Source organism: Periplaneta americana, chromosome 4 (genome assembly GCF_040183065.1).
Source record: "Periplaneta americana isolate PAMFEO1 chromosome 4, P.americana_PAMFEO1_priV1, whole genome shotgun sequence".
In the NCBI taxonomy this organism is placed as follows: domain Eukaryota; kingdom Metazoa; phylum Arthropoda; class Insecta; order Blattodea; family Blattidae; genus Periplaneta; species Periplaneta americana.
This window is the reverse complement of record NC_091120.1, coordinates 12,391,675-12,463,763: the sequence shown is the minus strand read 5'-3', so window position 1 is coordinate 12,463,763 and position 72,089 is coordinate 12,391,675. Positions and strand designations below refer to the sequence as shown.

Below are 72,089 nucleotides of genomic sequence, written 5' to 3'. Positions count from 1 at the left end.
TTGCTAATGGTAATAATGTAATCAAACACCGCAAGTTTTGTAGATTTCAATATCCAATACACAGCTGTACTCAGAAAATTACACACCGCAGAATCAGACCTTTAGATTATTTTTAGTAAATCTTGAAGTTTTTAATAACCAATTGAATTTGAACTCCAAATATGTGAGCAATCCTGCAGGGTTTATTGTAGTGAGTGTTTTGTTTTATTCTGAAATCACGGCCGTGCTGAAATTCAATTAGTTCTTAAAACTGACGAAAGATGGATTTTGGAAAATAGGAAAATAATGTAGGAAAATTAATATTTCACTGAAAACTACTATTTTTCTGAAAAACTTTGGGTTTGAAGCTTCAAAATGAGGAGTCATTTATTAAAATTCGTTCAGCCGTTTTCCCATAATTTTCATTACCAGTTCAAATTCATTTAGAATTGATCAGGAGGCCGATTATTAAACCCTGGTTGAGGCGGCTATCAAAATATATTATGACGGAAATATCTGATGTCTGTGTAGCTTTAACACAGGTGGTTGGGAGGGCTATCTAATATCTATGTATATTATGATAGAAATATCTGATGTCTATGTAGCCTTAATACAGGTAAGGTGAACAATTTTCTTATTTGCATCTATATATATAATTTGAACTGGTAATGGAAATTACGGGAAAACGGCTGAACGGATTTTAATAAATGACCCCTCATTTTGAAGCTTGGAACCCAAAGTTTTTCGGAAAAGTTGTAGTTTTCAGTGAAATGTCAATTTTCCTACATCATTTTCTTTTTTTCCTAAATCCATCTTTCGTCAGTTTTGAGAACTAATTAATTGCATTCACGGCCGACTTGATTGAATTACAGAACAAAACACACACTACAACAAACAATAGGCTATTACACGAAGGCCATGACCTGCAGGATTGCCGACGTATTTAGAGCTCAATTCAATTTGTTTTTAAAAACTGATTCTGCAGTGTATAATTTTCTGAGTACAGCTGTGTATTGGATATTCAAATCTACGAAACTTGAGGTGGTTTGATAACATTATTACCATAAGAAATTAAATATTATTTGTAGTTAATATCATGATGCATCTATTTTTCATTAATTGCACATAATATTGATGCTATATTGATGACATGAAAGTGAAACGTTTTGTGGTTATGTAAGTAAATGTAGAGAATATCTTAATTTAGATCTTCATTTCTATAATTTACTGAGTGGCTGCTATATATAACTACAAAACTTAAGTAAGATAATAATATTGTTATTAAAAATCAAATATTTTTTTACTTATTAACCTAGTGGGGTTGGGTCTTTTTCATATACTTAATGGCGGTGTAGTGTAGATATTGATATGTGTCATTGTCTTCAGTATTGGCTCGAGAGAGCGCAAAAATTACAGTTCCTAAGGAAAGATAAAAAGGTATTACTTACTGATAAAATAAGAGGCCTAGAAATTTTTGTAGTCTCCAGATCATTTCAGCAAGATATCTTAGTAGGATAAAATGATTTTACCGTCTACATTTCAAGTTCTACATGCAGCAGCTATACGAAAATGCTATAGTTCGAAAGCTTAGCAAACCTGGCATTTTTTAACTTTTGCCTACAATCCATAATGACCTGAAATAGCTACTGATATCGTCCTGACATTGATACTTGCGTTTTCGTGTTGAAACTCAAAAACTGAAGTTGGATCGGTTCAAGAAAAAGTATTTGGCCTAAAAAAAATCCATTCAGAGGGAGTATGTTTCATTATTATGGAAGCAAATAACTATCAAAAAGACTAGTATTCTTCATTGAAAATAAATCTGAAAAATTTTTATTTGAATATCTAACGAACTTAGTTTGCAGCGCATTTGCTGCACAAGCCACTAGTCTATGTATATTACGATAGAAATATCTGATGTCTATGTAGCCTTAATACAGGTAAGGTGAACAGTTTTCTTATTTGCATAATATTAGAATTATGTTTGACAAAATTCACTAACATTATGTATCTGTTCCCAGGGAGTTCGATAGTTATCCTTGAGGCTAGCCCACGTAGTGTGTCTCACTCTTCGAAGCTCCGTCGATTCTTTTCTAGGTAAGTAGCCTACTCAATGGACAGCTCTGATTGGTCAGTTTGTGTGTTCCCCGCTACACAGCCATTCTGTATCTGTTTAGATCATCTGTCCAAAGCAATCTGTTCTTAACATCTATAAAAAGCAAGTGATCCATGGTCAGTGAAGTTGGGTTGAGTGTGCGAGTGAAACAGACGAATTTTAAGTGCAAATTAATTTCAGTATTGTGCGTGCAAGGATTAAGTTATGGATTGTGGCAATGCTATCCACACATGGATAGTGATTATACTCTGCTGTGTCCAACAGGCTTTGGTCAGTGTTAACTTCTGTTGTTCAGCTATAGTTACATGTAAGTACTGAACAGTTGTTTTGTAATTTCTGTGATTAAATTCGGGCATTTTGCTATGTCGGAGAAATATAAATCTGTACGCTAAGGGAATTTACAGTGAGTTGTAAAACTTGTGAAGTTGATAAAATAATAAACCTCACCATAGCCTTAATGTTTCAATTGTGTGTACAAGATAATATTTTCCGAAGATAAATACATGTTTTGCGTACTATGTTTTATAATGTAGACAGATAATTGGTTTTGTTTTAATGTAGGAAATATATACAATACATCAGTTATTCATAGATTTCAAAAAGGCATATGACTCGGTTAAGAAGGAAGTATTATATGATATTCTTATTGAATTTGGTATTCCCAAGAAACTAGTTCGATTAATTAAAATGTGTCTCAGTGAAACATCCAGAAGAGTCCGTATAGGTCAGTTTCTATCTGATGCTTTTCCAATTCACTGCGGGCTAAAGCAGGGAGATGCACTATCACCTTTACTTTTTAACTTCGCTTTAGAATATGCCATTAGGAAAGTTCAGGATAACAGGCAAGGTTTGGAATTGAACGGGTTACATCAGCTTCTTGTCTATGCGGATGACGTGAATATGTTAGGAGAAAATACACAAACGATTAGGGAAAACAAGGAAATTTTACTTGAAGCAAGTAAAGCGATCGGTTTGGAAGTAAATCCCGAAAAGACGAGGTATATGATTATGTCTCGTGACCAGAATATTGTACGAAATGGAAATATAAAAATTGGAGATTTATCCTTCGAAGAGGTGGAAAAATTCAAATACCTTGGAGCAACAGAAACAAATATAAATGACACTCGGGAGGAAATTAAACACAGAATAAATATGGGAAATGCGTGTTATTATTCGGTTGAGAAGCTCTTATCATCCAGTCTGCTGTCCAAAAATCTGAAAGTTAGAATTTATAAAACAGTTATATTACCTGTTCTTCTGTATGGTTGTGAAACTTGGACACTCACTCAGAGAGAGGAACATAAGTTAAGGGTGTTTGAGAATAAGGTGCTTAGGAAAATATTTGGGGCTAAGCGGGATGAAGCTACAGGAGAATGGAGAAATTACACAACACAGAACTGCACGCATTGTATTCTTCACCTAACATAATTAGGAACTTAAAATCCAGACGTTTGAGATGGGCAGGGCATGTAGCACGTATGGGCGAATCCAGAAATGTATATGGAGTGTTAGTTGGGAGACCGGAGGGAAAAAGACCTTTAGGGAGGCCGAGACGTAGATGGGAGGATAATATTAAAATGGATTTGAGGGATGTGGGGTGTGATGATAGAGACTGGATTAATCTTGCACAGGATAGGGACCATGGCGGGCTTATGTGAGGGCGGCAATGAACCTTCGGGTTCCTTAAAAGCCATTTGTAAGTAAGTAAGTAAGTAGGAAATATATATTTGCCTTTAAAATCTTAATACCTTTTCAAACCTAATTAAGACTAATAAAGATGCAGCACTTGATATTTTTGCTTAAAATTAGAAATTTATCACGGTATGTTTTATTACGAGCGTATGAATAATTAATATAACAGTAATGAAAGTAAAAAATATCTAAGGACTTGGAACTATTATTATTTTATTATTCTAGTTTATAATTTTATTATCATTATTTTTTCCGAAGATAAATACATTTTTTGCATTCTATGATTTACAATGTGGACCGAATTTTTTTAGTTTTGTTATAATATATCGGTAGTGAATACATACTTGTCTTTAAAGTCTCTACAGGTTTTAAAACTTAATTAGAACTAATAAACACACAGCTCTTCATATGTTTACTTAAAATTAAAAATGTGTAAGGTATGTTTTATTACGATGAAAACAGGGGTACGTTATGAATAATTAACATGACAATATTGAAAGTAAAAAAAATCTGTTAACTTGGAATTATTATATTTGGTAAAATTTATATTTATTTATGCTCGACCATGCCGAAATGTAGTAATTATACACCTGGTAGCAGTCCTTTAATGCAGGTCATTAAAGTACACCTACTCATTAAAGTACAGGTGTTCAGCCAATGACAACTCAGCTTACAGGTGTTCAGCCAATGACAAGTCAGCTTTGTACCGTTATAAAACCGCAAGTATCGATTATTCTCGGATATGCAATCGAAAGAGAATTAGCGAAAAGTCACGGAGGCTGGAAATCCAATACTGTCTCAGAAGGTTATGTTCTGTTACTATAATAATTAGCGTTAATTGTAAATAATATTCAAATAAATTCATTTTGTCATCTCGTTTTTCAATGTCGAATTCAATAATCAAGGTTATATCAAGTTTAACAGGATTACATCAAGGTCAATGACATTATTGTTCATCGGAAAAAATCAATACTTTTGCGTCTGCGCACATCTCACAATTCACGACCTAGAACAAGGTCACTTCCGATCTTGTCAGATACAAATAAAATGTATACATCTGAATAATTTCAAGTCAGAAATATGGTCGAGCATAAAAAGTCGTATGAAACTCGCCTATAATGGTAATTAAGAAGCTCGTATGAAAATTATGAAACTCGCTTCTTAATTACTATCATTATTACTATTGCATAATGTACTATTATTTAATTATATTCATTTGTTTGTTTACTTACTTTCTTTCTTTAATATTAATTATTTATTTATCTTTTATTAATTCATTCGTTTGTTTATTTCTTTGTTTATTTATTTAATTGTTTACTTATTTATTTAATTGTTCATTCACTTAATTATTTATTTATTTACTTCTTTGTTTGTTTATTTACTATTTAGTTTAAATTATTTTATTTATTTATTTTTTTATTTATTTAATCATTTATTTATTTATTCATATATATTTATTTACTTATTTACTTATTTATTTATTTTAAATTTCATATAATGTATATATTTGACCATTTCTATGCATATATTATGCCTTCGACAATAAAGTTCTTTCTATCTATCATTTAACGTTAACAAACATTTAACAATCCTAACAATAATTTCAAGGGAAAAATTGTTCCGGGGCCGGGTATCGATCCCGGGACCTCTGGTTGAACGTACCAGCGCTCTACCAACTGAGCTACCCGGGAACTCTACCCGACACCGTCTCAACTTTTCCCTTTATATCCACACAACTCGCGCGGGCTGACGAAACGCCAGAGACCCACATCGAGTGCACACAATCTCTGTGTGACTTGGTGTCGGGTGGAGTTCCCGGGTAGCTCAGTTGGCAGAGCGCTGGTACGTTCAACCAGAGGTCCCGGGATCGATACCCGGCCCCGGAAAAATTTTTCCCTTGAAATTATTCAAATCTGCTTTACAGGGAGCTTTACCTGAAAGAGTAGATTTGCATAATCCTAACAATCTTAGTAATCTTAGTAATATAATGGCCAGTTTGCCCAAGTAATGTTTAATTTTGCTTAACGAATGTTAAATTAACAGTCTGTTAATTTTTAACGCTTTGTTAATGTATTTTGCATTTGTTCAACATAATTTTGTTTAAGATAACCAACACTTAACTATAACATCTGTTAGCACTATTTTAACTACTCAACAGCAGTTGGTAATGATTCTACACATGTAAGACAATTTTTGATTGGCTAAAATTAATCTTTAAATTCTATATTATAGAATGAGTCATGGAACTTGCATAAAATGACAACCTGTTATAGTAGGCCACGCTCCATAAACAAACAGTTGACAAATGAAAGTTGTAGGTGACGTGCTGAATAATAATTACAAAGTAAGGTTATTTTTCGTCATTGCTATTATGGATACGAAATACGAAAGAAATAAAATAACACTGATGTATTTAAACAGTCCAAAGTATTTTTTTAAATGTTATATTACCAGTCATACGCTAAACATTCCCTACAGAGAGACACAAAACATTAATTTCGCAACTTCTGTTCGAACAGCTGTGGAGACATCGGCCATATTTAACTAACTGTTAAATGAGTTAACTGCCCGAAATCCTACATTTAAAATTAACAAACTCTTAACAATCTGTTAAACCAAACTGGTGTTGAAAACGTACAATTTTATTAATTAACAAACTGTTTAGAGTTTAACAGTCCTTAAATTTTCTAACAATACTTGGAAAAACCGGCTATTAATGTTTTAAGCCAAACTAGTGTTGAAGACATGAAAAAACTAGGCTATATTTAACAAACTGTTTAGATTTCAACATTCGTTAAATGTTCTAATAATACTTGAAGAAACCGGCCAAAAGAATAACAAAATGAAGAGAAGTTTAGATACTAGAAATGTATATAGATTATTATATTCCTTGTGTCGCATTCGCATATGAATCGACTTGTAAATATTTAATAAAAAAAAATGCGACCAATAGTTATGAAGTAAAAGTTGCTTTAGATAGAGAGCATACTTAAAAACATTCCTTTCGGTACAAAGAATGCTGCAAATGTACTGTATTTAAGCCCCAGGTACTGTTTTTGCAACATAAGATGGAATAAAAAAGGAAACCAATAGGAAAATGTAAAGAAGGGAGAGAAATATGTCACTGGTTTAAGAGAGAAAGAAAGTAAAACCGAGAGAACTAAATTAAGGGGTGAGACAGAGACAAAACAAGTGACTGGAGAAGAGCGTAAAATGAAGACTTTGAAATAAAGATAGGAAGAAACCTATGTAAGTTTCTATTGACTCATCGATTGACTAGCCCTTATAGAAGGGATATTGAATTCCTGTAGGGATATGGGTATCCCTCCGTATCTGCGGGTTGGGTTACTTTGACAGAAGAGGCTACATTATTCACTTTCTGTGTCACTGGTCTCCGGCAAGAAATTTGAGCACCACTGCTTGGGAAAACATGAACCATCTTCTCTTTTATAAGCGACATGCGACGTCATCGTCCCTGAGTAACTGACTCTATATCGATATCACAAGCTCTTCTCAAAGACCTTTATGGAATAAAAGAAAGGAGAGTTAAAAAGTTTTTTTTTTTTTTGCCCCTTTCTTTTTGTCCAAGCACGTTACTTGTTCGGCAAGCGTCGTCCCGTGAATATTTAAACGCCAACCGGGTCGACGCCTCTTCAACAAGGCTTGCATCGGAATAAACCGCGTTGCTAGGATACTGTACACTTCAGAACGCTACAAATACGGTTTAATTCTTAGCTGGAAATGATTCTCGTCACACATAACAATAATTTAAGCATGTAAGGCAGGCACATCAAAACCCTGCACATTGTGCACTGGTCTCCGTGCAACGTGCAGTTCCCATTCCCCTACCTGGAGGGAGCGAATCGGCTTGGAGGGGAACGCGACAGGGCTGTACAGTACCTGTAGTAGCAGATCAGCTTTGTTTCAGTAACACAGATCAGTACGGGTGCCCATTGAGCTGTGATTGTGAATGCGTTATGAAAAATAAAGTGAGGAGTCCACAGATATAACGAAGAAGAGAAATCATGAATCATATAACATACCTGTTATCACAGTCTACTATATACAGTCGCGAAGCTTGAGGTGTTTTTTTGCAAATCTCGTGATAAAGCGCTCCAAGCGGTTAGCAACTAGAAACAATAGACTGTCCATGGTCGACTTTGGACTGTGTCGTATTTCTGTCGAGTGCTAGCTCGTTCCGTATTTCACATCGATGCTTGTGAAATGTTCGTTATTGGTTATAATGAAAATGTTAATTGCTAAAATATAATAATTGGAATAATAATATGGGACAAGGAGGAGACGTTTGTAGTGCTATAAACTGTAGCAACAGTAAAAGAAAGAGGCCAGAGTTATCCTTTTTCCGATTTCCGAAAGATTCAGAAAGGTTCCTGGGTTTCCCAAGAATGCTGTGCAGAAACAAAACTGTTAATGTGAAGTTCTTTGTGACTGTTAGAATACATTATATCCTTAAATTGCACAATGAAATGTTTCAGTCTAACCGAAAGGACATTAGATACCGGTTAAAGTTCTGTCACTTAGGCTGCTAAATTTCCAGAGAAATAAAGGTTAGGTCTACTTTTTTTTCAGAGGATATATTTTTAATTGTAGCTATTAATTTTGTTATTATTTTTATGTGTTATTTTACTAAAGACGTAGAAAAATTACGTTTGTCTTATTGAAATTTATTGATCAAGTTTTATTTTCAATTCTGGTGGGATTATTATTGCTTAGGCCTACTTTTTTCTTCAAAGGATATGTTTTTAATTATAGCAGTTAATTTTGTTATTTTTATTTGTTGCTTTACTAGAGACGTAGAAAAAGTCTGTTACAATAAAATTTATTGATCACGTTTTATTTCAAATTCTGGTGTGATTATTATTGCTTAACCTCATCCCACTTTGTTAACTACGTAAGCCTACACTACAAGTACGTAAGTTAATCCATTAATTCATATTTCCATTATTATTGTTGTAAAGGGAAATGCAAATTAATATTTATTGGTTTCATAGTTAATTATCGCTATAATCTTGAATGAGTGAAGCTATTATAGTAAATTTCAGTTCGTTTTGCACAAACAAAAATTATATTAACTTATTTCTTGCAGGTATCTTCGAGTTTATGGTGGAATTTTTTATACTTCATTAAAATAATAAATTAAATTTATGCATTTAATATTTCAATAATGGAAGGAAGGTGTTAATTTTTCCAAAAGAACACGACAACGAAAGTGTAACATATTTTGTCGGCTGCTAGGAGAGAGATCTGCGATGATGAGGCGATAGTAGCGATCCTAGTGGTGGGCAACTACCCATGTTTGCATTTTTACCACATATTGAGCTTCGCGACTGTATATAGTAGACTGTGCTGTTATGATGTTTTCCTCAGCCAATACTAATTATTTTAAAATGAAAGGCTTTCATCATATCATGTGGACGTAATGTGATATGAGAATTTAAATCAGATTAGTAAAGTTCTCAAAAGATTATATTCGCCAGCTCTTATTTCTTAATTAGTACTCTCACGGCAAGACAAACATGACAATGGCGTTGTTTTGGAGTCTGTACTAACACAGCCATCAATGGTTAGACGACTTACAACTTTTATTTGATAAGCTGATAAGTGATGAGAATATAGTCAGTAATACATGTGCGGCTCTTGAGGTTGTAAGGGAAGGAAGGAAGCAACTATTTGTAAGGCGGAAAAATTTTCTGGAAAAATAATACATAATGGCGAATTTTTCACCTCACGTTACTATATTATCTTAATATACTTACGTTAATAAATCTTTAAACCTGACACAAAGAAAATATCCTCGCTTCACAGCTTGTGAAGTACTCTTTTAACTCAATTCAGTAACGCTCCCAACTTGCTAATACTTGCTCTCAACGTTTTCCAAATAAACTATATATATATATATATATATATATATATATATATATATATATATATTTAAATTCAAGCTTAATTTATCCAATTTATTAATAACAATGTGAATATATATTAATATACAGCAAGGAAATGATTCCAGTGTAAAAGCCTCACAATGTCCTATTGCATGTAATTGGGAGTAAAATATTTTCTTTCTTAGCATTTGTGCACCAATGGTCCCAATAATGCTTGAGGAACAATGAATGAGTATTACTTTGAAGTAATCAGTGCCTACTACGTAAAATGAAATATTGTGTTGGTTTTTTGTTGTTTCGAAATTACTGCAATATTTATATTTTCTTCAAATACTGTATACAAATCATGTAAATAAATGATTCTTTACAAACGACTGCATTGTGAATTGTAACTGAGTAAGTCTATTGTTTCTTGTGTTACAATTATTGTCAAATATAGACACTGACAATAATTGTGTTTTTTCCTTATGCTAAGTATGTTTATAATTTCCAAATGTCAATTTAATTGAAAACTAGAAGCGCAGAATAGATTCTTGTATACTTAGCGGCAAAAAGAATGGACCGGTCGACAATTTCTAAGTTCAAGAGACATAACATTGCGCATGCTCGTCTCGTCAAAGCCGTAGTTCACTAGGTAACACATAATTAAACCATTTAAATTTGCTGTGTTTTGTTTAAGAGTCTAAAATATGTAATAAAATCGAATGGCGGGTTGATTCTAGATACACCAGGGCCCTTGAATAGTGAAATAATAATAAAATTGATAAATACAAAATCAACCGAAGCGAATATGAACAGGAAAACCACGTATTATGCCGAACTAATAGTAACTATCACAATAGCGAAAGTCGTTACGGCATTGGTCTATTGAACAAGTTGATAGTAGTAGCTCAAGGTTCGAATCTCCCCCAATCTTCTTTTTTTAATTACAAATTTGCCATCATATGTATCTCACTATAATTATGTGGCGATATCTCTTAGAATATGCCCAAAATTTAATAAATAATAAACCTCCCTCTCTCTTTCAAGCAATACTGCTATCTGTTAATAGAACGGAAAACAATATCCAGAAGGAACACTTTTCTTCCAGCAGGATAATCATCCCATAGACACCGCCAACCGGCTTCAAAGATGGTTTACGAGGAGGCGTGATGTGGACCCAGTCCACTGGCCTCCAAATTCACCAGATATGAATCCGATTCAAAATTTGTGGGCTGCAGTCAAAAGGATCCTACGCTCCAATTGGGCAGAACAACCACCCATTCGGACACCTGAGGAATTGTGGAACAGAGTTCTAGATGCGTGGGAGGAGATGGTCAAGAATTTAGACCTGTTCCATAATCTTGTGGACTCCATGCCGCGGAGAATGAGGGCAGTTGTTGACGCAGGTGGTTTTTGGACGAGATGCTAGTCCCCACAACAGGCCTTGTTTTGTTAATATATTAAAAAATTGTTTGTTTTTTAATTCAATTATTAATTTGTGTTTGATATGCGTCCGGTTTTTTAGGATGCGAAACAAGTATTTTTGAATAATTTCGAGGGAAAAATTGTTCCGGAGCCGGGTATCGAACCCGGGACCTTTGGTTTAACGTACCAACGCTCTACCACTGAGCTACCCGGGAACTCTAACCGACACCGATCCAATTTTTCCCTCTATATCCACAGACCTCAAAGTGGGCTGACAACCGTCAAGCAACCAACTTCGAGTGCACACTAACTCCGTGTGACTTAAATTGTGGTTTTCTGTTAACGAACAGTGACGTGTATTATGCAAATCAAGATTTCAGGTATAACTCCCTGTAAAGTTGATTTGAATAATTTCGAGTGAAAAATTGTTCCGGAGCCGGGTATCGAAATTATTCAAATCAACTTTACAGGGAGTTATACCTGAAATCTTGATTTGCGTAATACACGTCACTGTTCGTTAACAGAAAACCACAATTTAAGTCACACGGAGTTTGTGTGCACTCGAAGTTAGTTGCTTGACTGTTGTCAGCCCACTTTGAGGTCTGTGGATATAGAGGGAAAATTGGATCGGTGTCGGTTAGAGTTCCCGGGTAGCTCAGTGGTAGAGCGTTGGTACGTTAAACCAAAGGTCCCGGGTTCGATACCCGGCTCCGGAACAATTTTTCGCTCGAAATTATTCAAATCAACTTTAAAGGGAGTTATACCTGAAATCTTGATTTACAAGTATTTTTGTTTATACAGGCCAGGTCTCACCTATTAATAGCCACAGGTGATGGGCAATAATATTTTTACAAGGCAGGCATAACGAAGTTTGTTAACAAATGCCATTTCACATTTAAACTAATAAATTAAGTAAAAGTTAAAATAAAAAAAAAACAATTTTACCGTACCGGGAGACGAACCTCTGGTACGCATGTCAGACTTCTTACCACTGGGCCACACACTGCTCGTAAGGTTTACTACATTATAGACGGACGACTTTCAATGAAGAGACTCCACAGCAATGCCTTGCAGTGGGTTACGTTTACACGAGTGAACCGCGCGATAGAACTTAGCATTTCTATCGACCAAGAGTCGGCCCATTCTTTTTGCCGCTAAGTGTACATCCCTCCCGCTAAGACCTGGTAAGAGCAACACGTGAATGACGCAATCTGCACAGACCGGCGTTCCGCGCACATACACTGCACTTTCAGTGCCTGATTTTTGACATTCTTGATGTAAGGGTACGTACGAGACGGAGCATGGTTCGTTACCGAGTTGGTCGCTCGTAACCTAGTTCGTCGCTCGTAACCTAGTTGGTCGCTGGCAGAAAGTCGGAGTGCTCAAGACGGAACTTGTACGTTCTGAACTTCATGCGTTTCTGTGCCCAGGAACGAAGCATGGTTATTACCAAAGCTCGGAACTTGGGGACTTGTGTCTTTGCACGTGGTTAAGCGACCGGACTTCAATGTCAAGAAACTCCCGCTTCCAGCGCGGAAGTACTGTGAGGTCTGGTGCAACAACATATTGATAGTACAGGGTGCGTCAGAAAGAACGGATGGATTTCACATGGCAAGAAAATTGTAAAGATTCATCAAATCAAAAATTTATTGTTATCGACATATTCACCAATACATGCAGTTTATTTATGTAAAACAACATTATCCATATGATGTCCTTGGCTTTCAATACAGGCATCGAGGCGTTTTCTGATGTTCGCCATCACTTTCACAGTCATAGCTGGTGCAATTACCACGATTTCTTCACGAATCGCTGTCTTCAGTTCGTCCAGTGTATGTGATCGATGTTTACAAACTTACGCCTTCAAATGGTCCCAAAGAAAGAAGTCGCAGGGCGCGAGATCTTACCGTAGCCTCGGACAATCTCAGTGCAATAGAATTTCATCCAGGTGATTTCTTCTTTAATGTTGAACCTGTGATACGAAATGAAGCCTCCCACCGCAAAATTGTATTCCGAGTTGGAATCCTAGCGTGACATCCGATGTCGAAATGAGTCCTGAGTGGCGATCACAGACTCTTCATTTTTCAAAAATGTCTCTACGATGAAAGCACTTTGTACACCAGACCAACACCATGTTCTCAACTCAAACTGCATTCTCTGGCTGACCCAACAGTCGTGATCCCCCTCACTATATCTCTCTCCTCGTTGCGTATCGATAGTTTGAAATCCATCCGTTCTTTCTGACGCACCCTTTATTACGATAGGTTGAAACACGTAATTCTATAGTTTAAGAGTTGATGATGGAGTTGTGTTGAAAATACGTTGTGAGTTGGTTGAAATGTATGGAGAAATTCGGCTTTTACTTTTTTTTTTCCATTGTATATAATCTTTAGTTTTTTTATTTAAGTCCAATTTTTGTTTTATAATATATAATAAAAATAGACATGAGAAACTTTACTGTTCTCCTCCGTACATTTTATTACAGTGTATGACTACATATATTCCAAGATTTTCGAACCCATAACTTCTTCGCCTGTTAGTTAAACCTAATTTCAAACGAGAAAAATTTATTTCCACTGGGGGCAAACTTAAAATACTGAATATCTTCACTGTCACTGTTTTCCGTTCGATTGTGAGCAGTTGGTAGCTGATCTCGTGTCTAAGAAAAATAAGTGTATCCTCAATTTTTCTCGAAAATAGTTTTCAATTTGTGTGTACTACTACTTGATCCAATGGCTATTGACAAATTCGCGGGTGCTCGTGTAAAGGGGGTTAAGTCAAATTGCAAGGTTTGTAAACTTCTCTCGTTTGATACTGAACAAAACCCCTTTGTCACAAAATATGGAGCACTGTAACTGTGTCATAGATGGAAGAATAACTTAACCTCTTTAACACAAGAGAAAAGTAATTGTGGATAGTTCAAATCTGTACTTATTCCAGTGTAGCCAAAACAACTTAACCCCCTTTATACGAACACCCGCGAATTTTCCACAAACTCAAGGGACTGCACTATCTTTCAATGAATGCCTCTAGTTTGTGTGTGGCACAACTTACAAAATATAAACTTTCTGTTCGAAGAAAATAACGTATCTCCTCCGAATTCCTCCACGAAATTCTATACCTAAAACTTAAAAAATGTATTTTCAAACTTCTATAATACCCATCCGAATATTATGTATTTTTCTAATTCCTCAAACAGACAGTTTCCCTGTAATTCTCTCAATGTCATTGGATTCGACATGACACAGTTTCCTCGTCCATCTTCTTGTCATTCGATGTGACCACATTCTTAGTACACACGACTGTCCCTAAGCACTTGCAGCGTGAGCTTTGTGTACATTGTACCTTAACCTTACTCATGCACACGACACTCAAGTACCCAATTTCCGAGCTTTGGTTTTTACATACTGTATGTTTAGTCAGCTATCCGAAAACTGGTTGAAAAATCATATGTGATCACCAAAGCTCGGAACTTGGGGACTTGTGTCTTTGAACGTGGCTAAGCGACCGGACTTCAATGTCAACAAACTCCCTCTTCCAGCACAGAGGTACTGTCAGGTCTGTTATAAAGGTGGTTCCTGGCTGGAACAACATAATGATAATATTATGGTAGGTTGAAACACGTAATTTTATAGCATATATATAAATAAACATGCAAAATATATCAAATTTACAGTTCTGCTCTGTACATTTTATTACAGTGTATGACTACATACATTATAAGATTTTCGAAACCATAACTTCTTTTTCTGTTAGTTAACATGATTTGAAACGAAAGAAACTTATTTCCACGTCACATGAAGTGACGGGAGCAAACTTAAATTTTTTAATTTTATTTATTTTAACTAGCTAGCTAGTGAGTACAATTACATTTATAAAATAAAAATGTTCCTAGCCACTACCGTAAGAGCCAGGCTCGTGTACGGTGTGGTCTTAGCCAATAATATAACATAAAATTTACAAGGACAGTTTACTAAATACAGTAAGTAACTTAATTCAAACCAATAAATACAACACAAGAGCAAGAATAAAGAAGAAAGATAAAAAGAGAGAAAAATACACATTTTATATAAATTGACAATCCGACAGAAGCCAGTGATATTCAGTAAAAACATGAATATAGTCGATAGAAATAAAAGGTAAAAAAATTACATTTATTACTATTATATATCATGGATAATTTTAAAAATTTCTTTTTTAAAAGCTTCAATTTCAAAAAATTTCAAATTTGGAAAATGGTTTGTAATTTTATTATAAAGTCATGGGCCGAAATAAAATACTGAATATTTTCACTGTCACTGTTTCCTGTTCGATTTTCAGCAGTTACTAGCTGATCTCGTATCTGAGAAAAATTTGTATATCCAAAATTTTTCTCGAAAATAGTTTTCAATTTCTATGTCACTACTAGGGAAGGTGCCACTACGACTTGATCCATGGCTATGGACGAATTTTCCACCGATTTAATTTTTTTAGTAGGTTATTTTACGACGCTTTATTAACAGCTTAGGTTATTTAACGTCTGAATGAGATGAAGATGATAATGCCGGTGAAATGAGTCCGGGGTCCAGCACCGAAAGTTACCCAGCATTTGCTCATATTGGGTTGAGGGAAAACCCCGGAAAAAACCTCAACCAGGTAACTTGCCCCAACCGGGAATCGAACCCGAAACCTGGTTTCGCGGCTAGACGCGCTAACCGACCACCGATTTAAGGGATTGCAATGTATTTCAATGAATGCCCATTTCCAGTCTCTAGTTTATGTGTCCCACAACTTACAAAATATAAACTCTCCATTCGAAGAAAATAATGTATCTCCTCAGAATTCCTCCACGAAATTCAGTACCTAAAATTTAAGAAATGTATTTTGAAACTTCTATAATACCCATTCGAGTAACACGTATTTTCTAATTCCTCAAACAGACAGTTTATCTTTAATTCTCTGAATGTCATTTGTTTCGATATGACACAGTTTCTTCGTCCTTTTTCCTGTCATTCGATGTGACCACTTTCTTAGTACACACGACTGTCCCTGAGCACTTGCAGCTTGAGCTTTGTGTACGCTGTACCTGTAACCTTACTCAAGCACACGACACACAAGTCCCCAAGTTCCGAGCTTTGGTGATCACTAGGGAACGGAATTTGGAGTAGTAAAAGCTAGTATTGGCATCTACACAGTCATTTGTTTACAACCCTTTATACGAAGTCCTCCCCTCCATGACATACTCGCAGATCTCTGCACGTCAACAACAGGTGAACGGGACAGTTGTCGCATAAGAACTTCAACGTGCAGGTTTGCAGTTCAGAGTAGTGAAGTGCAGGTACAATGGCGAAAGTGAAACCAACTAACAATACAGTATTGAAAGACTATATTTGTAAAACCTCCAGATCAAGTATCAAAATTCAGGAAACAATTCCCTAAATTGTCGCTTCCCCATGTCCAGTTCCTACGAGATGGGGTCATGGTTAGAAGCTTGCAATTATTATGCACGTCATCTCCAATCTGTGAAGAAAGTGGTCCAGTCTTTCGATCCCGATGACGCGGCTGCGATTCAAATACGCCAGGAACTGCTAAAGGATAGAACAATCGAGAAAGAAGTCATGGATATTAAGTCAAATTTTTTATATTTACCGGATGCCATTATTCGGTTAGAAAAGTCAGGAATAGAACTAGTTGAGCAAATAAATATTATGAGGACTATTGTAAATAAACTGAGTGCAGTAGAAGGTGAAATAGGAAAACGTGTTGGCGAAAAAATGAACAGAGTTTTGATTACAAATGATGGTTACAGTATTCTTAGTCGGATTTCAGAGGTACTAACAAAGACATGTCCCAATGACGTCATTCAACATGTGAATTTAATTGACGTATCTTGTTTCAAGTACTCTCCAATTGTCTCTGCAGATGTAGAGCGGAGTTTTTCCATGTTCAAAAATTTCCTTCCTTGCAACAGAGCAAAGTTGTGTTTTGAAAATTTGAAAATTATATTTACAATTTATTATAACAAGGCATAGCAGGAATAATTATTGTTTCATCAACAAAACCTAGCATTAATTGAAAATACCATTTCGTTTGGTTCTACATTTTGTTCAATATTTAATGATACTTTATTAGGCTATGTTGCAAATATTGTAGTATATATATATATATATATATATATATATATATATATATATATATTCTAAATACTGTAGTGTACGTTGTGTACATATTATCATATTTCATAATATTGTAAATAAAGGTTTTAATTTAACACGCTCCTCACAGAAAAACACACATATTCAGAGCGAGTTCCATACAGAAGACAACTGTCTATCAGCCATCAATGTTTCCACTGACACGCGAGGATGCAGAGATTGATATTTAATTACGTATGTTTGTAATGTTGTTTATTGGTGTCTTGTGCGTTGCCAAGAAAAACACATGTAGGTCAAAATGAAATGCAGATTATGCATGTAGGTCACTATATGTCATTAAACTGTTCCATTTGTTTATTCTGAAATACGTTTACAGCACGTTGCGTGTAAGTTTATATGAAGTGAACTGTACTCGTCCATGCTCTGTGACGCAGCTCGCTTGACAGTCACTGAGCTACGAATATCTATACTACGTTTCACCATTCTTTATAATACTCCAAATCCCTTTCCCTGGTGATCACAATAAAGCATCAGCCATGAAGCAACTAAGCCAGCAGATAATGGGGTAGGGTGGCCAGTACCTTTTCCCTTCCATTGCTTACATCGCTCACTACTAACAATTCTTGACCTTAGCAAAGCTTTCAACTCTGTAAATTTTGACCTGCTCACCCATAAATTTAGAAATATGCATTTGTCAGAGACTGATGTGAATTGGTTCGAATCCTACTTACGGGAAAGACAACAATGTGTTGTATCCGGGAATCGAAGCTCTTTCTGGCTTAACATAACATCAGGTATACCACAGGGGTCGGTACTCGGACCATTGTTGTTCACAATATATGTCAATGATATTACATCTCGTAAGATAGTGGTTGCCAAACACCACGAAATTGTGACGTAATAGAAATGCAACCCGCACACCACTATCGCAGGGAGAGGCAATGAACGGAATAACAGTGCAGAGACGGACTGTAACCAAAAACCAAAAACAATATAATATTCTTCTACTTATTAACTACACATACTTTTTTCCGTGTTAACTTTTATCCTCCTATTCATTATTTTTTGTATCATTAATAAAATAAAATATAGTTTCTTATTTTACCATAAAAAACGTTTACTTTACATCAGCAGATATTAGAAATTAGAAAAACGTACCAGGCTGGTCACGAAATAGCAAGTTACACTAAATACTTAAAAAAAGTCGAAGTATTTTACCCCGATTAAGACATAGAAGCCGTTACTTTTTATTGTTCGTTTATTATTCAAGTTACAGGTAAGGGCGTGGTAGTCTTCGTAACAAGAAGAATAATGAATAATTTCGAGGGAAAAATTGTTCCGGAGCCGGGTATCGAACCCGGGACCTTTGGTTTGACGTACCAACGCTCTACCACTGAGCTACTCGGGAACTCTAACCGACACCGATCCAATCTTTCCCTCTATATCCACAGACCTCAAAGTGGGCTGATAACCGTCAAGCAACCAACTTCGAGTGCACACTAGCTCGATACCCGGCTCCGGAAGAATTTTTCCCTCGAAATTATTCAAATCAACTTTACAGGGAGTTATACCTGAAATCTTGATTTGCATAATACACGTCACTGTTCGTTACCAGAAAACCACAATTTAAGTCACACGGAGTTAGTGTGCACTCGAAGTTGGTTGCTTGACGGTTGTCAGCCCACTTTGAGGTCTGTGGATATAGAGGGAAAGATTGGATCGGTGTCGGTTAGAGTTCCCGAGCAGCTCAGTGGTAGAGCGTTGGTACGTCAAACCAAAGGTCCCGGGTTCGATACCCGGCTCCGGAAAAATTTTTCCCTCGAAATTATTCAAATCAACTTTACAGGGAGTTATACCTGAAATCTTGATTTGCATAATACACGTCACTGTTCGTTAACAGAAAACCACAATTTAAGTCACACGGAGTTAGTGTACACTCGAAGTTGGTTGCTTGACGGTTGTCAGCCCACTTTGAGGTCTGTGGATATAGAGGGAAAGATTGGATCGGTGTCGGTTAGAGTTCCCGAGTAGCTCAGTGGTAGAGCGTTGGTACGTCAAACCAAAGTTCCCGGGTTCGATACCCGGCTCCGGAAAAATTTTTCCCTCGAAATTATTCAAATCAACTTTACAGGGAGTTATACCTGAAATCTTGATTTGCATAATACACGTCACTGTTCGTTAACAGAAAACCACAATTTAAGTCACACGGAGTTAGTGTACACTCGAAGTTGGTTGCTTGACGGTTGTCAGCCCACTTTGAGGTCTGTGGATATAGAGGGAAAGATTGGATCGGTGTCGGTTAGAGTTCCCGAGCAGCTCAGTGGTAGAGCGTTGGTACGTCAAACCAAAGGTCCCGGGTTCGATACCCGGCTCCGGAAAAATTTTTCCCTCGAAATTATTCAAATCAACTTTACAGGGAGTTATACCTGAAATCTTGATTTGCATAATACACGTCACTGTTCGTTAACAGAAAACCACAATTTAAGTCACACGGAGTTAGTGTACACTCGAAGTTGGTTGCTTGACGGTTGTCAGCCCACTTTGAGGTCTGTGGATATAGAGGGAAAGATTGGATCGGTGTCGGTTAGAGTTCCCGAGCAGCTCAGTGGTAGAGCGTTGGTACGTCAAACCAAAGGTCCCGGGTTCGATACCCGGCTCCGGAACAATTTTTCCCTCGAAATTATTCAAATCAACTTTACAGGGAGTTATACCTGAAATCTTGATTTCCAAGAAGAATAATGACAACGTACATTGTTCTTTTATACCTCATTTAAAATTTTACAACAAATTAAGAGTCTCATATTTTTGCCATCTACACAAAAGAAATACTTTTGCTCTCATGCTCCTTAAAATTAAGTTTTTAAATATTATCTGTTTTGGAAAAAATATCGAAACATATTATCCTACAGACTTGTAACATTACACGTGTACGTCCGCTGCTGATAAATGTTTTGTTTTATATCAAAGTGAAGGCTGTAAACAGAGAGTGGGGATATGATGCCATGGTTACGCTTGAGTGGAGGCAGGGGCGTGTGTCGCTTAGGCCGAATAAATGACGCTATAGATAAATTGAACGAAGACATTGACTCGATTGTGACATGGACAAAGAAATTCCATCTTAATATCAATCCTGGAAAGACACAAGCAATCATATTAGGACACAAACGGCAAACCGACGCTGTAAAGCACCTCGACATTTCCCCCGTTAAAGTAAGTACAGTGCATATCCCTTTCAGTTCTTCAGTAAAAAAATCTTGGCATTCACATGGATAATAATCTCAACTGGGACATGCAAATCACAGAAACCTGCAGAAAAGTATATTCTATTATCCATGTGCTAAAAAGGGTAAATGTTCTTCTTCCCTCTTGCTTAAAAAAGTCCCTTGTGCAGACCCTTGTATTTCCCTATTTTGACTATGCTGACATTTTACTGACTGACCTTTCCAGCGACAACAAAATGAAACTTCAACGTGCTCATAATTTGTGTGTACGTTTTGTAAGCAATGTTCGTAAATATGATCATATTACCCCATCCCTGGAAGCAATAGGTTGGCTTAAACTAGATAAGAAAATAAATTTACATTCACTTCTCCTTCTCTTCGAAATCTTGAACTCTTCTATTCCTTCGTACCTGTCGTCTCGCTTCACTTACCTTTCTTCCCACCATAATCTGAACACACACTCTCGTCATGAAACAATACTAACAATACCGTCACATCGCACCTCCTCATACTCATCCTCTTTCACAATAGCCCTGCCAAGACTCTGGAATTCGTTACCTGCTAGCATCAGGGACTGTCGAAATAAAATTGAATTCAAACGCAAGCTTACTAGGCACTTGGCCAGTAATTGAGACTCGTTCAGACATAGTTTCTTGTAAATAGTTCTCTTAATCTCTCACAAAGTATTTCAATATCCGGTAATATCATTACTATAGATTTTTGTTATTGTAGGTTTAATTTGTAATTCAGTAAATACAAAAATATTCTTTGTTCTTAACTTCTATGATAAAATGTCTAGCTTTCATTAATCAGGTAATCTTGTCGTACTTTAATTTTTATTGTAATTGTAATTGTAAATTTAATATTAATTGTAATTTTATTGTTCATACTATAGACTAGCCGTACCCGTGCGCTCCGCTGCACCTGTTAGAAATAAATATAAAGTAATTACATAATTAAAATAGGACGTTTGATCCAGGGAACAACTTTTACAACAGCGCAAGATAATCTGCTTCGCTCATTACCCAATTTTTTTTACATTGCATTTATTTCATATATATTTTATGTATTTTAACACGATTCAATTGAGCATAGTTAAAATTTGAACTATAAAATAATGGATTGCTAAGCTAACGTACTATTACTGCATACTAAATCAATACACTCTCGTTGTTCGTTAATTCTCTGACATTCAAATGAGTGTACATAAATATTATTTTAAGAAATACAGAAAACGAATGTACAAAATAGCCTATCAAATTTTCTGTGCATAAAAAGCTATTTTAATCTACTGTCCTCGATTTACTCAGACGTTACTGTAATAACATTATAGCATTATGTCCATCTAGAGAAACTACACTTTCCAATGGTGAAATAATAATTAATTATACAAATCGGTTAATTTAGCTTCTGATATTACTTCATACAAACACAGAAACATTCTCTGTAGGCTATGTTTAATAGCTTTCAATTGTTGATGTCCAAGGCCCCTGTATCGACTGTCGTTGTCCAAAGCCCCTTATAGACGAAGTCATTTGTTCTTCATTCATTGCACCGTCTTAGATGGCGTTATTTTAATTTTAAAACTCATTTATCTCACTAAATATCAGTCCTATCAAACTTTTGTAAAGAATAAAACTTATCGGAAATCATTTTTAAAGAAACTTTAGTTATGTAACACTTTTCACGAAAATAAATAATAAGCGAGATATTTCGATTTATTTAATTCAGGCCCCCTTTTAAATAAAGTATTTTGAATGCCATATTGCCTAAAATCTAAGTTACAACGAACTTAATTTATATTCCAATTTTCATATAAATCGGTTCAGCCATTATCGCGTGAAAAGGTAACAAACATACAGACAGACATAGAAACAAAAATTTCAAAAATTCGATTTTCGGTTTCAGGGTGGTTAATTATATATGTTAGGACCAATTATTTTTGGAAAATCGAAAATTACCAGAAAAATTTCTGCTACAGATTTATTATTAGTATAGATGTAACCCTCTGGTAGAGGGGCAGAGAAGGCCTGACGGCCTTATCTCTACCAGGTTAAATAAATAAATACTACTACTAATACTACTAGTAACATACTTCACTAATCAGACTCGAGATGTACGCAACACATCGTCAAGTGAGATGTACTGCCTGATAATACTGTATCAGCCGGAATTTCGATGGAAGATATTAAATTAATTATGGTTTGTTTAACGACGCTCGCAACTGCAGAGGTTATATCACAGTCTCCGGTGTGCTGAAATTTAGTCCCGCAGGAGTTCCTTTACATGCCAGTAAATCTACTGACATGAGCCTATCGCATTTAAGCACACTTAAGTGCCATCGACCTGGCCCGGGATCGAACCTGCAACCTCGAGCATAGAAAGCCAGCGCTATATAGACTACGCTACCCAGGCCGACGAAAGGTATTAAATATGCAAAATAAAGATACATATGTATGCATTGAAAGAGAAGAACTCTCGAAATATGCATTTATGCAAAATTAAGTTAGCTTCATAGGAACATAAAACCATGTTCGGCAAGAAATTTTAATTTCGCACTATTCAAAATTAATAAAAACGTGTAATTGCATGAAGTTACCTAATTTAGTTATGAAAGAATGGACGGTAAATAAATAAATTAATTAAATAAATACAAGCAATACATTGTCAACAATAAATTTCACACATTCATTTATTTATCACTTTTCCACAACCAATACATTGCCAACATAAATTTTATTTATTTATCACTTCTTCAAACCAGTAAATTTCTAACAATAAATTTTACACATTCACTTATTTATCACTTCTTCACAACCAATTACGAACAATAAACTTCACACATTAATTTATTTATCACTTTTCACAACCAACAAATTATCAAGAATAGGCTAGCAATTTAAAATTGAAATTAAAATTAACCTATAATTAAAATTATTTTATAAATTCTGGTATAGATACCAATTTCATAACATTTTCGTATGCAACACGGAAGTGTCCACACCTGTGGAGTAACGGTTAGCACGTCTAGCCGCGAAACCAGGTGACCCGGGTTCGATTCCCGGTCGGAGCAAGTTACCTGGTTGAGGTTTTTTCCGGGGTTTTCCCCCTCAACCCAATATGAGCAAATGCTGGGTAACTTTCGGTGTTGGACCCCGGACTCATTTCACCGGCATTATCACCTTCATCTCATTCAGACGCTAAATAACCTAGATGTTGATAAAACGTCGTAAAATAACATACTATAAAAAACACGGAAGTAAATTCATTTCATTCTATCGTGAAAATTATCGACTTCGGCTATGCCTGGGGCAGTAAACTTTTCACTCATAAATGAAATCCTTTTTTCATTCTTTTGTAGCATGTTTGTTAAAATAATAGTTATATTTTGGAACTAAAAATACACAGTGACACTAAGTGCAGAACTCATCGGTCACCGTACACCAGGACATCACATCATTTTATTTTATGCATGTTTGTCATACAGGGTGAATAAAAATAAAATCCACAATTTTCCAAAAAAAAAAAAAAAATAACCCTTGGAACCCTTTTTTTATCATATATAAAAAAGTAGCCAAAGAACATTATATGCAAGAATGGAACGAAAGATGGGTCAATAGTGATAAGGAAATTCTTACAAAAGAGCTGTATTTTCCAACGGTCTATGATCGTAATAAATGTAAAGTAATAACTCCAAATTTCGTACTGACACAGTTTTTGACTGGGCATGGAAAATTCGGGGAATACTTAAATAGATTCCATATTAAAGACGATGCAACTTGCATTTGTGGGGAGGAATCTCAAGATGTCAAACATGTATTATATGATTGTCCAGTCTTTTGCCGCGAAAGATACGAGCTTGAGTTGTTACTGAAAACTTTAAACTATACATTTACCAAACCGTTAACCAATATACTTACCAACTCCAAATCATATAAGTATTTCATGTCCTTCTTGAATAGAATATTCGTGGAACTGTAAAATGTTAAATTATTCCTGGGGGGGGGGGAAATCGTATTAGTTCTAATCAACTATAATGAAACTGTAAGTCTTCAATTTCGCATACTATAATATTGTACTGTTGGCTTTAATTTTTATTTTAATTAGGCATTTGATTTCTAATTTGAGCCATTTCTTGTAATACCTGATTATTCCCAATTGTTGTTACTAAATAATGTATTTAATTCGTAACTTCTAAGCCATCTCTTAGTATAGCTATTTATTGCTTCTAAAATAACATGTTTAATAGCTATTATATATATATATATATATATATATATATATATATTTCTTCCTATAACCATTAGATATATATATATATAGAGAGAGAGAGAGACAAGCCTTGAGGCTTTATGAAACGATCCATTCTTTCATTAAGGTGCATTCTTGTACATAATTCATGTGAATTGTAACCTTGACCACAATTTTGTATGATAATTTTATTATTATTTATTGTTTATAAAATATGTATTTTGATACCAACTATAACCCTAATATACCTCAGGGTGAAATAGGGTTTATTAAATTGGATGACTTGCTTGCAGACTCTCCATCAATCCTAAACAGATGGAAAAATATTTTGCGCAACTACTAAATGTACATAGGCCAAATAGAAATGATCGGGACGAAATTGAAATACAAACTGCTGAGCCATTTATACCCGAACCCACGCTTTCAGAAGTCGAAATTGCGATAGAAAATCTGAAAAAGTACAAGTCTCCAGGTATCGATCAAATTCCAGCAGAATTAATACAAGAGGGTGGAAGTGCATTATATAGCGAAATTTATAAACTTGTACTTGCTATTTGGGAAAAGGAAATTGTACCAGAACAATGGAAGGAGTCCATAATTGTACCTATTTTTAAAAAGGGGGACAAAACCAACTGTGGTAACTTTCGAGGAATATCACTTTTGTTGATGTCGTACAAAATTTTGTCCAATATTCTTTTGAGAAGATTAACTCCGTACGTAGATGAAATTATTGGGGATCATCAGTGCGGTTTTCGGCGTAATAGATCGACTATTGATCAGATTTTTTGTATTCGACAGATAATGGAGAAAAAATGGGAGTATAAGGGTACAGTACATCAGTTATTCATAGGTTTCAAAAAGGCATATGACTCGGTTAAGAGGGAAGTATTATATGATATTCTTATTGAATTTGGTATTCCTAAGAAACTAGTTCGATTACTTAAAATGTGTCTCAGTGAAACATACAGCAGAGTCCGTATAGGTCAGTTTCTATCTGATGCTTTTCCAATACACTGCGGGCTAAAGCAGGGAGATGCACTATCACCTTTACTTTTTAACTTCGCTCTAGAATATGCCATTAGGAAAGTTCAGGATAACACAGAGGGTTTGGAATTAAACGGGTTACATCAGCTTCTTGTCTATGCGGATGACGTGAATATGTTAGGAGAAAATACACAAACGATTAGGGAAAACACGGAAATTTTACTTGAAGCAAGTAGAGCGATCGGTTTGGAAGTAAATCCCGAAAAGACAAAGTATATGATTATGTCTCGTGACCAGAATATTGTACGAAATGGAAATATAAAAATTGGAGATTTATCCTTCGAAGAGGTGGAAAAATTCAAATATCTTGGAGCAACAGTAACAAATATAAATGACACTCGGGAGGAAATTAAACGCAGAATAAATATGGGAAATGCGTGTTATTATTCGGTTGAGAAGCTCTTATCATCCAGTCTGCTGTCCAAAAATCTGAAAGTTAGAATTTATAAAACAGTTATATTACCGGTTCTTCTGTATGGTTGTGAAACTTGGACTCTCACTCTGAGAGAGGAACATAGGTTCAGGGTGTTTGAGAATAAGGTGCTAAGGAAAATATTTGGGGCTAAGCGGGATGAAGTTACAGGAGAATGGAGAAAGTTACACAACACAGAACTGCACGCATTGTATTCTTCACCTGACATAATTAGGAACATAAAATCGAGACGTTTGAGATGGGCAGGGCATGTAGCACGTATGGGCGAATCCAGAAATGCATATAGAGTGTTAGTTGGGAGACCGGAGGGAAAAAGACCTTTAGGGAGGCCGAGACGTAGATGGGAGGATAATATTAAAATGGATTTGAGGGAGGTGGGGTATGATGATAGAGACTGGATTAATCTTGCACAGGATAGGGACCGCTGGCAGGCTTATGTGAGGGCGGCAATGAACCTTCGGGTTCCTTAAAAGCCATTTGTAAGTAAGTAAGTAATAAAAAAAACCCTAGGAATCTATGCAAGTATTTTGAAACAAGGAATATTTCCGTATCTGTAATGTCGCCATCCACACTAACCTCGGGAATACGCATTACCAACTGTCGTATGCACTCACTCCGAGTATAGAAACAAATTTAGAGATCCTCTTTATGAGTATGTAACCTGGATCTAGGTGTATTAATTATTTCCTGAAATATAAATGTTAAATCTTGGACACCTTTCATTTGGACACCCGGTATTTACCTACTGTTGTCTACGGAAGAATCACCATTGCAACGGCGATACAGCCTGAAGTGAACGGTTGCTATTTTGAGTGGCTTCTATGAACGATATGCCTGCCCTCGAGCATTTAAATTATGCAGTGAATAATTAAACGTTCAGCGTACGATGAATTTTCAGTGCATTCATTTAAAACATCAAAATATTGTCAACTAATGCTGTAGGGCGTTAACAGGCCGTGCATACGCGATGATCCCTTCGGCGTGTAAACTAATATCCCGGCGTCATTAATACCTTTATAATAGCACCTCAGCATAAAACTCAGATGTTGGTGAATAATGAGGTACATTACACAAAATTTCTGAAACGTTTGCGGTATTATTCTCATTAGCCTGTAGCCAATGTAGCATTAAGTAATTAATTATTTTATTTATTTATTTATTTATTTATTTATTTATTTATTTATATTTTTTTATTTATTTATTTATTTAATAGGCCATTGTTTCAGTGATTTTATTATTTTGTCATTTATTAAATACAGTATTCTCATTTCTCATTCCCATCTTTCGTCTTTTTACCCTATCTTTATTTTATTTTCTCTATTCCTTTTTCTCTCCAACATCTTTCGAATTTCTCATTTGTTTATATTTTTATTTCCATATTTATAATATATTACAATATAGTTAGAATTTATAAAACAGTTATGTTACTGGTTGTTCTTTATGGTTGTGAAACTTGGACTCTCAACTTGAGAGAGGAATATAGGTTAAGGGTGTTTGAGAATGAGGTGCTTAGGAAAATATTTGGGGATAAGAGGGATGAAGTTACAGGAGAATGGAGAAAGTTACACAACACAGAACTGCACGCATTGTATTCTTCACCTGACATAATTAGGAACATTAAATCCAGACGTTTGAGATGGGCAGGGCATGTAGCACGTATGAGCGAATCCAGAAATCCATGTAGAGTGTTAGTTGGGAGGTCGGAGGGAAAAAGAGCTTTGGGGAGGCCGAGACGTAGATGGGAAGGTAATATTAAAATGGATTTGAGGGAGGTGGGATATGATTATAGAGACTGGATTGGTGTTGCTCAGGATAGGGACCGATGGCGGGCTTATGTGAGGGCGGCAATGAACCTCCGGGTTCCTTAAAAGCCAGTAAGTAAGTTTATCTTGTATTATAAAAGCTGGAAATTTATTCTTTGAAAAGGCGGAAATATTCAAATATCTTCTATCTATACTTGCAGTTAGGTTGGTTGGTTGGTTGGTTGGTTGGTTGGTCGGTCGGTCGGTCGGTCGGTCGGTCGGTCGGTTTTAAAAAGGGCGCGTCAGCTACTATTGCTATTTGCGCCCTTATCTAAAATCCTTCACAAAACAAACACAATACAGTAACCAGAATGTTTCAAAGAACTAAAAAGCGTTGTCACGGTTATAACGAGGTAGACAAATGCAGTTTCAACAGGTGATGCATAAAAATCATAAAAGTGAGCAGTTCACAGATCTAGACTTGCTAAGTATTTCGATTCGTACACAAGTATTTAGATATGGTAAGCCTACTCATAAATGTTCAGATTTGTAGCTTATCTTTACCTTTTTTTATCTGTAACTACCATCAGGTGAAAATCCATTCGTAGTTAATAAAAGTTAAATTCATTCATTACTTAACCTTAGCGCATATGAATAACAGCGCTGTACGTCCAGCAGTATTATATACTGCAGCTTCTATCTTGGAACACGTGTTATGAATTCTTGAAATACCCCCGCTAAAGCATTTTCCGATACTCGGGCTGTTTATCTGTTGGTCCACACAAGTTGAAATCCACTTCTTCTCAAGAAATCCTGAAGGATTTAGGACAGGGAGTTGATACTTTTATCGCTGAGCATACAAGTAAAAGTCGTATTGCTTTTCTGTTTGCTGTCTGGATTTGTTTCGCTGCAGTTTTCATTGCGAACTCCTCAGTCACGTTCACATCTACCACAAGACTTCCGTGCTCGCACTTATGTAGCAAGAGCTTTTCATCGCTATCACATACTCCGTACTTCTTAGCCTATTTCACAATAATTGTGTAATAGGAGATTCTAGATTTATCATTCGGCAGAGCGAAAGATCGTGGGTTGTATTCCTGTTAGCTATAAGCGATTTATTCTATTTATTGCCTCTTTCATTTCTCATCCTTCAGTGTTTTTCCCTTCCCTGCTTCATCCTAATCTCTAATTTTCTCTCTTTATTCCTATTACTTTACACACCACTGCCTTCTATGTAGGCTACAGTGCATGTAAAATTCATACACAAAAGGCAATGTTAATTACTATACATTATGCGAAACAAATCACTGCATTTTTAATGCACTGACCTTTAAAAATTTCAAGGGAATAAATCGTTCATGGCCGGGTATCGATCCCGAGACCTTTGGCTGAACGTACTAAAGATCTTACCAACTGAGCTACCCAGGAACTTCACCCGACACTGTCTCAACTCTTCCCTTTATGTCCACATAGCTTGAGTGGGCTGACAAGACGCCAGAAACCCACATCGAGTGCATACAAACTCTGTGTGACTTGAAGTTGTGGTTTTCTGTTAACGTACCTACAGTAAAGTATACAAGGGAAACTCGGCTAATTCCGCAGTATGGGTAATTCCACAGTAGTGCATATATGGTTTTACTACGGCTTTACAATAGCGTGAACGTAAGTTTTGAGAGGCTGTCAACAGGAGGCATGTCCTCTGCAGTGCTGTAGAAAAAAAATCAAGGATATTGGTCGACACCTCTGTCGGCAATACAGTGAAACATCGAAAGTTGGCTGTTTTTCGTGTTTCGCTGCACAGCTTTGAAAAAAGTGAGCATTGTTGTATATAAATTGTTCCTTTCATATTACTTTCATATGTAAGTTATGTCATAATTATTTACTACTGCGGAATTAGCCAAGTCTTGCGGATTTCTCCGGACTATTGCGGAATTACCCGAGTTCTTTTTCAACTATAATGTATGTACAACTAATAGATCCCTTTATCTCATTTGGTAATGAAATGTTTCGTCCATGTCTACATACCTTGATAATATTTTTCAATAAACATTTTGATAAAAAATATGATAGATTTACTTCTTAATATTGCGGAATTAGCCGAGTCTCCCCTATTATACATTTAGCTTTCAGATAAAGCTCCCTGTGAAGCAGACTTGCATAATTTCAAGGGAACGTTACTGTAGGTACGTCAACAACTTCAAGTCACACACGTGGACATAAAGGGAAGACTTGAGACGGTGTCTGGTGAAGTTCCTGGGTAGCTAAGTTGGTAAGAGCGTTGGTGCATTCAGCCAAAGATCCCGACATCGATACCCGGCTCCGAAACAATTTTTTACTTGAAATTATTGAAGTCTCCTTCACAGAGAGCTTTATCTGAAAGCTAGATTTGTACTGAACTTTATTTAAACAATTCAAACTTCACTTAACAAAAGGAAATAAAAATTATTCCAATTGAACACGAAATATTACGAGTATCGGAATCACTTTTACTCCTTCACATTGAAGTTGATGGGGAAGTTTCTGCAGTTATTGAATGTTATTGGAATGGTACTTTTTCCAAAACTTATAGATTATTCCATACTAATTGAACTTTGAACATCTCCGAAAGTTGACTGTACACCATTCTCGGATGAAGTTGACGGAAGGATAGTTTAGGTGGTAACAGAAGGACTCTTGGGGATGCTGGTACCTGTACTGTTGCCTTCATAGAAGATCTTCAAAACTCAGTTTTGTTTTGCATGGAATCTTCCACGTACCGTCGGCCTGGTTGGCTCAGTTGGTATAGCGCTGGCCTTCAATGCCCGAGGTTGCGGATTTGGTCCCGGGCCAGGTCGATGGCATTTAAGTGTGCTCTTATACTTAAATATCATCTTAAACGTGATTTTTGGCACGACCTCCTATAATGTGAACTAAATCACTTTCAGCGTTTAGCATATTTACGTTGGCCAGACTGCTAACATCAGTCAGCTGTTCATAGTGAAACGTACGTACTGTATTATTAATATTTTTATATTACTTTCAAAATATACTATCGTGCAAAAAATACTGTACAATCCATGTTAATGAAGTTCATTACAAAATCTCGGAAATTGAAAAACTCGCTCTGGTCGTTTTTCAAACTTTTCCTCAATTTTCGTAAAAGCACTTATCAACCGTGTATCGTAATATACTATTTCATAAAAAAAAAGCTGTTCTTCAGCTCAGACAAAACATGTGCCATGTCTTGTGCTACGGTAACAATTTCGTCCAGGCTTTTCAATTTTTTTAACCATATACACTACACATCTGTTCATATTTTTCTTTTAACTCCTGTATTGCTTATCTAGTCGGCACTCAATCTCAGAACATTTTTCCGCAATCATTTCAAACACTGCCGAACTAGTTTTGTCTTCCACCAACATTGTAAAAGAAAAACACTTCGTTCTATTGCTAGTTTATGATTCATAGTATTCCTTATCTAGTCGGCACTCAATCTCAGAACATTTTTCCGCAATCATTTCAAACACTGCCGTGGTAGTTTTGTCTTCCACCAACACTGTAAAAGAAAAACACTTCGTTCTATTGCTAGTTTATGATTCATAGTATTCCTTATCTAGTCGGCACTCAATCTCAGAACATTTTTCCGCAATCATTTCAAACACTGCCGAGGTAGTTTTGTCTTCCACCAACACTGTAAAAGAAAAACACTTCGTTCTATTGCTAGTTTATGATTCATAGTATTCCTTATCTAGTCGGCACTCAATCTCAGAACATTTTTCCGCAATCATTTCAAACACTGCCGAGGTAGTTTTGTCTTCCACCAACACTGTAAAAGAAAAACACTTCGTTCTATTGCTAGTTTATGATTCATAGTATTCCTTATCTAGTCGGCACTCAATCTCAGAACATTTTTCCGCAATCATTTCAAACACTGCCGAGGTAGTTTTGTCTTCCACCAACATTGTAACAGAAAAACACTTCGTTCTATTACTAGTTTATGATTCATAGTATTCCTTATCTAGTCGGCACTCAATCTCAGAACATTTTTCCGCAATCATTTCAAACACTGCCGAGGTAGTTTTGTCTTCCACCAACATTGTAACAGAAAAACACTTCGTTCTATTACTAGTTTATGATTCATAGTATTCCTTATCTAGTCGGCACTCAATCTCAGAACATTTTTCCGCAATCATTTCAAACACTGCCGAGGTAGTTTTGTCTTCCACCAACATTGTAAAACAAAAACACTTCGTTCTATTGCTATAGTCGTGTCGCTGTTATTTCCGGTATGACTCCTCCCCTTTGCTTATGTCTTACAGTCCCGTCGCTCTAATTCCCGGCAGCCAATCGCGTTGCAGGTCGGCTACATTTAAACGTGTGCGTCTTGTGATTCGCTTATGAAGACGTTATTCATTTCTTAAGGCTCGATAAATGTTTAATATAATCGGCCGCCATTTTGGCTCTTTCGTTGGCGTTCGCAGAAAGCACACGAAAGCTTCCTAAGACGTAAGCAAAGAGGAGGAGTCGCGCCGGGAATAACATCGTCGCGACTATAGGAAGTGAAGGCTCTATAAAGTCTAGGTAGGTAGTATCGTTCGCCATTTTTGTTCTTTCGTTGCCGAGCTACCAGATGAGGAATCTATTTGCTTCACCGTTAAACATTATCATTTTGTAGCTCCTATGATAATAAATCAAACGCACTGTAATTAAGCAAATAATTGAGCGCAGATAACGTCCTTGTGTGTTTTCTGCGAACGCGAACGAAAGAGCCAAAATGGCGGGCGATTATATTAAGTATTTATCGAGCTTTAGGAAGTGCATTACGTCATCGGCAGCGAATGAAAAGACGCACACGTTTAAATGTAGCCGACCTGCAACGTGATTGGCTGCCGGAAATAAGAGCGACAGGACTATAGTTTATGATTCATTGTATTGCTTATCTAGTCGGCACTCAATCTCAGAACATTTTTCCGCAATCATTTCAAACACTGCCGAGGTAGTTTTGTCTTCCAACAACATTTTAAAAGAAAAACACTTCGTTCTATTGCTAGTTTATGATTCATTGTTACGACACACAGCTGAACAGTGGCAGTGACTGATTCTTTAAGCTATGTAGGTATTGTACTCATTAAAACTTCATCCCACTTTCCTCATAGAACATTCTGTATATATATATATATATATATATATATATATATATATATTGGAAAATATCACACTTTTACAAGAATTAGTTTTCACTTAGATAGTGAAAGCATATAGCGAATTTCAATTGCAAATTCCACTGAAAGGCCATATCTTACCGACCCCTGAGCTGAAGAACAATAAAGAAGCTTCTTTTTTTATTACTTCAAAACTCCTTATCCACCTTCTACGTAATTCCACAGTTTTGGAATGTCATGAAACTTTAAAGTCTTGTAACTTTCCTTTCTTTTCAAGAAGTGTTGATGTATAAAGTTCGCTTCTCGTGTTCTTTTCTGTAAGTACTGCCGTCCTTCCATCTTGTAATGAATTTAATTGTGTACATTTTTACTTTTCTGTAGATGTTGCAACAGTGCGGTAGCTATTGTGTTGCTAAATAAATGAAATAGACCAACAAAGTTTGAAAAAAGAAACAGAATCTCTCAGCTTCTTACATTTTCACACGTTCATCTACTTGCTGTAAAATTCTTTAAAATTTCAAAATTCATAACACATACGGTATCGTGTTGTGAAATAACCAATTAACATCATTAACATCACTACAATTTAAACTTATAGTAGGCTATATAAATACCATTATCAAAATTTGGAATACGAGATGCATTGATCCTTGAATTTTTCAAAGCAACACGAAACTTTAAAATGCATTTTTCTTAAAACTTTAAATTTTGAGTTTTTTCCCTTTTGAACTGGCCCGTCGAAATATTGATGTAAATATAAATACCACAATGCATCCTCATATTAATAAAGTTCTTAGTTTTATACGGAAAATTAATTGCAACTAAAAATTTACCTTCCTCATGGTAATGATGCGTGCTATTATTTTGCGTTTGATGCGTCCTGGAACAGTAGCCTATACTTTCTTTGTAATCGTACCAATTATACTCTAATTTGTACACCACTTTTTTGCAGAATTTTTTAACATCAACATGTTCATTAGCAAAGCTCGGAACTTGGGGACTTGTGTCGTGTGCATGAGTAAGGTTACAGGTACAACGTACACAAAGCTCACGCTGCAAGTGCTCAGGGACAGTCGTGTGTACTAAAAAAGTGGCCACATCGTATGACAGGAAGACGGACGAAGAAACTGTTATGTCGGAGCCAATGACATTCAGAGAATTAAAGGTAAACGGTCTGTTTGAGGAAATAGAAAATACGTGTTATTTCGAATGGGTATTATAGAAGTTTGAAAATACATTTTGTTTTAAATTTAAGATACAGAATTTCGTGGAGAATTCGGAGGAGATACATTATTTTTTTCGAATGGAGAGTTTATATTTTGTAAGTTGTGCCACACACAAACTAGAGGCTGGAAACGAAATTCATTGAAAGGCATTGCAGTCCTTCAAATTGTAGAAATGTCTGTCCATAGCCATGGATCGAGACGTAGAGGGGCTTGCTCTAGTAGTGACACACTAATTGAAAACTATTTTCGAGAAAAATTTAGGATATACTTATCTTTCTTAGATACGAGATCAGCTAGCAACTGCTGAAAATCGAACAGAAAACAGTAACAGTGAAAGCATTCAGTATTTTAAGTCTGCTACCGAAAAATCTTCGAATGTAGATAGTCATACACTGTAATAAAATGTACACAGCAGAACAGTAAACTTGATATATTTCTCATGTTTATTTTTATTATATATATGCTATGAAATTACGTGTTTCAACCTACCATAATATTATCAATATGTTGTTGCAGCCAGAAACCACTTTTGTAGCAGACCTGACAGTACCTCCGTGCTGGAAGCGGGAGTTTGTTAACATTGAAGTCCGGTCGCTTAGTCACGTGCAAAGACACAAGTCCCCAAGTTCCGAGCTTTGTTCATTAGACTTAGTTTCCTTGTTTTATGTGCACTGTCACCTCTCTAAACATTGAATACTTTTTTCAACACACTGTATTTACTCGTGTTTCTGTAACCAGCGTTTACGCTCTTCTTAGTCGATGTTGATATATTTTTTCATTAGTCGGTAGTAGCTTGCATATTCATTTATTTTGCAACCAACACTGTTCAGTTCCACTTACAGGCGAAACAACACCTTCGGAATTATATTTATGACATTCTTCCGGAATCGATTCTGGGCTTTAGGCAATGAGGAGCTGCGGCGGGGGTTGTTCTTAATCCAGAAAGCCGCTGCAGAGCGCTTGTTGTTGTACCCATCCCCGGCATGGGAAGTAATTACACGTCAGGGCCGTTTGGGAAATGGGAGGTACGAGAGAGCTTGCATTTAGCGTTTCATTAGATTAAACAACATGCTTCTTGCCAATAGTATTTTCTTTTGCTCGTGTTGTGTAAACATTACTGAAGTGTGTCATATACCGCCTCCGAGACTCCGCTCAACGGCTCCGCTTATCGTACTTTACAGAATTATTGCAAACATGACGAAGAGTCATTAACGTAGCCACTTGCATGTGTAATATTTCTCTGTAGTTGCACAAAGTCAAATATAATCGTGTTTTTTGTACTCCAGCATTATAATAGCAATTTATGTACCTAGTGTGTAGTCTTGGTAATTGTGGCACGAGCGTTTATACTAAAGATTATACACATGTTACATACAACGTTTTATGCTGGTTTAGTATTAAAATACAGGGACATCATTTTATTTTTACTAACATTTCTGATATTAACCTGGCTATACCTTTGGATCAATGATTAAGAACCGGAAACACCGTTTGCTACCTCCTTCCACGACTGTAGTTCGATATACTGGCGTAAAACACAAACAAATCACTCTACTAGGTATAGGAAGGAAGAAAAATACTTCATCCATTTACGTAAACTAGCAAATATCGCAATTTTGAGTTCGATAATTTTCATTAGGTTTTTGTTTAATCAAAGTACAGTACTGTATTAAGAATAAGTGTTTTTACTCACGAACTGAGTTATCCATGCGAACGTATTCATTATGCAGTGTATATTATACTGTCTACAGCATATTAGCGTACAAGAAGTTAAATTGAAAAATAATCATAATATGAATATTTAAACACAAGTTTGAAAATGGTGGCCGTTCATTTCGATACAGGCTTCAGTTCTTTTGTGCATATTATCGCACTATAGACTATTGCATCTAATTCCAATTGCCAGTTTCGTCCTTCGTACTAGTAATTCATATTGAAATAATTCTGTACCTACTCTACCTACTGTAAATTCAATCTTCACTTCTGCCGGACCCGAAAATATAAAATTACTCAGACATGCTATCTATTGTCCGTCCAAGTGGTTATGCCGCAGGATTGTAGAAAGGGAGGAAATCACGTGACAGTTAATTACTTAACGAGGCCCTTTTATTTAAGTTAAATTAAACAGCTGTATAATATTACGTAAACGTCCAATTCCAAACAGAAATTAATGTTTTCAGAAAAGAGCTAAGACAGCCCAGCTATTACAGAGGGGCGAGCAGAAGTAGGTGGGAGAAATCGGGATGCGACGTAGGCAAACGGACAGTACCTGTGCGAAAATATAATTCAATATTGAAAGCTCTTTCGTCACTGGAAAACGCGAACATATTTCTGGAACGTACTATACCCAGTAACTCAGTACTGCTTACTATCTGCGGTCTTGGTTCTGTGTGGAGTTGGAACTTCATTAATAGAAGGAGTGGGAGTGAAGTACATTAAAAAACTCAGGTACAATAAAAATTGAAGTAAAAATAAAATGATGTCCCTGTATAATCGTGTTTTTTTTTGTACTCCAGCATTATAATAGCAATTTATGTACCTAGTGTGTAGTCTTGGTAATTGTGGCACGAGCGTTTATACTAAAGATTATACACATGTTACATACAACGTTTTATGCTGGTTTAGTATTAAAATACAGGGACATCATTTTATTTTTACTAACATTTCTAATATTAACCTGGCTATACCTTTGGATCAACGATTAAGAACCGGAAACACCGATTGCTACCCCCTTCCACGACTGGAGTTCGATGATACTGGCGTAATATACAAACAAATCACTTTACTAGGTATAGGAGGGAAGAAAAGTAGTTCATCCATTTACGTAAACTAGGAAATATCGCGATTTTGAGTTCGATAATATTCATTAGGTTTTTGTTTCAAAACACAGTACAGTATTAACAATGAATGTTTTTACTCACGAACTGAGCTTTCCATGCGGAAGAATTCCTTATGCAGTGTATATTATACTGTCCATCGTACAATATAGAGAATGAAGTTAAATTGAAAAATAATCATAATTTGGATATTTAAACATATTTTTGAAAATGTTGGCCGTTCATTTCGATACAGGCTTCAGTTCTAATGTGCATATTATCGCACTATAGACTAGTTTACGTAATTCCAATTACCAGGTTCGTACTACGTATCAGTAAATCATGTGGAAATAATTCTGTACCTACTCTATAAAAGAGTACCTTACGTACTGTAAATTCAATCTTTATTTCTGCCCGATCTGAAAAGATAAAATTACTCAGACATGCTATCTGCTGTCCGTCCAAATGGTTACGTCGCAGCGTTGTAGAAAGGGAGGAAATCACGTGACAGTTAATTACTTAACGAGGCCCTTTTATTTAAGTTATTTTAAACAATAGTATGGGTATAATATTACATAGACGTCCAATTCCTAACAGAAATTAATGTTCCCGGAAAAGAGCTAAGACAGCCCAGCCACTAGCATTTACAGAGAGGCGAATAGAAGCAGGTGGGGGAAACCGGGATGAGACGTAGGCAAATGGAAAATGATGCAATATTGAAAGCTCTTTCGTCACTGGAAAACGCGAACATATTTCTAGAACGCACTGTTCACTGTGACGTAAGTCTACTATGACTGTATATGCGGTCTTGGATCTGTGTGGAGGACGGTTGAACTTCATTAGTAGAAGGGGTGGGAGTGAAGTACATTAAAAAGCTCAGGTACTAAAAAATTGAAGAAAAAATAAAATGATGTCCCTGTATGTATTGAACGAGTTACATCAGCTGCTTGTCCATGCGGATGACGTGACTATGTTAAGAGAAAATCGACAAACGATTAGCAAAAACACGGGAATTTTACTTGAAGCAAGTAAAGCATGCCACGCCCGCATTCACAAGATAGCGAGTAATCTATTGACATTGTTGTAGGTTCGATTGCTGACGGAGCCCATTTCGAAAGCTATTAGAAAATAAGCTGGTAAAATTCATGTTCTGGGAATAATAAGTTAATTAAGTAGTAAAATATCGCTGCAATCGAAAAGTATTGGGAATAAATTTGAATAAGGAAAAATAAATAGTTTCCTTTCCCGGTAGGATTCGAACCACGAAAGTCTTAGTTACCAGTCTATCGTGCTGACACTGTGAACAAGGCTCTGAAATCAGCTACAAGGGTCAGTCCGGTTTTTTTTGCCACTACTGTACAAAATGGAAATGTAAAAATTGGAAATTTATACTTTGAAGAGGTGAAAATTCAAATATCTTGGAGCAACAGTAACAAATATAAATGACACTCGAGAGGAAATTAAACACAGAAAGAATATGGGATATGCCTGTTATTATTCGGCTGAGAAGCTTTTGTCATCCAGTCTGCTCTCAAAAAAGCTGAAAGAATTTGTAAAACAGTTACATTACCAGTTGTTATGTACGATTGTGAAACTTGAGAGAGGAACAGAGGTTAAGGGTATTCGAGAATAAGATGCTTAGGAAAATATTTGGAGCTAAGAGGGATGAAGTTACAGGATAATGGAGAAAGTTACACAACCCAGAACTGCACGCATTGTATTCTTCAACTGACAGTCCACACCTGTGGAGTATCGGTCAGCGCGTCTGGCTGCGAAACCAGGTGGCCCGGGTTCGAATCCCGGTCGGGACAAGTTACCTGGTTGAGGTTTTTTCCGGGGTTTTCCCTCAACCCAATACGAGCAAATGCTGGGTAACTTTCGATGCTGGACCTCGGACTCATTTCACCGGCATTATCACCTTCATATCATTCAGACGCCAAATAACCTAGATGTTGATACAGCGTCGTAAAATAACCCAATAAAAAAATCTTCACCTGACATAATTGTTGTTGTTTAGTCAACTGTCCGAAGACAAGTTTTGACTTCATAAGTAACATCAATAAGGCATCATGAGGCAACTAGGCCAGGTGATAATGAGGTAGGGTGGCCAGTTGATTTCCCCCTTCAATGTATACATCGCCGATTACCTCATCATCATTATCATCATCATCATCATCATCATCCTTCACGAATTAGGCTTCTGTAGACCTGTTTCGGCCGCATCTAGCAGTCTTCTTAACGGTCTTCCTGGTCGACGATGTCCTCTATGTTTATATTGCATCATAATTTTTGGGATTCTTGAATTTTCCATTCTTCTTACATGATCTAGCCAATTGAATTTGTATCTGGTGATTTTTTCTTCTACTGACTCTACTTCTAATTGTTCTAAAATTTCTTCATTCCTTTTTCGGTCTAAAAGAGTATATCCTGCTGTTCTCCTGAAAAATTTCATTTCCGTTGCTTTGATTCTGTTCATGTCTTTCTTCTTTAATGTCCAAATCTCGCTTCCGTATAGAGGGGTGGGTAATGCTAGTGTATTATATATTTTTATTCTTGTAGTTTTTTGTACTAATTTAGCTTTTAATGTATTGTTTATTATTCCTAGAATTTGTGTATATTTGGTAATTTTCTTGTTCACATCTTTTTCATTTTGATAAGATATTTCACAACCCAGATAATTGAAATTTTGCACTTGTTCGAGGCATTGGTTATTGTGTATTATCTTACTTCTCACTGGATCTTGTCCTAAAAATGCCATTACTTTTGATTTTTGTGCTGAAATTTCCATCCCAAAATCTTTTAATATTTCATTTAATGTATTTAATGTACCTACATAAGATTACCTACATAAGATTTATGTTTATGTCAAAGCCTGATTCTCTTCTTTTACAATTTATCAAAGCCTCCTAATTTCCAAGCATGGCCCACTAACTAAGTTATTTCTTCATTGTTGTTATAAATAGGCTTCTTATAAAAATATTAAATTCTTATGTCCTATACCAAGAAGAACACAGGTATCTGTTGCATCACTTGTCAAAGGTAAGAGCAACCGCTAACTGTCTTCCCTGATAACGAAGCCTATCTTTTGTTGACTGTCTCTACATTCCATGACACGGTGCAAATACCCAGAAATACCGTACTATAAGGCCCGATTGTATAAACCATTTAATCTTAGCTCAGAGGTTAAATTGATCCTTGTTTCAGCTGAACTTGGAATTTTGTGTTGTATAAAGTCTAATCTGAGATTAATTTGTCTCGAACTAAAGTCAACTTTGACTGAAGAAATTTCTCCGATTAAGTTAGATGATCCAAGTTCAGTTATTTCTTTTCTGTTTGAAATATACGAGTGACAGATTGTGCAAATAAAATATCCATTATTATTAATATTAATAGATATGTTAGGTACATTTATATATATTTCTTTCAATTTCTTGCCTTAATACACAAACATTCTTATATTTTATAAGGCTCTATCGTGTTCAGCATTATCAAATAACATAACCTATAATTATATTATGTTTATAACAATCATTAATTATTAATGGATATGATAGGTACATTAATAAATGTTCAATTAACTGTATTACTAAACGAAAATTGTCGTTTTATAAAGCTTTATTATGTTTAGCAGTATCAAACGCCATAACATGATAACAACTTGGAGAACAGTCAGCCTTCTTCTTATTGTCCGCCATTATTTACATTACACAAAAAAAAAAAACAGTGTCTGCAACAGAGTGTACGGAAAGTCGCCAAAAAGTAGTTGTAAAGTCGCTAGATTTCTCATTATCAACAAAGAAAGCTTACATTTTGTCACTATGGGGTGCTAAAAAGGTCACTAAATCCCTATTTAAGCAATATAAAAGTTAAAAGAAATTGTTGTTGAAAAAGAGTTAAAGTCGCTAGATTGGCAACACTGAACAAACCTGTATAACATGGTCCGCGCATCACGTATTTCACCTGTTTATGCGATGTTGCCAAATCATTTTCACGTGAACTTAGATTGCATTTGAACCAAGGTAATTTGATCGCAGAAAAGTTTTATACAATAGAAGAAGTGTCTGAACTCGGTTCACTTTTCGATCTTCGATCAAAGTTGATCTTTAGTCAGGGAGTTTTATACAATTCCTTTGTTTTGCGAAGTTCAGTCGTTCGAACTTAGTTATTCACAGTTCCATGTTATTATTTTTTTAGTTAGTGTCAGAGACTATGGATTTTTCTATTTAGATTACAGGTTATAATTGGGTTGCATATTGATCGTGGAATATGAACTCTCACCATTTGGGCTCAGTGCTGCAGAGTTGGAACAATGTGGGTCATGAGGCACTGATACGAGTGTACGAGCAACCATAAACCGATTATCTCCATCTGTACTGACTTGCTTCTTGCAGATGTAGATGCCTTTAAAAGTAGGAATATTCCTTCTCGGTGCTTTTTAGTAACCATATTTTCCTTCTCGTATTTGGAAGGTATAATAATTCCGCTCCAGTTAGTTTCTGGAGATGTGTTCGTATAGTTTTATTGCATATTTTTCAATTATTATTGACAGAAGTATATATACAGGGACATCGTTTTATTTTTACTAACATTTTTAATATTAACCTGTCTATACTTTTAGAGAACCGGAAACATCGCTTGCTCCCCCCTCCATGACTGGAGTTCGATGATACTGGGGTAAAACACAAATCACTCTACTAGGTATAGGAAAGAAGAAAAGTAGTTCATCCATTTACGTAAACTAGGAAATATCGCGATTTTGAGTTCGATAATTTTCATTAGGTTTTTCTTTAATCAAAGTACAGTACTGTATTAAGAATAAGTGTTTTTACTCACGAAGTGAGTTATCCATGCGAACGTATTCATTATGCGGTGTATATTATACTGTCTACAGCACATTAGCATACAATATAGAGAAAGAAGTAAAATTGAAAAATAATCATAATATGAATATTTAAACACAATTTTGAAAATGGTGGCCGTTCATTTCGATACAGGCTTCAGTTCTTTTGTGCATATTATCGCACTATAGACTATTGCGTCTAATTCCCATTGCCAGTTTCGTCCTTCGTACTAGTAACTCATGAAGTAATTCTATACCTACACTACGTACTGTTAATTCAATCTTCACTTCTGCCCGACCCGAAAATATAAAATTACTCAGACATGCTATCTACTGTCCGTCCAAATGGTTATGCCGCAGGATTGTAGAAAGGGAGGAAATCACGTGACAGTTAATTACTTAACGAGGCCCTTTTATTTAAGTTAAATTAAACAGCTGTATAATATTACGTAAACGCTCAATTCCTAAGAGAAATTAATGTTTTCAGAAAAGAGCTAAGACAGCCCAGCATTTACATAGGGGCGAGCAGAAGCAGGTGGGGGAAATCGGGATGCGACGTAGGCAAACGGACAGTACCTGTGCGAAAATATGATTCAATATTGAAAGCTCTTTCGTCACTGGAAAACGCGAACATATTTCTGGAACGTACTATACTCAGTAACTCAGTACTGCTTACTATCTGCGGTCTTGGCTCTGTGTGGAGTTGGAACTTCATTAGTAGAAGGGGTGGGAGTGAAGTACATTCAAAAACTCAGGTACAATAAAAATTGAAGTAAAAATAAAATGATGTCCCTGTATAATTATAGACAGTAGACTGAGTTCCAGTCGACAACTGTTGACTTCAAAGCAATGTTAAATTTATGCTTTAGTCTCTGCGTACACTATGGTCGGAATTTGTGTACTAAAATTCTACTTCCAAAAGGAGGTTCTAAAAATCTGGCAGCAGACTTGTGAGCGTAAGAAAATCCCCAGTATAAGGTCAAGTAATCGATATTTTGTCAATCACATTAAACGACAAGTACCCTACAATCAACCAGTGTGACGGTTAAAAGAGGCGAAACGTGATCCTAGGGAATTTGCTGACCATGCAAGACGTAAAGTGGAGCAAAGCACCTTCATAAAGCCGCGGTTAATACTGCCAGCGCCATTAAATCTTTCACTGCCGCGTGCGTCCGGGATAAAGCCGAGAGACGCGATATGTTTAAATCCAGGTACGTGACATCACAGACCTGTCTACTGCAATCTAGTTTCTTGGTTATTGTTACAGTATAAAAATACATAAAGTGAGTTTTAAGATTCAAGTCTGCTTCAGTTATTTAACTTCTCCACAAATTAGGTAGGAAGACAATTAAATTAGAAACGAGTAATCAAAAATGGTTGAAGTTGTGAAGTAAAAGGGAATGCAGATGATGAAATATTAGTTCAGAATAGATGTGGACTGGATTTCTTCATTTTCAATGAAAACAGTAGGCTACTGTGTTATACAAAAAATTTATAGCACTTCGAAGGTTGGATCTACAGCCGTCTTTAATTCAAACATCAGAGTGAAAGGGGACGGTCGTTAGAAAGGGATGAATCAACGTATTGAATCTACAAGGGCATCATTTTATTTTTACTAACATTTTTAATATTAACTTGGCTATACATCTGGATCAACGCCGTTTGCTACCCCTTCCACGACTGGACTTCGATGATACTGGCGTAATATACAAACAAATCACTTTACTAGGTATAGGAGGGAAGAAAAGTAGTTCATCCATTTACGTAAACTAGGAAATATCGCGCTTTTCAGTTTGATCATTTTCATTAGGTTTTTGTTTAATCAAAATAGAGTACAGTATTAACAATGAGTGTTTTTACTCACGAACTGAGCTATCCATTCGGAAGTATTCATTATGCAGTGTATATTATACTGTCTACAGCACATTAGCGTACACTATAGAGAATGAAGTTAAATTGAAAAACAATCATAATATGGATATTTAAACACATTTTAAAAAAATGATAGCCGTTCATTTCGATGCAGGCTTCAGTTCTAATGTGCATATTATCGCACTATAGACTATTGTACGTAATCCCAATTACCAGTTTCGTCCTTCGTACTAGTAACTCATGTTGAAATAATTCTGTACCTACTCTATAAAAGAGTACCTTACGTACTGTAAATTCAATCTTCACTTCTGCCCGATCCGAAAAGATACAATTAGACATGCTATCTACTGTCCGTCCAAGTGGTTATGTCTTAGGGTCGTAGAAGGGAGGAAATTACATGACAGTTAATTACTTAACGAGGCCCTTTTATTTAAGTTATTTTAAACAGTTGTATAATATTACATAGACGTCCAATTCCTAACAGAAATCAATGTTCTCAGAAAAGAGCTAAGACAGCCCAGCCACTAGCTGGCGAATAAAAGCTGGTGGGGGAAACCGGGATACGACGTAGGCAAATGGATGACAGTACCTGTGCGAAAATGATTCAATATTGAAAGCTCTTTCGTCACTGGAAAACGCGAACATATTTTTGGAACGTACTGTTTACTACGACCGTAAGGCTACTATGACTGAATATGCGGTCTTGGATCTGTGTGGAGGACGGTTGAACTTCATTAGTAGAAGGGGTGGGTGTGAAGTACATTCAAAAACTCAAGTACAATAAAAATTGAAGTAAAAATAAAATTATGTCCCTGTACAACTGTCTCTAATTGTAACATCTGAGTGAAAGGGAAATGTCGTTACAAATGGATGAATCAACATATTGAATCTACAGTTGTCTTAAATTATAACATCAGGTTCAAAAGAACACTGTAGAGCTCATCGAGCTAATAGAAGAAAAAAAAGAAAGAAAAACAGAGATAGCAATGATGATAGTGATAACTAATAATAATAATAATAATAATAATAATAATAATAATAATAAATACATTACATATTAATTTTCAATTTTACAACAGCATAGTTACAATATTTACTATACGTCATGGGTTAAGGCGAAGTTGCGCAACCTAACATGTGTTCAACAAGCAATTCCACGAACTAGAATTTCATTTTTTAATTTAAATTTGAATTTTGATATTGTCCGATAGTCTCTGACATGGTCAGGGAGAGAATTCCAGAGGCGTGGAATCGATATGGTGAAATATGATGAGTAGAAGGATGTTCTGTGCAGAGGAATAGAGAGAAGGTACATGTTCCGGGTTCGAGGTAGTGAAAGGTAAAGTAAACGAGATGCTAGGTAAGAGGGTGTGGAGGTGTGGATGATTTTAAACAGTAATAAGAGAGAGTTGAAGAATCTTCTTTCTTTAAGTGGACTCCAAGACACAATTCTAGTGACAAACAACAATTCTAGTTATCTTATTTTATAATATATAAATCACCTTATAATACCCACCGTTTCAGATTAACCTTCAAAACGCCGACAGAACATTAAGGGTCGATTTCTAAAACACGGAAACCGTGATCGAGGTCTGAATCCTTACGCGATTTATAAAACGGGGTCGATAGGCGGCTTGAGAAGACACCGAGTTTCGTGGGTTTTATACAGAGACATCATTTTATTTTTACTTCAATTTTTATTGTATCTGAGTTTTTGAATGTACTTCACTCCCACCCCTTCTACTAGTAAACTTCCAACCGTTTTCCACACAGAACCGAGGCCGCGTATGCAGTACTGAGTTAGTGAGTTTAGTACGTTCCAGAAATATGTTCGCGTTTTCCAGTGACGAAAGAGCTTTCAATATTGAATCATATTTTCGCACAGGTACTGTCGTCCGTTTGCCTACGTAGCATTCCGGTTTCCCCCACCTGCTTCTGTTCGCCCCTCTGTAAAGTCTAGTAGCTGGGCTGTCTTAGCTCTTTTCTGAGAATATTAATTTCTGTTAGGAATTGGACGTCTACGTAATATTATACAACTATTTAAAATAACTTAAATAAAAGACCTCGTTAAGTAATTAACTGTCACGTGATTTCCTCCCCCTATATACGACCCTGCGACAAAACCACTTGAACGGACAGTAGATAGCATTTCTGAGTAATTTTATCTTTTCGGATCGGGCAGGAGTGAAGATTAAATTTACAGTACGTAAGGAACCCTTTTATAGAGTAGGTATAGAATTATTTCAACATGAGTTACTCGTACGAAGGACGAAACTGGTTATTGGAATTAGGTACAATAGTCTATAGTGTGATAATATGCACAAATGAACTGAAGACTGTATCGAAATGAACGGCCACCGTTTTCATAAATGTGTTTAAATATCCATATTATGATTATTTTTCAATTTAACTTCATTCTCTATATTGTACGCCAATGTGCTGTAACAATACAATATACACTGCATAATGAATACGTCCGAATGGATAGCTCAATTCGTGAGTAAAAACACTAAGTGTTCATACAGTACTGTAATTTGATTAAACAAAAACCTAATGAAAATTATCAAACTCAAAATTGCGATATTTCCTAGTTTACATAAATGGATGAACTACTTTTCTTCCCTCCTATACCTAGTAAAGTGATTTGTATTTTACGCGAGTATTATGGAACTTCAGTCTTGGAAGGGGGAGCAAGCGGTGTTTCCGGTTCTAAACCTTTAATCCAAAGATATAGCCAGGTTAATATTAAAAATGTTAGTAAAAATAAAATTATGTCCCTATAAATGGCAACTTAGCTAAGAATCGATTTTTATTCCCGATAAACAGTCGATATTAGAAAGAAATGAAAATCGGGATTAATATTTTTATTGAATTGCAGTAAGTCACATTCTTTTGTTCTCAGCTAAATTATTGTTGTATTTACTGATTTTTCAGGATATAGGCTATGTGCGTCTAATACTAGCATTACTTTTTAATAAGGATTGGATTTTTAGGTACCAGATTGATATTGCCCAAATAATTATCACAAGTCGATCGTTTATGTTGTAGTTTACCGTTTGTTCATAACTACTACCAACATTAACTAAGTACACGAAAACCCGGTTGTAAGGAATTAATAACCTAAATATTAACTCGATTAAAATTTCAATTGAAACTAAAATGTAGTATGGTTGTATTTTCACATATAACTGACCTACTACGTGGAAAGCCCCAGTAGCATAAAACTTAAAATAAGAAGACGAAATCACGTTTGCTTCATATTCTTGCAGGCCTACATCATTTTCGAGTATTAAATAAAATGTCCAAAACTACTGTAAAGACTAAGAATTAAGTTATATCATCTTATAGGTATAAAGATATAATTAATATAAAATATTATATCTTATTTTCCTCAAAGCAACAAAGTGTAAATAAACTTGTCAACCTGCCGCCTCTTGAATTTCGTTGCAGATTATTATTTAGCATTCTTGCTCAGTTTTGTGTTGATTCCTTCGTCTGAAGTTATTGTCATTATACAGTTACAAAGAATTATTTTTGTTTCTCATCACTCCAATCCGAGGATTTAATAATCATAGACACACATTTTTCTTTCACTATTACACTTTTACTACGTCATACTACTTTTGACCAATAAAACGGTACGAAAGGACGTATTTCAACCAATCATGGCTGCTTATCGCACAATTTTATCGCGTCCCTAGCATTTGTTTAATTTTATCGCGTCCCTAGCATTTGTTTCTTTGTTTGCCAACATTTCAAACTGCACTGGTCTGGACTTAAAAAAAAAAAACAAAAAAAAAAAACAGAAAATTACAAACCACTCCAGTCGATGCACAGCAGTTTCAAATATGACTCGCATTGGCATTCAAGAACAAGAATTAATAAGATCACTGGTCATACGTATGCATATTCCCTGAAACCCTATTTACAAATAAATGAAGAGCACCATTCGGAAATCCTGAATAAGTTGAGGAATACACCATGTACATCAATGAGTTCACTTCTTTTACGCACACGTCCAATATAACATCAACTGAACCACCAACCACTAAAACACTCAAATTTGAAAATTGTACTTTCAATAATTGCTTCTTTTAAAATTATTCACATTTATTTTTTATTTCATCATCGTTAATTAAAACTTTTCTTGTTTATTTAATCATCCCTAATTAAAACTTTTCTAACACATGTTTATATTATTTAGTTTATGTTATAGCTTCTGCTAGATGATATTATGGATAGTCACGTATCAGAGATTATTTAATACTAAGATTTATTGAAAGTCATCTTCAAGTGACGTTGATTACTGGGATCCGGATGATTGAAGTGGAATGCAACTGTTTTAATAAAAACGAAACTGAATCAACAAAGCCTTCTTGACTAGTAACCGTCTACAGAGTTCTATAAAGATTCCACAGTTGGCACAACTGCCATCTAGCGTAATGGTGCAATAATACATTTGAAGACAGTTGTATTTTCGTAAGTCAATTAATATTTTATTGTATTGGAGTACTTTGTTACTTCTAAACTTTATATACTTTCTTCTAATCGTGTAATAGTCAATTAAATCCCACTCGAGTTTTGATTTCCTCTAGATAAATCAAAACCTCTAGTGAGATTACTGTTGATAATCATCCAGCTGATCTACTACTTCCATCTTTTATACATGAACCTATGGTTTTAAGCCTACCCCAGCCGTGGTCTCTGCTTCACACGATGGTTTCGAGCCATGGCTCTGAAAAATGATGAAAAAGATCTCGTTTTATAAATCCAAACGCGGTTTAAAGCCATGGCCGTGATCTAGATCTTGTTTTAGAAATCGACCCTAAGTTACACGAAAATATGATAATCACCGACCATTTGCCAAGTTCGGTCCTGTGTTGTGTTATCCTGATTCCACATTACGGGAATCCTGCTATACGTATATTTAGCGTATGAGGTCAAAACGGAAAAGCCAAAAACGGGGAGACTTAAGGCGCTTCCAGTGTTGTATTTCCATGTAATATTTAGTTAACAAATGTAAATTCCTCGACTTTTATGTAGACTTAAGCATTTCCATTTCCAGTTGAAATGACACGTAACATTCACGACGGTACAGTAACACAGTCAGAACTACTACATAAGGGATTCGATGTATGGATTATCCCGACGCGAGCAAGACTCGGTGAAGTTAGCTTCAACTTCAGTAAACCCAAGAAATATTCATAAGTGTGTAGGAGAACCTTCAGAGAACAGAGTAATTTTCTTTCTTAGCGGCTGTCTGCAGATTCAACGTTATACTACAAAAGCGAGGCGAAATGTTTTGCAGCGACGAGACAGAAAACTAGCACATGTTGAACCTTTCTACATGATAATAAAATTCATAGACATTCGGATGCAGAATAAATGAGTGAATACATTGAGAAGCGGAGACGGGCAGCATAATTTACGTAAGCAGACAAGAGAAAAAGTACCAAAACGAAGTCTAACTGAAATATGCAGCGGAAGGGAACACACAGTAATTCACAAATGACAAGCTGCCACGCAAGTAGTTATCTCATGGCTTATAGTGGTCCATATGAGGGCCACATGAACAATTTGTGGAATGGCCACGGTGGAAAAAAATCTATTGATATTTCTTTTTTACGTCTAACGTTCATATTCAACCTACACTAATAGAAAAAAAAAAAGGAAAAAAAAAATGAAACGGAAATTTCACTTTGATTGATGGAGAGAACAATTTTAATATTTTACACTTTTAAGAATATGGTGTATAAATCTCTCAATTGTAATATAAATAGTTTTATGTTTGAACATTTTAATATAAATATTAATTTAACAGATGATTTATAATAATAACAATAATAATAATAATAATAATAATAATAATAATAATAATAATAATAATGATTTATTTTAGCTGGCAGAGTTAAGGCCGTAAGGCCTTCTCTTCCACTCAACCAGCAAAAAGTGTATATACATATGCATGAACTTACAAAGAATCCAACAATTTGATTTAGATGAGAGTTACATGTATACAAAAGTTATTTACAAATTAAACAACAAAATACTATGAACTATTAATTAAACACTGAAATAAACTGTGTAGCAGAATTAAACTAAAATACATAAAATGTTAATATATTTCAAATAATATTAGATAATAGAAAGAGATTATTACGAGACAATTAAAATACAGCACAATCAGGATGATGTCTAAAGAAAAAAGTAACAATGTAGTCAGTGATAGTTTAAATCAGTATGATTGGAGTGAAATGCTAATAAGGTTATCTTTTAAGCTGTTCTTAAAGGTGTTTATTGTCTTGCAGCCCCTAATACTTTGTGACAAGGAATTCCATTGACGCGAGGTGGATATTGTAAAAGATGATGAATAACAAGATGTTCTATGAAGAGGTATACTTAGCGTGCCACAGATAAGTGATCTGGATCCCTTATCACGTAGCTTTACAGGTTGTTTCAAAAATACGGGGCATAATTTCAGGTATGTATTTCCCACTTGTAGACAATCAAAATAGTTCATTACAACATGTGTCCGGAAATGCTTTATTTCCGAGTTACTGCCTTCACAACATTTAAATTCACCGGAACCATACCTCATGTTTTAGAAGACACTCTACTGATCAATCGTCAACACATTCACTTCTTGCATGATGGCTCTCCTGCACACTTCAGTCGTACGGCTCGCCGGTACTTGGATCGAAGGTTTCCTGATCGATGGATAGGTAGAGGTGGCCCAATTGCTTGGCCTCCACGCTCACCTGATCTGAACCCTCTCGATTTCTACTTGTGGGGCCATTTAAAATTATTGGTTTATTCGTCTCCGGTGCCTGATTTGGAATCCCTTCGGAATCGAATTGTGGCATGTTCTGAGGACATACGCAATACTCCTGGAGTTTGGGATCGTGTTCGCAGGTCAATGAGACATCGATGTGAGGTCTGTATTCAAGCAGGAGGTGGACATTTTGAACATCTTCTGTAATGACAACGACCTGCGGAAAGAAAAACGTTCCGGTGAATTTCAATGTTGTGAAGGCCATAACTCGGAAATGAAGCATTTCCGGACACATGTTGTAATGAACTATTTTGATTGTCTACATGTGGGAAATACATACCTGAAATGATGCCCCGTATTTTTTAAGTAACCTGTATTTCAGATTGGCCATTCCCATGCTATAAAATCACGAGATAAAAAGAGAAAAAAAAATCAGGATCTCTACTGTCGAAAATCAATTTTTTGGTAAAGACTGCTAGATGGCAGTACACCTGAAAACTATTACTGCATCCAATTCTATCAATGTTATGCCCTGACTTTTTTGCAGTCGCTAGATGGCAGCATAGTGAAATTGATAGAAGTCTTGAAATTGCATTAGACTTATCAAAAATGTGTTGTTAATTGCTTTGTGTATATTTTGTTTTTCAATTTTTACATTATTCTTACCCATTTTATTACAAAAACTGTTACAAATCATACAACTTTAGGAACTTGATTCTTTACAGTTTAATTATGCATCCTAATGTACAGTCTTAAAGAATTTACAAGAGTGGCATGATTTGTAACAATGTTTGTGATAAATGCGTAAGAAAATGTAATTTTGTAATTCAAAATCGAAAAAAAAAAAATCTGTACGAAGCAACTATGGAATTCACAACACATTTTTAGCTTCAGAATACTAGGAAATTAAGAAATGATACTCCTGAATAGTTCATTCTTTATCTGTAATATTCTTTTACCCTTAAAACTCAAGAATCAGATATTTTACTAACAACTTTAAAATTGCGTAACTCAGTAAATATTGAGAATAGGACAAATGTTTATACAGGGACATCACTTTATTTTTACCAACATTTTTAACATTAACCTGGCTATACTCGGAAACACTGTTGCCCCCTTCCATTACAGGAGTTTGATGTTACTAGTGCAATATGTAAACAAATCATTTTGCTAGCTATAGGAGGGGAGAAAAGTAGTGTATCCATTTATGTTGTAGGGAAATACGATATTACGATTTTCAGTTTGATCATCACTTTTACGGAATTTATCAAAATACAGTAGAGTAGTAACATTTTTTTTTCAAAAACTCAACTTTTCAGGCGGCTGTGTTCGTTATGTAATGTCTACTTTATTTAGCATATTAATTATTGGTGTTAACATACAATATAGAGAGTGCATTTAAATTGAGGGGCTCATAAGTAAAGGGCTGTAAGTGCACTTAAGTTACTTTTGAGAAAATGGGGTTTAAATATTTAAGCTTTCGTAAAATCGGTGAAATTTTTATTTAAATTTTAATGTGTGATGCGATTAAAATATCCCTTTGCCGCTAAAATTTTAGATACTTTTTCTGGATGTACTTAACTTGTGTTATTACAAATGTCACTAGCATTCCTTTGCTTCTAGCCACCTCAATTAAAAAAAAGCTAATCTGAATTTTTAAACAAGTTGCTGAAAATGGTTGTCGTTCATTACAATGCAGGCTTGAATTCAGTACGCATATTATTAAAAACATTTTGAAGCATATTCTATGAAATTGAATTTATCGTTTCTTGAATATAATTTTTTACTACGATATTATTAATATAGGTTCTTTCTTCTATAGAAAACGCAACCATATTTCTGAAACACACTATACACTGCAGTGTTTACTTCACTGCTTGAAGACTTCGAATGCAACAGCGGCCGTAAGTTTGTGTGTCTGACGGGAGCAAGGACATTAGTGAAGGGGTGAGAGTGAAGTACATTCAGAAATGCAGGTACAATAAAAATGCAAGTAAAAATAAAATGATGTCCCTGTATAACATTTTTTGCTCAGAATGTATCCGAAAATTAGCTCCGTAAGAGACGGTAGATCCTCGTGAATCACCCTGTATAACAATTCCCTCTTATTAATTCGAAGATAATACTCTTTTCTTTTCGCTTTCGACATGAACATTTCTCTTTTTCTTTTTCCTTTTAATTTTCTCGTGCAATTACCTATGTCAGATGTCATGTTCCTCCACTCTTGACAACTGCATAGAGTCTGAGAGCTGTAAAATAAGTGTGCTATGATTGCAAGCAACGATATTGATCTCAACCCGCTTCTTGAATTCTGGCACTCCCCCTTACTGCATAATCTATTTGTAATCGATGCGAGATAAAAGAAAAAACTGGCGTTTGAAGTTCGTGCGTTTGTAAGAGAGTTCAGTACTCTTATCGCAGTTTTCGACTCAGTCACGAAACACGTTCCCGCCGGGAATTATTCATAATTTGTTTAATTAATTAATGTCTTACATGACCTTAAAATCACTACACAGGAAGATACCAAATTCCCCTTTGTCTTTGCATTCAATATAGCATGTCAATGAACGTATTACTACTTTAAGTTGCATAATTTACTTAAGCAAAGTACATTGAACTTACATGTAGGGTTTTAAACTGAGTAATAGTCGCTCATAGCAATCATGTTCAATTAGTCATGAACAGCCATTTGCGAGAGAAAATTTGAGTGCTGATCTCATCATTGACATATCCTGCATACGTCATCATTCACAGAAAAAATTAACAATTGTCTAATCGTGGATTACGCGATAAAATTAAGTTAAACATAGCTAATTCTGGCATAGGTTAGCTATATAGAAGAGTATTATTATTATTATTATTATTATTATTACAGTAGAACCTCTATTATCCACGGTAATGAAGGGGGTGGACTGAACGATTGATCGAAAAAATCGGATAATCCGTACCATAAAGTATTTATGCTCGACCATGCCGAAATGTAGTAATTATACACCTGGTAGCAGACCTTTAATGCAAGTCATTAAAGTACACCTACTCATTAAAGTAAAAGTGTTTTCAGCCAATGACGACTCAGGTTACAACTGTTCAACCAATGACAGGTCAGCTTTCTACCGTTATAAAACCGCAAGTATCGATTATTCTCGGATATGCAATCGAAAGAGAATTAGTGAAAAGTCACGGAGGCTGGAAATCCAATACTGTCGCAGAAGGTTATGTTCTGTTACTATAATAATTAGCGTTAATTGTAAATAATATTCAAATAAATTCAATTTGTCATCTCGTTTTTCGATGTCTAATTTAATTTCAATGTTATCTCTGTAGGTTCTTATGGCCTAGCAAGGTCAATGTGGATATCTGTTCCTCGGAAAAATCAATACTTTCGCGTCTGCCAACATCTCACAACATACGGGACATTGGCCAAGGTCAGATATAAAGAAAATTAATAATATCAAGTTAGAAATATGGTCGAGCATAAAAAGTCGTATGAAACTCGCCTATAATGGTAACTAAGAAGCTCGTATGAAAATTATGAAACTCGCTTGCGCTCGTTTCATAAATATCCATACTCGCTTCTTAATTACCTTCATTATAGGCTCGTTGCATTATGTACTATTCGTAAATGAAATGATTAATACTTGAAGTTTCGTAATTTCCTCCGTAGTCTTGTGTTTAACACACTAGGTAGTGGATCAGGAATTCACGAATTTCAGTTCAGTTGCCAAGGACGAGTTTTTAAGGGACAAGGAAACGCCTTGTAATGGCTGTCAGCGGAAACATAAGAATAATACAGGTCTCATGTTGTAGATTTACATACTCTATACATATTTATCCTTAATTTTTATTAAATCGCTGAAAGTTATAACAACAATCTCGTATTCTGATGCGAGATTAGCCACAATTTCCCTTTCCACAAATCACTCAATTATAGGCCTATGCATTTTTCAATAATTATCACAAAAGTTCTCTTTTGACATTCATGGAATACATTTTATGTAGAAGTTATACAGTACGGCAACTCGAATAGTTGACCAAATTTGAAGTGTAAAGATTTGAAATAAATAACTCTCTCTAGAAAAAAAAAATCGTATTAATATAAGGTACAGTAGTACTTGATATGTTTCTGTAGAAACAAAAAGGGGGGAAAAATAAAAGAGTGAGCGAAAGACAATCGGATAATCCGTCAATCGGTTAATAGAGTGTCGGATAGTCGGGGTTCTACTGTATTATTATTATTATTATTAACTAATTAATTAATTAATTCATTCATTCATTCATTCAGTGTTGTAGTCAAGGGCAAGTCTTTAACTGCAAATCCAGCCTTCTCCAATCTTTCCTATTTTCTGCCTTACTCTTTGTCTCCTCATATGATCCATATTATCTCAATATCGTCTATCATCTGATATCTTCTTTTGCCCCGAACTCTTCTCCCGTTCTCCATTCCTTCCAAAGCTTCCTTAGTAGGCAGTTTCTTCTCAGCCAATTCCTTTTTCTCTTCCTAATGAGTTTCAACATCATTCTTTCTGTCCACACCTGAGGAGTAATGGTCAACGCGTCTGGCCGCGAAACCAGGTGGCCCGGGTTCGAATCCCGGTCGGGGCAAGTTACCTGGTTGAGGTTTTTTCCGGAGTTTTCCCTCAAACCAATACGAGCAAATGCTGGGTAACTTTCGGTGCTGGACGCCGGACTCATTTCACCGGCATTATCACCTTCATATCATTCAGACGCTAAACAACCTAGATGTTGATACAGCGTCGTGAAATAACCCAATAAAATAAAAATAAACCATTGTTTCTTCACCCACTCTTTCCTACACAGCTTCATTTCTTATTGTCCACTTCTCACGTTCCATTCTTCTCCATATCCACATTTCAAATGCTTCTATTCGCTTCTCTTCACTTCGTCGTAATGTCCACGTTTCTACTCCATGCAGTGTCATACTCCACACAAAGCACTTCACTAGTCTCTTCCTTAGTTCTTTCTCCAGAGGTCCGCAGAAGATGCTCCTTTTGTTATATTAAAAGCTCCTCTTGACTTCCTACTTATAGTACGCCCAAAGTCTTTGAAGCTGTCCACTTGCTCTACAGTATATTATTATTTTTTTTTATTTTTATTTATTATTATTACTCCACTATTACTGGTTACTAGTAATATTATGTGTTTAACCATGTGATGAGAAGATATCAGACATTCAATGATTTCAAATGTAAGTTAGTCAAATTTAATCTTTTCCTGTGTAGTAAGTAATCTTGAACGTGAAATATAGGATAGTGAAGCGATTTTTACTTGACATTTTCGAGAATTCGACAGTTATGCTGTTCGACTACAGAACTAGTTTTTCCGCCACTTTTGGGTGCTTCACAGACCACAGAAATAATAATAATAATAATAATAATAATAATAATAATAATAATAATTATTATTATTATTATTATTAATAATAATAATGATTTATTTAACTGAAAGAGTTAAGGCCATACGGACTTCTCTAACACTCAACCAGGAGTAAAAACTGCGTTACAGAAACGTTACAAATTTACAAAGTACACACAAAACTGAATAAGATAATAATAATAAAATGTAAACAACAAGTAAGAAGAAATCAGACATAATATATAACATAGAGAAGGAAAGAAAAAAACATAATAAAATGTGAACAGCAGGTCAAAAATAAATGAGGCCTACAAAATATAAAAAAATAAGACAATTATTGATAATAATAATAATAATAATAATAATAAATAAGAGTAGTAATGATAATAATAATAATAATAATAATAAATAAGAATAGTAATGATAATAATAATAATAATAAATAATAATAAAATAATAATAACATGCCTAATAGTAATAATAATACTAATAGTAGTAACAAAATAGTGCAGTACAAAGCATACAATGAATACAAAATTTTTAAGTATACACAGTAAGGAAAATTATGTTTATATATACCGTAGCTCAACTTATCACATTAGACATATACCATTATCGGAAAATATGAAAACAAAAATATAAAATAAGTTAAATATCACTAGAACATTTAAAAAAAATGTGAATACGTGGAAACATGCAATACAACACTTGTCATAATAGTAAGTTAGTTTGGCAACTCGTCATAAGATAATTTTCTAACTTGGATTTGAAAGATTTGAAAAATGCCGACAAGCTTTGAACTAATATACAGTAAATGAACGGATATGTTTAGGAGGAGAGATGACGATTAGATACTGCCTTTTGGAGTCCAAAGTCCAGTATGAGCCTTATCTTTCATGATGATTATAATGGTGAGGATACTAAATTTGTGAATTAATTTCAGTCTAATGATGAATTATAATATTGCCATGAATTTTAAGATTAATAAGACTTACTGCAGTTGAGAAAGAAAAGGAAAGTGAAGAGATTTTTTATCAAAATGAAGCAATTTTTCTAAAAACATAAATAAACCACACATCACGCGTCATTTACAAAACCAACACACTATCCCTTGCACAGTTATCAGTTCTTGTACGTTGCGTTCAGCTTGTTCTACAAGAATGCCACCCCTCTTGGCGTCTAGCACCAGAAAGAAAAGGGTTCACGACCCGAACTCTTAGATTATGTCGGTTGGAGCGGCACGCAACAAAGAGGCGTTGCTACGGCAACGTCGAGAGATAACATGTCGCCACATTTTAAGAACGGAGAGTGTATACTTAGTTGCAGACAATGAATTATGCTAGTCATATAAATTATAAATACACAAATCACTGCTACAACCATACTGCTTGTGAAATAATGCAGACCTGGCTCATACCGTGTTGCGATTGAATCGAAGCCATTCTATCATTTTTGTAATGTTCTAAATACCATGTAGCTTTGAAAAAGTGGTCTTAAATGTTATTATTGCCATGTGTTGATTCTCGTCCATACGTCTACATGAATTCGCCAAAACTATCAACATTCATACTCAGTAGCTCTATGCAATATCATACTGTATAACATATCTCAAACCACATTGTCTCAAGATATGGAGACATTTCGTGGCCTGCGAGATCTGCAGATCTGACAGCATACGATTTTTTCTTATGGGGATATTTCAAGAGTATGGTCTTCAAAAAACCACCTCCACAGAACATCGTAGAACTCAAAGAAAAAATTCACCAGAAATTGAAATTCTTGTGGACATGTTGCGTCGTGTATGTATGTATGTATGTATGTATGTATGTATGTATGTATGTATGTATGTATGTATGTATGTATGTATGTATGTATGTATGCATGTATGTATGCATGCATGTATGCATGTATGCATGTATGTATGTATGCGTGCGTGTATATATGTATGTATGTATGTATGTATGTATGCATGTATGTAATGTATGTATGTATTTATTTATCTACACTGCAAATGGGTATATCCCAGTAGCAGTGGCAACTAATTACACTCAATAATGACAATTAATAATAAACACAATTAATAAAAAATACAATCAATAATAAATTGATAATACTAATAATAATAATAATAATAATAACAGTAATAATAATAATAATAATAATAATAATAATAATAATAATAATAATACTTGCTTGCTTACAAATGGCTTTTAAGGAAGCCGAGGGTTCATTGCCGCCCTCACATAAGCCCTCCAGCGGTACCTATCCTGTGCAAGATTAATCCAGTCTCTATCATCATACCCCACCTCCCTCAAATCCATTTTAATATTATCTTCCCATCTACGTCTCGGCCTCCCTAAAGGTCTTTTTCCCTCCGGTCACCCAACTAACACTCTATATGCATTTCTGGTTTCGCCCATACGTGCTACATGCCCTGCCCATCTCAAACGTCTGGATTTAATGTTCCTAATTATGTCAGGTGAAGAATACAATGCGTGCAGTTCTGCGTTGTGTAACTTTCTCCATTCTCCTGTAACTTCATCCCGCTTAACCCCAAATATTTTCCTAAGCACCTTATTCTCAAACACCCTGAACCTATGTTCCCCTCTCAGAGTGATAGTCCAAGTTTCACAACCATACAGAAGAACCGGTAATATAACTGTTTTATAAATTCTAACTTTCAGATTTTTGGACAGCAGGCTGGATGATAAGAGCTTCTCAACCGAATAACACGCATTTCCCATATTTATTCTGCGTTTAATTTCCTCCCGAGTGTCATTTATATTTGTTACTGTTGCTCCAAGATATTTGAATTTTTCCACCTCTTCGAAGGATGAATCTCCAATAATAATAATAATAATAATAATAATAATAATAATAATAATAATAATAACAACAACAACAGGGAGCATTCTAAATTAAATGAAGCACGATCACTTAAAATTATATTTAAAGTAAATCTAATTTGTATCTTAACCCTAATTTCGAACTAAACCTCACGAGTGTGCACAAGTACCTTTCAGCACTACACTCATTTCACTGACAACTCACTCACTGCACTGGAACTACGACACATTTCACTGATTCTATCCTGATTTCGCGAAAACTTCAAAAACATTTCACTGTTCAAATACTTTGCACTGCCACTATAAACTATAAAGCTTCACTGATAGAAACACACTTCACTTACACAACACTTTTCACTGACACAACACATTTCTTCACTGATACAACATTTCAATAGCAAATAACCCTTTAAATAGTGTGTATAATATACTACCGTCTATTAGTAAATTCCTCAAGCCTATTTTTAAATACGTTTTTGGTTATTGGTAAAGCCTTTAGTAAGTCTGCAGGTACAGCATTCCAGTCCCTGATAGTACGATTGAGAAAAGAAAACTTTCCAGTGTCCGTCCTCTGTCTTCTTTCCCTGAATTTATATGAGTGGTCGTTCCTTGAAGAGTAATTTGGCGGCTGCAACCTATTTTTTATTTCTCTCCAGGCAGGCTCACCTCTGTATGTTTTGAACAGTGCGCATAATCGAATTCGCGTTCTCCGGTCCGTGAGTGTAATGGGAAACATACAACTTAGACTTGAAGAATGTGTGGGATGTAGTGTTCAAAAAGTAAGAATTTCATGAGGTACAGGTAAATGTTATTGTGTATACTTTACATGTAAAGTGAAAGTTTCGTTTCAAATGAATCAGTTCAATCATTATTAAAGTTTTAAAATCGCTCGTTTCATTGGCTCACCTTGTACTATTAATACCAATACAATATACCCTCATACGTTGCAAGATTTTGATAGGTTCTAATCATTCTGAACCAGATCTGGCATAATGTCACAAATAGATATGGAGTTGATTAACGTAATTTTAGTAGCCCTAGTTCATTTAATAAAATGATTAAACAATTACAAGCACAATTAAACGCACCATAATTCAAATCATGCGGACTTCATGTACCTGGAGGCGATTGTTAGAGTAACATGAACAGATAATTACTCTGAAACGTAGCATAATCAGCTCGCGTCAGATTACACTGTGTATCAATATCCTAGGATTGGAATATCTTGTCTCAAATCCCAAATTGACCATGAGTAATATGTGGACAAGTTTCCATCTTCCAGTACACACAACAGTCATTATACGTAGATGAAGATATGGGGGGGCCATGGAGGTAGAGCTCTATGTTTTCTTGACCTCGGTACTAGAATAAGTTGGTGTGGGCAACACGCTCCGACCGTCTTTTACCCCTGGGAAAGACCCGGCACTCAATTTCACAGAAGGCTCAGTGAACTGGGGTCGTTCTGAAAGTCTGGGCAAGGTGAGATATCTCGCCACCACCCGGGATTAGACCCAGGATCGTCCAGTCTGTAGGCAAGTCGCTGTACCAATTGGTAAAAATGTGAGAAATTGTTAGGAAATGGATTTTGGATCTAAAAATAGTGGAATGGTACTGTAAACAATAATGTGACATCGTCATTTTTGTTTTCCAGAAGCTACCTGATAAACATCACAGAATTCACATATTCGTGGACTATTTAACTTTTCCCCATTCTTGTAAATTAACTGCTGTTTTTAAGGGCGATATACAGATTTGAGGGTAAAAAAGGTCGTTTTTCAATTAATTTTTTTATATAAAGATTGGATATTTTGTCTTTGTCAGTGAAGGAATTTTTACTTTATATACAATATTTTGGTAGACATGATCATATTCGTGCAAGTGAGGTTTTTAGTAGTATTTATTTATTTAACCTGGTAGAGATAAGGCCGTCAGGCCTTCTCTGCCCCTCTACCAGGAGATTCCAACTACAATATCAACAATAAAATTACAATTAGTATTAAATTTACAATTACAATTACAAATAATATTACAATTAGTATTAAATTTACAATTACAATAAAATCAAAGTACGAAGAGATTACCTGAATAATTAAAGCTAGATAATTTATCATAGAGAAACAAAGAATATTTTATATTTACTGAATTACAAATTAAATCTAGAATAACAAAATTGTATAGTGATAAAATTACTGAATATTGAAATATTTTGTGGTAGATTAAAGAAACTATTTACAAGTAATCAATTACTGACCAAGTGCCTAGTAAGTTTTCGTTTGAATTCAATTTTATTTCGACAGTCCCTGATGCTAGCAGGTAGCGAATTCCAGAGTCTTGGCAGGGCTATTGTGAAAGGAGATGGGTATGAGGAGGTGCGATGGGATGGTATTGTTAGTATTGTTTCATGACGAGAGCGTGTGTTCAGATTATGGTGGGAAGAAAGGTAAGTGAAGCGAGACGACAGGTACGAAGGAATAGAAGAGTTCAAGATTTTGAAGAGAAAGAGAAGTGAATGTAAATTTCTTTTCTTATCTAGTTTAAGCCAACCTATTGCTTCCAGGGATGGGGTAATATGATCATATTTACGAACATTGCTTACAAAACGTACACACAAATTATGAGCACGTTGAAGTTTCATTTTGTTGTCGCTGGAGAGGTCAGTCAGAAAAATGTCCGCATAGTCGAAATAGGGAAATGCAAGTGTCTGCACAAGGGACTTTTTTAAGCAAGAGGGGAGATGAACATTAATCCTTTTTATCACATGGATAATAGAATATACTTTTCTGCAGGTTTCTGTGATTTGCATGTCCCAGTTTTTCGTGGTTACATTATTGGAAGTTGATTTTACTGAATTCAAAATTTGCCAACCTAGATAAAAATTTTCAAACATTACAAATAACTACTCTAGGGTTGTAATTAAAACTACTACTGCCATCTACCGACATCTATGACAAACTTTTTGCTGAGAATCAGTCACCTGTTTATAGTCTAACGTACGCAGGTAGTGTATACTAATATATTTTTTTTAAATAATATTTTCAAAATTTACTATCCTGCAAAAAATACTGTACAATACACATTTATGAAGTGCATTACAAAATCTCGGAAATTGAAAAAGGAGCAGAGCGAGTTTTTCAAAATTTTCCTCGACTTTGTAAAAAGTTCTTCCCAACTTTGTATCGCATTATACTGTTACATATATTTTATTCTCAACGAACTTAAGCATTGTGCATGCGTGACGCAAAAATGACTTTCATACTCCATCGGCAAGTCTATCGTGCTATTAAAAAGGAGTGCGTTATATCGCAGTAAACATTTTAATAGCCTCCCTATGGATATAAAAAAAATGAAACTCAAAACATAAGATTATTTAGGTCCAAATTTATCACGCCTTCTATTCTGTAGGTGAATTCATGATATTCAACAACGCTTCATGAATATTTCTATTTTGTATTAAGTATTGATTTATTTATTTTATTTTATTGGGTTATTTTACGACGCTGTATCAACATCTTGGTTATTTAGCGTCTGAATAAGATGAAGGTGATAATGCCGGTGAAATGAGTCCGGGGTCCAGCACCTAAAGTTACCCAGCATTTGCTCGCATTGGGTTGAGGGAAAACCCCGGAAAAAACCTCAACCAGGTAACTTGCCCCGACCGGGAATCGAACCCGGGCCACCTGGGTTCGCAGCCAGACGCGCTGACCGTTACTCCACAGGTGTGGACTTAAGTATTGATATTTAATCGATTATTGAAGTGCTTTGTATGGAGTGTGGCATTGTATGGGGCAGAAACATGCACATTACGAACAAGTGAAGAGAAGCGAATAGAAGCATTCGAAATGAGAATATGGAGAAGAATGGAACGTGTCAAGTGGACAGACAGAATAAGGAACGAAGCTGTTGGAAAGGGTAGATGAAGAAAGAATAATGCTGAAACTGATCAGGAAGAGGAAAAGGAATTGGCTGAGTCACTGGTTGAGAAGAAACTGCCTACCGAAGGATGCACTGGAAGGAATGGTGAACGGGAGAAAAGTTCGGGGCAGAAGAAGATATCAGATGATAGACGACATTAAGATATATGGATCATATGAGAAGACAAAGAGGAAGGCAGAAAATAGGAAGGATTGGAAAAAGCTGGGTTTGCAGTGAAAGAACTACCCTTGGTTAGAACACTAAATGGATGAATGAATACTATTAAGATTTTTTTCTTTGACATGTTCTATATTCTAGCTGCGAATCGATGTACGAATACCATAGAATGTAAATAAATACTATACAGAGATTTTCATTTTTCACAGCTTAGCTCAGCTATGCTTTATACCTACATTATAACCAGGCTTAGAGACTTTGGACCCGATACAATAAGTTTACTGTGCATGCAGTATAGGTTGTTGACTCGCTGCAGGTAGGTAGAGATGTGTTGAGGTAACAACATTGCTGTTTAGAGTAGAGTACGGTAGTATGGGGGAACACATACATATGTACTTTCTGAAAGTAAATATACATTACACAATGACAATGTCAAAAGAATGTGAAGAGCATTTATTCTCCTGTCTTTTACAAGCATTTCTGTTTAATTATACACAGTGTTAATGGTGGAAATAAGCATGTAGCAATTTTAATTTTTTCATTTATCCTATTGGTCGTCTTTATGAAGTGCAGTTACAGTACCGAAATCCAATGTACTACAAGATACATTCTCAAGGTCTCAAACGTAAATCTTTTTCGGTTATCTGCCAAAGTTTGTATTGTAGAAAGCTGCGCTCTACGTCGCTTGACGTGATAGGAGCAAAACGAAAAAACCTAACATCATTGCAGTCTCTAATAGACAATCCTTTATTCTCGGGTGACTCTATGTCCACTAATTTGCTGTTTATGTTACACATTGTTCCATATCCGTTTTTTTTTTTACATAAAATTGATTTCCACTTCTGTTTTACACGTTCAGTAACCGGTGTACTTGATGTCTCATTAATTCTCTGTGTCATTTTCTAAATTAATTTGAGGGCTTCCGGCATCTCTTGCTCTGACTTTTCTAACCGTGTAATAGTTTCAGACACAGTTTGTATGAAAACCAAATTATTCGTCAGAACCTTCAAATCCAGATCGTTTTCCTTTGCGTATTTGTTGGCATCCATTCTACAGTACCCAATCTACTGTACGCTTTAGCACTATACTCAGTACGCCGTTATGCGGATTTCCCACTGAACTGCTCTATTGGGTCCGAAGTCTCGAAGCCTGATTATAACACACGAAAGAAAATAGTAATATGCGTTACAAGAGCGGTATGTTGAAGTTTTCATGTTCGAGGAAAAGTTTGAAAAAGCGAAACGTATCGTACATTATTTTGTGCGAAGATCGTTTATTACATACCTGAAAGAGGAATTTCTAATTAGTTGCAATGAAATCTCAATCTTGGTTTCTGTTCAATGACGGTAAATTTGCAAAACAAAAATATCTATCTTCAACATTGTTGCTTTAAAATGTTTTCTGTGTTTACTATACTCCAGCAGGCCGTGATATACATCTGTCTTTTTTTTTCCCCCAGTCTATGATGAGTCTGGAATCTTGTTGATTTTTTCACGGCTTCCTTAATGTTACTTGCATCACGAATGCAGTAACTTTAGTAGAGTTGTAGAGTTTACTTAATTTTTGCAAATATTTAAAAACAGTATTTAACAGTGCAATTTAGGTGAAATTGCAGTGGTAAGTTTCCAATTTATAATTATTACTATATTGAACGTCTCTAAAAATAATATGTTAAAAGCCTAAAGCAGTAAAATCAATATGTCATATTAGCGGTAAGAAGAGGGAAAATGTTATGTGTGTTAGGTTGTGAATACTGAATGTGGAATTTTAGACTTTCCGCGGATTGGTTTTGTGCGGAAACCAAGCAAATACGCACGATCTCGCACAATAGTAATATACGTTACAAGAGCGGTATGTTGACGTTTTCATGGTCGAGGAAAAGATTGAAAAAGCGAAACGTAGTTCAGCTTTTTTAATTTCCGAGAACATGAAAACAAACATACCGCTCATGTATCGTACATTATTTTGTGCGAAGATCGTTTATTACATATCTGAAAGACGAATTTCTAATTAGTTGCAATGAAATCTCCATGTTGGTTTCTGTTTAATGACGCCAACTTCGGAACACCAAAATATCTTTCTTGCTGTAAAATGTTTTCTGTGTTTACTATACTCCAGCAGGCCGTGATATACGTCTGTCTTTTTTTCCCCCAGTCTATAAATGCGAACTTAAAACTAACGGCAAGGTTATGTAATGATTTATTTTTCATTTTAATATTTTAACAATATTATTTATATAACATATTGCAGTAATAACATCGGTATCTGGAATCTCGTTGATTTTTTCAGGGCTTTCTTAATGTTACTTGTATCAGGAATGCAGTAAGTTTCGTGGAGTAGTAGACTTTACTTAATTTTTGCAAATATTTAAAAACAATAATTAACATTGCAATTTAGGTGAAATTGCAGTGGTAAGATTCCAATTTATAATTATTACTATGTTAAACGTCTCTAAAAATAATATGTTAAAAGCCTAAAGCAGTAAAATGAATGTCGCGCTTAAGCGGTAAGAAGAGGGAAATTGTTATGTGTGTTACGTTGGGAATACTGAATGTGGTATTTCACACTTACTGCTTATTGGTTCTGTGCGGAAAACAAGCAAATAGGCACGATCTCGCACAAACACATTTTCATAGTACTTATTCTGAATGCTTCATTGTCGAAAATGAAATAATAGAATGTCGTGACTGAGGAAGGAAAGATTCAGCTATATTTGTATTTATTAAAAAAAATCGCTTTTAACGCAGAAAAATGCCAAATTCGTAAAAAAAAAGAGAGAAAACTTGTAAAATGGGTGAGAAATCGCGGTCGTAAAACATGTTCCGTTCATATCTATAGGCTAACAATTTTAACTAACTGAATTAGCAGAAATTCATGGAAAAATCAATAGCGAAAAATCGAGTGTCCCTAGCTATTACGTAGACGAGATGCGTATGACAAGAGTGTGGGAAAGAAACAAGAAGGGAGGAGCGACCTCTGATCTAATCCGACGAACTACTTAGGCACACAAAAGCTGGTGTTTGAATTACGTCCTTCTTTCTAACAACTTAAAATGACACGTTGGAAGGACGGGGATAAATCCAAAGAGCGCATCGGATTGGTAGACAGGAACTGTGGAAGAACTCGAGTAGCATGATAAAGGGAGGCTGCCATCAACCGGACGCTTTCTCGTCACCGCTTTCATTCTCTCCAACGTGATCTCCGCGGTGAATACCGGGTGGGTAAGAATAGAGTTTTGTATCCTCCAGACAGTAAGGTCTCTTCAGTCCATGTTTCATTATGTACATTAGTTATACGTGTCGCATATCGTATGTATAGTCTCTAAATATCCGTATTTGTCTTGGAATATATCAACATAACCTATATATGATGTAGGATCAAGTACCAAAGAAACTCAAATATAATTAAATAAAGAAAAATTAACTAAAATTACAAATACACGTAGAAAACCATAGTACTTACTTACTTACTTACTTACTTACTTACTTACTTACTGGCTTTTAAGGAACCCAGAGGTTCATTGCCGCCCTCACATAAGCCCGTCATAGGTCCCTATCCTGAGCAAGATTAATCCATTCTCTATCATCATATCCCACCTCCCTCAAATCCATTTTAATATTATCTTCCCATCTACGTCTCGGCCTCCTTAAAGGTCTTTTGCCCTCCGGCCTCCCAACTAACACTCTATATGCATTCCTGAATTCGCCCATACGTGCTACATGCCCTGCCCATCTCAAACGTCTGCATTTAATGTTCCTGATTATGTCAGGTGAAGAATACAATGCGTGCAGTTCTGTGTTGTGTCACTTTCTCCATTCTCCTGTAACTTCATCCCTCTTAGCCCCAAATATTTTCCTAAGCACCATATTCTCAAACACCCTTAACCTAGGTTCCTCTCTCAAAGTGAGAGTCCAAGTTTCACAACCATAAAGAACAACCGGTAATATAACTGTTTTATAAATTCTAACTTCAGATTTTTTGACAGGAGACTAGATGATAAAAACTTATTCTGTGTTTAATTTCCTCCCGAGTATCATTTGTATTTGTTACTGTTGCTCCAAGATATTTGAACTTCTCCACCTCTTCAAAAGATAAATTTCCAATTTTTATATTTCCATTTCGTACAATATTGTCGTCACGAGACATAATCATATACTTTGTCTTTTCGGGATTTATTTCCAAACCTATCTCTTTACTTTCTTCCAGTAAAATTCCCGTGTTTTCCCTAATCGTTTGTGGATTTTCTCCTAACATATTCACGTCATCCGCATAGACAAGCAGCTGATGTAACCCGTTCAATTCCAAACCCTCTCTGTTATTCTGGACTTTCCTAATGGCATACTCTAGAGCAAAGTTAAAAAGTAAAGGTGATAGTGCATCTCCTTGCGTTAGCCCACAGTGAATTGGAAACGCATCTGACAGAAACTGACCTATACGAACTCTACTGCATGTTTCACTGAGACACATTTTACCAGCCAAAATTATTGAACCTGAAACTTGAGTTTCCACATGAGCCTTTTGTATTCAATTCAATTTATTAGGTCATTAGACATACAATAATAGGCTTCGTCACAGGTACATTGAAAAACCTATAATACATTTTAAAAACAGAAATATAATTGAAATTAATTAAAACAATGAAAACACGAAATATTTTGAAAACTATAAAAATGAGATGAGAATGGTGATTTCCTTGCAGACTCTCATTCAATCCTCAACAGATGGAAAAAACTATTTCGGGCAACTACTAAATGTACACAGGCCCGATAGAAATGATCGGGATGAAATTCAAATACAAACTGCTCAGCCATTTATACCCGAACCCACACTTTCAGAAGTCGAAATTGCGATAGAAAATCTGAAAAAATACAAGTCTCCAGGTATCGATCAAAGTCTAGCAGAATTAATACAAGACGGTGGAAGCGCATTATCTAGTGACATTTATAAACTTGTACTTGCTATTTGGGAAAAGGAAATTGTACCAGAACAATGGAAGGAGTCCATAATCGTACCTATTTTTAAGAAGCGGGGCAAGACTAACTGTGGTAACTTTTGAGGAATATCGCTTTTGTTGCCGTCGTACAAAATTTTGTCCAATATTTTTTTGAGAAGATTAACTCCATACGTAGATGAAATTATTGGGGATCATCAGTGCGGTTTTCGGCGTAATAGATCGACTATTGATCAGATTTTTTGTATTCGACAGATATTGGAGAAAAAATGGGAGTATAATGGTACATTACATCAGTTGTTCATAGATTTCTAAAAGGCATATGATTGGGTTAAGAGAGAAGTTTTATGTAATATTCCTATTGAATTTGGTATTACCAAAAAACTAGTTCGTTTAATTAAAATGTGTCTTAGTGAAACTTACAGTAGAGTCCGTATAGGCCAATTTCTATCTGATGCTTTTCCAATACACTGTGGGCTAAAGCAAGGAGATGTACTATCACCTTTACTTTTTAACTTTGCTCTAGAATATGCCATTAGGAAAGTTCAGGATAAAACAGAGGGTTTGGAATTGAACGGGTTACATCAGCTTGTCTATGCGGATGACGTGAATATGTTGGGAGAAAATTCACAAACGGTTAAGGAAAACACGGTAATTTTACTTGAAGGAAGTAAAGCGATAGGTTTGGAAGTAAGTCACGAAAAGACAAAGTATATGATTATGTCTCGTGACCAGAATATTATACGAAATGCAAACATAAAAATTGGAGATTTGTAATTCGAAAAGGTTGAAAAATTCAAATATCTTGGAGCAACAGTAACGAATATAAATGACACTCGAGAGGAAATTAAACGCAGAATAAATATTGGAAATGCGTGTTATTATTCGGTTGAGAAGCTTTTGTCATCTAGTCTTCTGTCAAAAAATCTGAAAGTTAGTATTTATAAAACAGTTATAGCCTATTACCGGTTGTTCTGTATGGTTATGAAACTGGACTCTCACTTTGAGAGAGTAACATAGGTTAAGGTTGTTTCAGAATAAGGCTCTTAGGAAAGTATTTGGGGCTAAGAGGGATGAAGTTACAGGAGAATGTCGACCTGGTTGGCGAGTTGGTATAGCGCTAGCCTTCTATGCCCAAGGTTGCGGGTTCGATCCCGGGCCAGGTCGATGGCATTTAAGTATGCTTAAATGCGACAGGCTCATGTCAGTAGATTTACTGGCATGTAAAAGAACTCCTGCGGGACAAAATTCCGGCACATCCGGCGACGCTGATATAACCTCTGCAGTTGCGAGCGTCGTTAAATAAAACATAACATTTAACATTTACAGGAGAATGGAGAAAGTTACACAACGCAGAACAGCATGCATTGTAATCTTCACCTATCATAATTAGGAACATTAAATCCAGACGTTTGAGATGGACAGGGCATGTAGCACGAATGGGCGAATCCAGAAATGCACATAGAGTGTTAGTTGGGAGACCGGAGGGAAAAAGACCTTTGGGGAGACCGAGACGTAGATGGGAAGATAATATTAAAATAGATTTGAGGGAGGTGGGTTTATGATGGTAGGGAATGGATTAATCTTGCTCAGGATAGGGACCGATGTCGGACTTATGTGAGGGCGGCAATGAACCTTCGGGTTCCTTAAAAGTCATTTCTTTGTAAGTAAATAAGACTGGGAAGTTTTGAAATGAACGCCCTGTGTAATATTAACTGCATTGCACAAGTTACACAGTCATAATAGAAGTCATAATCTTTCAGTTGGCATGGTGATATTTTACGGCACTAATATAAGAATGTCGCTTATTATGAAAGTGATAAAGACTGTTTATAATGCAGGAGTACAGAAAAAAGTATATTTTAAAATTTTTTCGTTGTTTACTTAACAGTTCTTAATTATGCAGCTGATTTTTATTATTGTATATTTATAGTTATTTTATCAACAGTAATCTCACTAGACGTTTTGATTTATCTAGAGAAAATCAAAACTCGAGTGGGATTTAATTGACTATTACACGATTAGAAGAAAGTATATAAAGATTAGTAGTAACGAAGTACTCCAATACAATAAAATATTAATTGGCTTACGAAAATACAACTGTCTTCAAATATATTATTGTACCATCTCAACATTACAAATATTACGCTAGATGCATGCTAGATGGCAGCAGTGTCTTTATACAGACACTGTAATGATTACTAGCAATGCCTTCTCGTCGAGAAGTTCTGGATCTATACACGATGGCAATGTTACTAGTCAAGAAGAATTTGTTGATTCAGTTTCATTTTTATTAAAACAGTTGCATTCCACTTCAATTATCCGAATTCCAGTAATCAACGTCACTTGATAGATGATTTTCAATAAATCTTAATATTAAACAATCTCTGATACGTGACTATCCATAACATCATATAGCAGAAGTTATGACATAACCTAACTAATATACACAAGTGTTAGAAAAGTTTTAATTAACGACGATGACATAAAAAATAAACCTGAATAATTTTAAAAGGAATAATTATTGAATGTACAATTTTCAAATTTGAATGTGGTTGGTGGTTAAATTGATGTTATATTGGACGTGTGCGTAATAGAAGTGGAACTCGTTGATTTAGGCCTACATGATGTATTCAACTTATTCAGAATTTCCGAATGAATAATTTAAAAAGGAATAATTATTGAATGTAGAATTTTGAAATTTGAATGTGGTTGGTGGTTCAATTGATGTTATATTGGACGTGTGCATAATAGAAGTGGAACTCGTTGATTTAGGCCTACATGGTGTATTCAACTTATTCAGGATTTCCGAATGGTGCTCTTCATTTATTTGTAAATCGGATTTCAGAAGATGCATAGGTATGATAAGTGATTTTTATTAATTCTTGTTCTTGAATGCCAATGCGAGTCATATTTGAAACTGCTCTGCATCGACTGAAGTGGTTTGTAATTTTATATATATATATATATATATATATATATATATATATATATATTTTTTTTTTTGACGTCCAGACCAGAGCAGTTTCAAATGTTGGCAAACAAAGAAACAAATGCTAGGAACGCGATAAAATTAAACAAATGCTAGGGACGCGACAAAATTGTGCGATAAGCGGCCATGATTGGTTGAAATACGTCCTTTCGTACCGTTTTATTGGTCAAAAGTAGTATGACGTAGTAAGAGTGTAATAGTCTTAATAAACCGAAAATTGGTTCTTTAGACATTGCAAATAATACAGGAAAATATTATTTTCTCATTTATACGGAAAACTAGTACTACTTTCCTTAATTATGGTTGAATACTGTTAAAATATTTGAACAGAGAATACCAGACGTGAACTCAAACAGATTATGAAATCCGGAACATTTCATCTTAAGGCTCTTCTGGGTTGCTGAGAACTGAATGCTTCAAGATTGGTGCATTAGTGGCAATTTATAGTTTTCTGCTCTAATTACGACTGCAGAGAATTAGAGACTAAGCTCTCCACCGTGTGTGCTTGTTTTGCTAATTGGCATAATTCGAGTCTTGCACTTCCTCCTTAAGCAAACTGACGACGTCTATAAAATATAACCAACTTGCAGCAAGCAAATATGATGCAATTGCTTACAGATTCGAGACATCAAATTATCTCAGAATGCAATTCAATCACATTATAATAACAATACATAAGATGTTCTCGAAACACTACTCTACTAACGTAACAGATTATACAGAATGTACTTCAATTAAATGTACAGTTTTTATTGTTAGTTGAATAATTGAAGAGTGGATTCGAAAGTGTTCTAAGTTTCTTTTTTAATGTTTTAACTTATTTTATTCGCGTTTTAATTTATCCTTTTCAAGCCTATACAGGCTACTGTACATCGGAAAAACTTATTTTCCGAATACATCAGCAGAATGCAACAAACTCAGCATCCAAATGGAAGGGATGAAAGGGGTGGATACGCTTCCCCTTACCATAGTAGTCAATGTACAATGTTGGACTGTAATGTTTTATTTATTTATTGGGTTATTTTACGACGCTGTATCAACATCTCAGGTTATTTAGCGTCTGAATGAGATGAAGGTGATAATGCCGATGAAATGAGTCCGGGGTCCAGCACCGAAAGTTACCCAGAATTTGCTCGTATTGGGTTGAGGGAAAACCCCGGAAAAAAACCTCAACCAGGTAACTAGTCCCGACTGGGATTCGAACTCGGGCCACCTGGTTTCTCAGCCAGACGCGCTGACCGTTACT

The 72,089-nt window shown here is 35.5% G+C and overlaps 5 non-coding genes across 5 annotated transcripts; 4 read left to right on the top strand and 1 right to left on the bottom strand.

Annotated features, from left to right (window-relative positions):
* Positions 1-18,570: 18,570 nt before the first annotated feature.
* Positions 18,571-18,642, bottom strand: TRNAD-GUC (transfer RNA aspartic acid (anticodon GUC)). The gene has a single exon. It is a non-coding gene; the product is annotated as a tRNA-Asp (tRNA).
* A 328-nt stretch (positions 18,643-18,970) lies between these two features.
* On the top strand, positions 18,971-19,042 carry TRNAD-GUC (transfer RNA aspartic acid (anticodon GUC)). Its single transcript has one exon. It is a non-coding gene; the product is annotated as a tRNA-Asp (tRNA).
* A 213-nt stretch (positions 19,043-19,255) lies between these two features.
* On the top strand, positions 19,256-19,327 carry TRNAD-GUC (transfer RNA aspartic acid (anticodon GUC)). The gene has a single exon. It is a non-coding gene; the product is annotated as a tRNA-Asp (tRNA).
* A 213-nt stretch (positions 19,328-19,540) lies between these two features.
* Positions 19,541-19,612, top strand: TRNAD-GUC (transfer RNA aspartic acid (anticodon GUC)). The gene has a single exon. It is a non-coding gene; the product is annotated as a tRNA-Asp (tRNA).
* Positions 19,613-19,825: 213 nt separating this feature from the next.
* TRNAD-GUC (transfer RNA aspartic acid (anticodon GUC)) lies at positions 19,826-19,897 on the top strand. Its single transcript has one exon. It is a non-coding gene; the product is annotated as a tRNA-Asp (tRNA).
* Positions 19,898-72,089: the final 52,192 nt, after the last annotated feature.